At 40.9% G+C, this 72,089-nt stretch overlaps 1 protein-coding gene across 1 annotated transcript; it reads left to right on the top strand.

Moving 5' to 3' along the window:
• The first annotated feature begins 28,340 nt into the window (after positions 1–28,340).
• Positions 28,341–54,661, top strand: GDA (guanine deaminase). The gene is made up of 14 exons (XM_086479488.1): positions 28,341–28,463; positions 33,667–33,755; positions 35,445–35,616; positions 38,748–38,835; positions 40,076–40,181; positions 42,967–42,994; positions 44,704–44,811; positions 45,869–45,976; positions 48,148–48,245; positions 49,013–49,080; positions 49,551–49,697; positions 52,304–52,422; positions 53,543–53,570; positions 54,591–54,661. The coding sequence occupies exons 1-14, from the start codon at positions 28,341–28,343 to the stop codon at positions 54,659–54,661; spliced, it is 1,353 nt and encodes a 450-aa protein (XP_086335614.1).
• Positions 54,662–72,089: the final 17,428 nt, after the last annotated feature.

The raw sequence follows: 72,089 nt of genomic DNA, 5'->3' as shown, positions 1-72,089 counted from the left end.
CCACTCTGGCCCCTGTCAGGGACCTCACGAGGAACACCATCACCACCATCATAGTGCAGCTTCAGCAAAGACCCCAGGCCCTGCTGCACTCCTCTGAGATGTCTCCGTTCTCCCTGCTCTGGGAACTGGTGCAGCATTATTCTCAAAATCTTATTTATGGGAAAGAGGAATCTCATTTTATACACAAGTAAAGCCAGAAATTTCTTGTTAGGATGATAGAAATCTTAAAAGTCTAATTCAAGAATCTTCAGTCATTTAGATCTAATTATTATGGAAAATGAAAGAATAATATTGCAGTTGAATTACTTCTGTACAGAAAAGTCTTGGTAATAACAAAATCAGAATTGAAACACACATTCTATAACTTGTCACCTTTTTCCTGGTATTATGCTCACATTTCAACTGCTCCCCTGCATCTTAAATTCAACAGCTTTGGACTCCTAGAAAGCACAATACCAAAAGCTGTCAGCCCCCTGAGTCTTTTGGGAGGAAATTGATATTGATATTGCTGGTTTCCTCTTCTCTCCTCAGGATCCACTTGAGGCTACTTGTATACATTTGCTAATGTGCTTATTTTAACATATTCCTCTTTCTTCAGTGATCTGTAGTGCCATGCTACATCCAAATTTATTACCTATGTTGCCCTCTACATATGTTAGTTACCATTTTTTTGTTTTCTTTTTTTTGTCTCCAAAACCAATTCTGGGCAGCTCTGGTTTAACTGATCACAGGAGGGTTGTTTATAGCTGCAGGGTCTCTCTCCAGTGCCAAGCCTGTGCCCCATTCGTAGAGAGACAGCAAAGTTAATCACAAAGTCCAAGTCACCATGTAGATGCATGCCTGGAAGCATGAAACTCAGCACTGGGCGAGGTGGCAAGCACTGGGCGAAGGTGGCAACCATCACTAGATCGATATCTGGTGTTATTTGGATGCCTGGAGGAGTGTGAAATGGGGCAGAGGCCTCGTGGTCCCAGTCCCCCATTTTCTTTGCCCTAAACAAAAGAAGCCACTACCTCCACCCATGCAGGTGTGAATTAACGGACTTTGTGGCATTAACATAAGTGATAAGATTGTCTATAGTCATCCCCACCCTCACGTATAGCCTGGTGATGTAATGTAAAAATTCGAGTATAAATATCACACCAACTTTGGCCCAAAAATTGGGTCAGGATCAAGTTGGAACCCTACCAACGACCGGACGAATTAACGAGTTCGCTCCTTCTCCATCCCCCACACTCGGGACACCTTGTAGGTAAGATTATTTACTTCAGCTAATGCTGAGAGATATAGATTTCCTCCTCGAGTGTATTTCACATTTTCTCCCCGGGTGCATTTCTGTGCTTCCCTGAGTGTATCCTTGGTTCTTGTTTGTTGTGACTTTACTGTCTCTTGTTTCACTGTATCTCTATTCGATGGGCTTGTCTATTTGCCAGGTGGCCAGGCCTACGGCAGGCAAGTTGTTATTGTTGTAAGTGTGTATGTGTGTGGATAGTGTGTGGTGGTGGTGTTACATTAGTGATAAATCTTTAGTTATACCTGTAGCTTTTTAATTTATCACCAGTAATCCAAAAGAACCTGTAAATATTGCTGTAAATAAACAATTACTATTTGTCTCCCGATTTGCGTCTGTTGCATATGCAATGCTGGCCGCAGAACACTGGATTTATTTCCCCATTTTTGCAACACCATCTCTTATCACCCCATGCCTGTACTCTTCTGTGACACATCATGCATCTGTTTCTCAAGGCCTCTGCTGTTGCACCAGACTTGTGTTTCTCTGTGCTATGTCATTGTGTCAGTGGTGTAAATATCCCATTCTGCATAGAATAATGGCTTGTTTCTTCCATCTACATAAAAATATGGTTGCACAACACACAAGTAAAACAGATGAAGCATCAGCACCTGGTCAGTTAAGGAAATTGCTTTCACAGCTAAGCCAAGTAAAACAAAGCTGCAGATCAAAAAAAGTTCCAAAAAAAGTTCCTACAGCACAGGTCTGACAAGCCTCAGCCCCGAGGCCTTGCAAATTCAGTAATTGCCTGTAACTAGCAATTACAATACTGTGTTGAAGGTCTACGTGGTGTGACAACTCTGCAACCCTGTTAGCTGCTCTGAGCCACTGTGGAAAGACTCCATTTCTGCCATCTCTACCCTAACCAAGCCAAATGCCAATGGCTGTAAGTAAGTGGATTCTTATTCCTAAAACTCTAAACTGGGGAGATTGCCACTTCTTAAAGGTATTTGCTGGAACTGGAAAAAAAACTTAGATTTTGCTTAGTCTCCAAGAAGTAGGAGTAATATATGGCTGTCTGGACACACGAGGTCTGCATCAAGGAGCAGAAACATAATCTGAGATGATAGTGTTGCAGAAATCACCAGATTTAGAATTTTAGAATACTGCTTAGAAATCCCCTTAGTTTTTCCATCTTGATTTAAGTATCAAGAATTCTAATTAGTGGATGTTAGTAGGAGAAACAAATTATTATATTGGAAAAATAAGTCTCAAATGGGATAAACGATCAAATATAAAATAAAGTCTGTATTGCCAATGCTGCTAGCATACTTCTGTAAAATTCCAGTCCTAAGGTATTCATTAACCGATGATCTGTTAGTGGTTAGAAACAAGGACAGTATGTTGTAGTCCAAGATGTCTGCAAGACAGGATTTATTATGGTACCCATTGTGTATAACCTTTGAATCATGACCAAAGTAGGTATGAGCCAAGAGCCTACAAGCCAAGGACATGCTCCTTGACCATACACGGTCAATTCGAGGAGTGGTCGAGACCTCTGACTCATGGCCCACCTACCCAAATTACACCACCTACTCAAAAGAGAACAACAGACGATTACGACAGAGGCTGCGCGCTAATTTGCATCAGAAGCGAGAAAAGAAGAACCAATCTCATCGAGCAGATGAAAATTAATATGCATTGTATAGACTGAATATGTATGAATTTAATATACAAGCATTTGTTGATTGCAATGGGCAGGCGGACATCTTTGGGAAGGATCCCATGTCCTCAGTGCGCACGGTGCGCATCGCTAATAAAGGACATCTCTACTTATCTAACTTTGTGTAGATAAGTTTTTCTTACCACTGCAGATTTGGAACAAAAGAATGGATGGATGGATGGATCTTTGGCATGGATGGCTTCATGATTACAAGTATAAAATACATATTATGAATGGCCATACACCACTGCCCATTTAAAAAAAAAAAAAAAAAAAAACACCACAAAAAAAAACCCAACCCCCCCCAACCAAACCAACACAACAAAAAAAAAATCAAAAACCAAAACCCAAAAAACCCCCCAAACCAACACAACAAAACAAAACCAAAAATCAAAATCCAAAATATATATTATTTGAATTTTCAGCCTTGCCCTGTGCAAAATTTTCAGTGTGATTCCAAACTAAGTTTCTATAAAGCTCATGAGGTAAAAGAGTTTACTTGTTTTACCTTAACCCATGCTCAGTAAAGGAATGTTTTAGGAAAATTTTCACATGACTGCCTTTTTCAACCCCTATAAGTCAAATGAACTCCAGGTGACAGGGCAACTCCTGTCCTGTACAAAAAAAGTAAGAAATAAAAATACCAAGTGGCTCAATGATTATGTTTTATGTTTGAATGTTCAGCAATAAAGTAGAAAAGCAGCTCTCTTTTGTGTTAAAATAAAATGGGGGAGAATAATGTCAGAAATGTCAAGCTGACAAATTATGTGTATTCAATGTGTCTTACTCAGTTCTGGGAAATTAGTATTATCTAACCAACTGCTATATCACTTCAACCCCTGCAGAAAGCAGGAAGCACAGATTTATATCCTAGACAATCTCCGCCAAGGTAATAATAGGAAATTAGTTGGTTGTTTGTTTCACAGGAAGTTCTTGGCATACAGACATCTTTTTCTAGTTTGAGTTTAGGTAGTGATTATGCTTAATGTTCTACAAAGTTGTTACCATTTCTCATGCTTTTCATTGAAAATTGGAATGATTTTATAGGAAAAACAAAGAAACAAAAAATAATTTTCTAGAAACAGAGTGTGTTCTTCTTTTCCTTCCACGAACAGAAAAACTTCACAACCAAGATGGCATTTGAAGATGGCATTCTTTTGGAGTTACAACTGCAGGTCTGCCCTGTAAAAAGTGCTCAAACAGGTGTCTAACATGGATAGCACATTTTTTCCATATAAGGGAAGGTGTTCATCAGAGCACAAACCCTGGATTTCAAGGACAAAAATTTTGCCATATTCAGAAGACTTGTAGGTGGGATCCCGTAGGAGACAGATCTGAAGGGCAAAGGACAACAGCAAAGCTGGATGGCCTTTGAAGACAGAATTCCCAAAGTGCAAGAATCATCCATCCTCAGGAAAACAAGGGGGCATATCAGGCGGCTAGCTTGGCAAAACAAGAAATTCATGGCAGAGCTCCAACATGAAAAGGCAGTGTATGGGCCGGGGACAAGGACAGGATACAAAGGAGAAATCAGAAAACGCTGCCCAGGCATGTAGGGGCTGTGTCAGGGAAGTAAAAATTCAGACGGAGCTGGGATTTGCAAGAAATGTCAAGGGCAGCAAGAGCTTCTGCTGCTACATTAGTTACAAAAGGCTGATCAAGGCAAATGTGGGCACATTGCAGGGTGGGGTGGGTGATTTAGTGACCATAGACACATATAAGGCAGGTCCTCACCACCTTCTTTGTTGTCACCAGCAAGGTCTGCCAAGCCTCTGTGCTTAGTGACAGTGCTCAAGGAAGAGAAGAGCTACCAGCTTGGGATGATGGTTGAGTCAGGGATCACGCAGGAGCATTTGACCCACACATGTCCCTGGGGCCTGTCAGGCTACACCCCAAGGTGCTGAGGGAGGCGGCTGATGCCCTTGTGCAGCCACTTTCCATCAGCACTCAAAGGTTGTGGAGATCAAGGAGGTCTGCAACAACTGGAGAAAGGCAAATGCCACATCTGTCTTCAAAAAACGGCAAAAGCCAACCTCAGGAACTACAGGCCAGACAGTCCCCCATCAGTCTCAGATGAAATCACAGAGTGAGACATCCTGGAGCCCATGTCTGGGCACAATAGGGAGAAGACAGTGACGGGAGCAGTTGGCAAGGATTTACTGAGGGTTAATCATGCCTGACTCACCTGACTGCCTTCTGTGACAAAATCGTTGGGATGAGAGGAGAGCAGCAGATGCCACATACCACTGCTATAGCCAGGCTTTCGGCACTGCCTTCCCCAGTGTTCCTGTATCTGGGCTGGGATGTTATGGTCTGGCCAGTGGGGACCTGGTTGGGTGTTGGGCTCACAGTGTGGTGGCTGACAAGTTGGACACTGCCTGGAAGCTGGTGTGAGCAGGACATGGCCTTGAGAGCCAGAGTGGGGCAGGGACTGTCCCCTCTGCTCAGCACCTCCCGCCTAGCTACTGCCTCCGCTTTGGGTCTTTGATGCAGGAGTAACACTGACAAACTGGTGGGAAGTGAGAGAAGGTCACTGAGATGATGGGGCTGGAACTCTTGCCCTGAGAGGAGAAGCTGTGGGACCAGGATTGGCCCAGGGGTGGAGCCAGGGCACAGGGAATTTGTTCCATCTCCAGCCTAGAGGGGCTTTCGCACCCCGTCTGGGTGAAGCACTGATAAAATCTGATCTCACTACTGTCCCTGCTTTGAGCAGGCAGTTGGACACTCCTGTGGTCCCTTCCAACAGGAATTTCCTAAGACTGCATCATCTTAATAGGTTGTCTGCAGATTTCGTGTCCTGAGAAATGCCCTTTCCCATGGTGATGTATTTTAACATTCCATGTTAGCAAAAAAGCCCCAGTCACAAGACTGCAGTCTTTCCCACAGGAGCAAAAGTATCCAGTCCTGCAAGTAAGAGTAGCCTACTTTTTAACCATTCTTCCATATGTCCTCTGTTATCATCTTCAGTTTCAAATGACCAATACAGCAGCTAAAAAATATCTGAGAAGAAACTCAGGCGTACATGTTCAGCCTGGAACTGGCAAAGACTTTGTTGATGCTTGGATCAAAAGGAGCAAAGGCACAGGTCAGCCAAAGCAAACAGCAGTGCTAAAGGCATCATCCTACATCTGAAGTGGGCAGATATAATAATTACAAGGCTGGTGCAGCAGACTGAGCTGCTTATTCCAGGAAAAGCTAGACTGATACTGAGTATTTACAAAACCAGGCATTCATTGCAACCACAGCTGGGGCAGATTTTGACATTGGGCTTACACTGCAGATGTGCTGTGCACAACAGTTCCTCAGGAGATGAGAGCCTCAGACCGCTCTGGAGATCCTGGTAGTTGGAGTAGGATGGAAGTCTACCCAGAAGAAGTACCATGAGAGGAAACTGTCTCTACTGATTAACATGGGCACAGCCACTACATTTATAAAGGGGATTTCAACTCCATTCTGTCCATTACCTCCTTTCTCAGCCCCTTCCCCACTTTTCATTCAAGCATCTGGATAATGAGATATGTAAATAAGAAGAATAAACTGTAAAAGCATTTGTTACAGACTGACAACCATTGCTACCTATCAGGAATTACTGCCTTGAACCTGAAAGTTATAACTGCAGAGCCAGAGCCCCAAGCAGCTCTTCAGACCACAAGCTGTGTTTGAACTGCCTGAATCCAAAATGAATTTATGCATATCCAGAAAATGGAAGTCTTTGGGGAGCATTGGTAACTTTTCCTTAGGGGATTGTTTAGATATGTCCTCAGAAGAATTATTTATTTAAATCTGACTAGTTAATCTCAGATTTTATTCAGTCATCGTTGTCACGGAGACACACACTGCTGGTCTAACAAAATACCTTGATGTTCACTCTGCTTCTATGTTTGTTTATTATGTTAACAGTTGTAACTATCTGCCCTTCTGGCTGTTAAACAAACAAAAGGAGGACCTGGTTATGTGCGTTCGGCCGCTAAACAAACCAGAAGGATAAAACAGATGGAAAGACCATCGTACATCTACAGCCACAGCACTGTGCCTCTGACTGCAACACCTCAGTGCCACCTCTGAACACACAATCTCAAAGTATCCCCTTCTCATACTCACAAGCCTTATCTGCTTTCATCTAGCTTCTTAATGCTTTAGTAAACAACAAACTTAAAAAAAAATAGTGAAATATTCTTTCTTCCAGCGTGTTGAAGTAATTTACTTAATAAAGTTTTAAGAAAATAAGTATTGCCTACAAACAAAAGCTAAGATGAATAAATACAACATGCACATAGGCAGTGCTGAGCTGCCATTGTTATTTTACAATTCGCAAATCTATTTCTTGACCACAGGACTAGTAGCAATGAAAGCTCCCCTACTCTGCCCTTTACTGTAGCCTTTCAGGTACTGACAGTATATGGCACCCATAATCACGGAAACTGGGGCCAAAAATCCCCTTCCTACCCTACACTGTGCTTCCTTCAGGGAGTAACACATGCTATTAAAAGCCTAGAATTACAGAGGCTCTGAATGCAGATAGCATGTTTTGGAAGCATTCAGATCTCTGTTACTGTTCCCTTCGTAAGAATTAAAGTAAATAAAAAGTGTGTGAGTTTTGACAGAAATGTTTAAATTTTGAAACTTGTAGAAAGCATGCAGCAATAATAACTGGGACACCTAACTACAGTTTTACTGTTGCATGAATAGAAACAAACAAACAAACAAATTAATTTATAATTGATCATTACAGGAATCTATCTCACTTCAAACCTGCGGGTACGTGGGAAGAATATACCTATATCTGTGTAATGGGTTCGCATGGCAAGGTTTTGGTAGCAGGGGGGTTACAGGGGGGGCTTCTGTGAGAAGCTGCTAGAAGTTTCGCTTATGTCTGATACAGCCAATGCCAACTGGTTCTAAGATGGACTTGCTGCTGGCCAAGGCTGAGCCCCATCAGCGATGATGGCAGAGCCTCTGGCATAACATGTTTAAGAAAGGGGAAAAAATTACTGTGCAGTAGCAATTGCAGCCAGAGAGAGGAGTGAGAATATGTGAGAGAAACAGCTCTGCAGACATGAAGGTCACTGGAGAAGGAGGGGGAGGAGATGCTCCAGGCACTGGAGCAGCAATTCCCCTGCGGCCTGTGGTGAAGACCATGGTGAGGCAGGCTGTCCCCCTGCAGCCCGTAGGCGGTGGAGCAGATGACTGCCTACACCCCGTGGAGGGCCCCCATGCCGGAGTAGGTGGATGCCTGAAGGAACCTGTGACCCCGTGGGAAGCCTGCACCGGAGCAGGCTCCTGGCAGGACCTGTGGTCCCGCGGAGAGAGAGAAGCTCACGCTGGAGCAGGTTTGCTCAGACTGACCCCATGGGGGGGGCCCAAGCTGGAGCAGTTAGAGAAGAACTGCAGCCCATGGGAAGAACTCATGCTGGAGAAGTCATGGAGGACCGTCTCCTATGGGAGGGACCACACGCAGGAGCAGGGGAGGCATGTGAGGAGTCGCCCCCCTGAGGAGGAAGGAGTGGCAGAAACAACATGTGATGAACTGACTGCAACTCCCATTCTCTGTCCCTCTGTGCTGCTTGGGGGGAGGAGGGAGAGAACTTGGGAATAAAATTAAGCCCAGGAAAGAAGGGAGGGGTGGGGGGAAGGTGTTTAAGATTTGTTTTTATTTCTCATGACTCCTTTCTGAGTTATAAATTACATTTTTTCCCACATAGAGTCTGTTTTGCCCGTGACTGTACATGCTGAGTGATCTCCTTGTCCTTGTCTCAACCCACAAACAAACCTGTTGTTATATTTTTCTCTCCCCTGTCCAGTTGAGGAGGGGGATAGAGAGGCTTTGGTATGCACCTGGCATCCAACCAGGGTCAACCCACCACAATCTCCATTTTACTTCATCTGTAGACTAAGAGACCTTGCTCATATGATCTATGAATGTCCAAAACCACATTCCAGCTAGAAATCAGAAGAAAAATCCTCTCCATTACAGAAATGATGATCTGGAACAGCTGCCACCTCGCAAAAGTCAGGACAGCAATCCTAGCTAGCTTTAAGATGGAAATTAGTATTGCATAGATTTATGAGACTTCATGAGGTGGTATCATATGGCTGATCTCAGCGACTGAGGAGGTCCTTCCTGCTCCTATATTAACATAAACATAATAAATCTTCAAATGATCACAGAATTCAGACTGGGATGACCTTAGCTGTACATATATTAGGAAGAAACTTACTGTTTCCAGTTTAAAATAAATACAAAGCTACCCTAGGCTGTAACAGATAATAGGAAATACCTATCTTTAAGCACTTAACTGAGATTTTTCATTGACTGTGCACTATGACAAGGCTACTAACTTTATGAGTTAATCCCTCCATCCATCCCTTAATGACGACACGAATTGTGTTACTTCAAACACAGTGAAATTATTGAAATGTGCCCTGGTGAGTGCAGTGATTTAAAAGGTTGTAACTTTCACATATCAAGTCCTACTGGCTTAAACAGTTACCAACATATGCCTAAACCAGCCTTGCAAACACACAGCAGTCAGCTCTACTTTTCGAAGCAACTCAGTAGGTGAATAGCTCAAAAACAGTGGTGTAGAACAGGTTGGTTCATATGGCCTCTGATGCAAGAAGAGAACCCCTTCATTTGGTAAAATGTCAATGTTCACTTGCATTTTGTGCCTTCTTTGCAGCAAGGGTCCTGGAGTTGTTCTACCTACAAGCCTCAATACAGCTGACACTAATGAAAGGAGCAGGTTCTGGAGCTGTCTTTCTTGAAGTCGTGTTCTTTGATTGAAGCAAGCAATACTATTAAAAATGGGAAGGAGAGAAGAGTAAGCCATTCTTATTAACTAGTCATGGCTCCATTGAAATGACCACTGCCTGAGCACCAGTAAACAGTGCTCTGAGCTGATTTCATGCCATCACCAAGTGCTTTTACTGCCTTATAGCATCTCTCCTGGGTTGTTGCCACAAGAGAAAGATTCTCAGTAATACTCTTAATCCAAGGAATTTACTTTGTGCAGAAATAAATGAAGCATTCTACTGAAGTAAACACAAATCGGGCTATACAATGTTTACTTCTGTTGTGAAATGCTTAGTCTTTCATTGGAGGTTGAATGGTTGGAAAGTATGAGCCAATGCCAACTTCATCTGACTCCCAAGACTAGATGGAAGATCACCTGACTGTTTTTTTATTCAACAGAATGGTGCCTTTACTTTTGCTGCTTTTTATTCTTTTGTATTCAGGCTGTGCTGTGTTGGCTGCTGAAATACTTGCATAATGTATGAATGCTTAGGGTTCATATTATACAGAATGTCTCCTTTGCTACTTTCTGCTGAGTTTTCCTGGATACAATGAATGATCATTCTACAGAATAGTCAATGCGTGTTATCCTAGTAGCAGCACTAGCCACACCCATTTCCCTATAGTTACAGAAAGTAAAAGGCAAAGTCCTTTCCCATTATTTCTTTATATTGAATAAGAGCTGCAAAGTCATGATTCAATAGAAGACATTGGTTTGTTAAGGAAGACAAAGATCCAAAAGGAAAGAACTGTAATGACATTTTAGATTCTAGAATATACATGCATCCTTTTGTGTTCAGTGAGTTTTCAGGATGATTGGAAACACAAGGCCTCATTTTCAACTAGTGGGAGTCAGCTCAGTTCCATCAAGCACCGATCTATGAGGCAAGATAACCTGTGAGTGTCTGTCTAGTATATACACAATACTGAGGGTCTTTGGAAGGGAAATTCAGTTTAGCCATGAAAATTGCCTCTTTTTATTTGATGATATAAGACATAAGAGAAAGACTAACTTTTCCATTATTGAGAACTGAAATTAAAATTTAATCATACTTCCCAAATTGTTAGCTAAATAAAAACCACACCAAACACGGTATTACTGTGAAGTAGAAGAATGGCATGGAAACATGCATGACATACTCAGTAATTCTAGGGAGATTCCCTAATACAGAAAGAAGTCCCTAATCTTTCAAGCACTGTCTTTCATATATAAAATCAGCCAGTTGCTCAGATGTCTACCTATGCACCTGCAGAAGTGAAGAGAAAGAAAGAAGGGAATTACACAAAGGAAAATTTCCCTTCCCTTTCTTCAAGGACACTGTGCTGATTTTTCCAGAAAAACATAGCAAACTTGTTTATTTGGCCCTTCTTCATTGTGCTATTCATTGTACTAGTCACAAATCTTACAAAAGGCTCATACTATTGTGGCTGCAGAGATTTATAATTTGGGTGCTTAGCAGCTGAGAGTTGCATTACAGCCTTCACTTACGGAACTTCTATTGGGAAATAAGGCATTTAGCTTTCACCACGTGAAAGAGCTGAATAGTTTTTCCTCTTCTCCCTTCCCTTCTTGTTCTCAAGTTACTGAAACCCCAGATTCTTAATCTAAGATTCATCCAACCACAGATTGTTGTAATTAGGGCCTTGAAATGTCTTAGGGAATAGGCATATGATCCGAAGCCAGATCTTGACATGCCAGAAACTGCTGTAGCTTTTGAGTCCAAGGGAACAGTGATTACGAAAGAACAACTTATTAGCTGAAAGAACTAGCTGAAAGAACAACTAATTGTGGAGGTCATTCCATTATAAGGGGCAGGGTGATCTTATTTTTTTCTCCCTACTCATTCCATGAACTCTCTCGCTGAGGTAAAACTAAACTTTCAGATTCTTAAGTAGAAACCTCAGAAGCCCTTTAGCAAAATACTTTAGTGGCAGGCGTCACAGAGCTAGTGTAGTAAGCTGTTTCACATTATCCACATTGAAACCACCTCTCTGTAACTTTTTATACCTCAGTTGGCAGTCTGTTAAGCAGAAAGCTATTAAAACTCCCTCTTTATTTGGAGGTGAAAGTGAGCACCCAGTGAAGATTGGACAAGGACAACAAAAGGAATTGCTATTAAGTGCTACATAGAATTTCAGAAGCTTAAATCAGAAAATATGAAAAAAAGCGCTAATTAAACTTGCATGTGCAAGCTTAGCTACACTCCCTGCGAAATTAGATATTTTATTAGCAGACACATATTCACTGTGAAAGTATATAATGAATTATCACTCTTAAAAAACCTCAAGACTGTATTCAATCTGGTGCATCTGAGCATGATTTAAAGGAATGAGTTATGAACAGAGTGGGTGGCTTCATGTGGGAGGTGAATGAAAGCATTTGGCGGTGAGGAGTTAACAAATACTGGTGGGCAATGCTATTTTTGTTTAAGACACGTGAACTGAGGTTGCTGTTAGTGTTAATACAATCTTCAACTAATCTGTTGCTTAATCTTAAACCATTACAGGTTATTAGAAAAGGTATCTGCTCAATCTCAAAACTAGGTCATTAAGTTGCCTAGAAAATGAAGTACAAGTTAGCTTTTCTGGTTGACTCCTTCACTGTACAAAGTAGTTTCACAGTATAAATATTCCTTATGAATCCTCCCCTGGAGAAATAAATGGGCCCCTATCAGCAGTAGAAGAAAGGTTTAATACTTACAAAATCTAATATTTCCACTCTATTTTACTGTCAAAAGTATAGACAAATGTAACCTCTGGTTTCATTTTGTGATGAAAAAATCCTCAGTTGATCGCTTGTTTTGTAATTTGTCTGTGGCAATGTGACTTGGCCTTTTCAGTTCAAACTTGACTGTTCAGCTGTGCAGCAAACAATACAAATTAGGCTCACTGTGCAGGTCAGCCTTCATTTTAAGTTGCCACTTTTTAAAAAATCAATTTTGCTTTTTCATAGCTAAGGTAAAATCAGGAGGTCTAAGAGTAATCATTTCACTATCACTACCCAGTATTTCTGTTCAGCTGGCTCCACCATGCTTCAAGTTTCCCAAATGTACATAGGACCTAACTTTTCCAACAGAGCATACTTCGAGGTCAGAGTCTGCGGCGGATCATCACTCATATCAGGTGATCAGCAGGGGTAGCTGAGAGGTTCATGAAACTCTTCAGTCAGAAACTTGCTTTGATATTTTACATTTCTGCACAATTCCTCTCGTGTGACACACCACGTCTGGCAACACTGGAGCATGGTTAATTCCTGTTTAAAGCGCTCTAGGGTTTGCTAGCACATGGCTCTAGAATAACCCAGATACATCTAACTTCAGTCTCTCCATGTCACCTGTCACACTGTGCAAACAGCTCTGATACATACTACATGTTGCCTAAAAAACCAGAATTCGCCACACATCTCTTGATTCTAGATCACCAACTAGATGATCAGTAGCTACTTGGGGTTCTCCCTGGATGTGAAATGTGCTTATCCGATTCGTGTTCGTCTTTGTTCCCCTGAGTTTTCCTTCCCCCACGAGAATGTTTTAGCTATTTGATGATCAAAATTGGTAAATAGATAACATCTTGCCTAACACCGAGGAGACAAAGCTTCAGCTATCAAGGAAACAAATCTACACGCCCAGGACAAATCTACACGCCCAGGAAACATCTACAGGATTGCTCCTTACAAGAGGAATTTGCATCAGAAAAGGGGCCCTGGCTTGTGCTCAGGGAGGAAGATTCAACTAATGCAAGGAAGATTCAACTAATGCAAGGAAGATTAAGAGCGATCACCGGAGGTGTAAATGAATCCCGGGAATTTATCATCAATCACCAGAGGTGTGGGTGAATCCCGGGAACTTATCACCGTGGGACTGCCCTTCTCAGGAGGTCTGATTAATGTGTGTGATTTTTGTGTATATGAATCGATGTGTCTTGCTAGCCTGTTGGAAAGGAACACGCCTATTATGTATATGTAATTAATGCTACACTATAAAAGAAGTTGCTTTGTTTTTCATGGTGTGCATCCTGGTAGAGCAGAGACTCCCGGTGCACCCAGCACTGTTTGCTTATCTCTATTCACTTAATAAATTGGAAACTTTGTTTAAAAACCTGGTTTGGGACAAAATTATTTATCACACTGGATACTGGCAATCCACTTCTGCATGGTGAAGATGGCTCTTGTGAACCATGGCTGCAATACTGGAGTCCAGTTATATTACAGTTTCAAAATCTCTCTGACCTTATCCTGGAATCTATCCACCCATAGCCTCCAGTGAAGAATGACACATATACTTGATCCCTGATCTAGCAGCCTTGGGAGGCTCCTTGGGAGACATAGTTGCTGCAAGAATAGCTATGAGCTCTTCATCTCACTCTCCCTCTTTTTAACAGGTAACGTTTTACCTAAATCTCTTGAAAAAACAGCTAAAAAGCAAAAAGTAGAGTGAAGAATTTTCTCTAACATCCATTTTGAGAAAAAAACCCTAGAAATTAGTGCTGATACTGTGGGAGTTACAGAACTTCTCCTGGGAATGTATGGGAGTCTCTTTTCTTCTCCCTCAGCCCAGCAGGTCTTTCTGCCAGTATCTGCCTTCGGAGCTGTAGGGTAGGGACACATCAAAACTACTGTGTCAAAGAGTAGAAGTCCTCTTTCTCAAATGACACAGCCAGAGCAGAAAGAGTACTTTTGGCTAGTACTTGCCTGTTATTCCAGACATCCATTTCTCTCGCACTGACAAGGCAGTAGGATAAAACTTCTCTTATCCGAGATGATGAAGCACTGACTGAGAATCTGTTGTAGGTGCCTTGGCTGTTGTTCTACAACTCTGACTGGGTGGAGGACTGAGAAACAGGAGCCCATTTGATTTACAAAGGCTTAGATTTTTTCCCCTTTCTGTTGTATCTAATCCAAAAAGCTACAAAAATACAGCAGTTTAACACTTAGTGTGTGTGAATGAGTGTGACTTACCAGGGACCAAGATTCTCAAAGGAGACAAGCCACTTTGCCTGCTCTGCTTTCTGTCACAGTGTACTATTTAAAGCATCGTACTTGCATATCAAAAGGGCCTATGAGTCATGGCAGTACTTCTGAATCACAAAAACAATCTTGCTTGTGCCATGCATGAAAAAATAGCTTAGCTGTGAATGCTAGCAGGTGGCAGATCATCAGATGCATGTGTGCATGTGAGTAGATGTCCAAAACTGAACTTTTACACTCCCAAGCAGAAGCCTCCTACTCACTAGTTGCAACTGGCATGGGGGACAGCTGTAAATGTTGATAAGCACAGGTGGCACGTCCTGAATTGATGAAGGTATATGAGACACCACTTAAGAGACAGATCACACATCCTGCTTCTGCACAGACTATTCAGGCTGGGAAGGCTGGAGCCCAGAAAAGAGCAGGTGAAGGTCCTGGCTGAAGGAAATGTCCTGAAAGTGAGGAAAGATCCTGGAGATCAGAAAGCTGAGTGGACATGAGTGCCAGGGGATGCCCAGTGTCCTTAGCCAGTAACACCCAAGAGAGGTAACAGCCAGCAGCAGCACAGCAGCAACCTACGTGACTTTCTGCCTAACCATAACGGATCAGCAGTGACCTTCCAGCTGGGGATGGAGGTTGAGAGCTTGGGATCTTAACGCTGGGGGAAGTGAGGGAATGAGTATGTTAAGAAGCCTTAATCCTGTTGGTTCTTAAACAAACCCCAGTACCCAGATCCTTGATATGTTATCATCCAACTTGCCTCATCTGTGACAGCTTGACAAGTTGCTTCATAGCTTTTTTAACTGATTCTGAAAGCACTTCAGAGTTGACATTTACTAATGGGTGCCAGCTGAAGCATGCAGATGCTTTGGTGTGGAGATGCCACTGCTCTTTTCCATGATCATAAAGAAGTGATGAAAAAAAAATAAAAATAAAACCACAGAAAGCAATTACCTTGGTTGTTTTTGTTGCTTGGGGTTTTTTGGAAATAAGAATTTTCTGTCACAGTGAAGTGATAACACCATTTAAAAAAAAAAGTAATTCTGTTCTCAAAATATTGAAAATTTAGAAAAAGCCCTTCACACTGAATGTTTAGCAAATCTATTTTACCAGATAAAACACAAGACAGGGAACCATGGTGGAGCTGACAGATCTCTAGGCATATCATAAATGTGGAAGTGCATTATGGTGTGTCTCTACTAGAATTGTGCAGGTACCACTGCTTGGCTCTACACTATTTTTACCAGCCATTTGGAAGAAAATACAAAATTGTCATTGGTAAAATTTGCAAAAGACATGGAGGTAGGGAGAGTAGTAAATAATAGAGAGTCCAGTTCTGTGATCTGGATAGCTTAACTTGTATCAATTAATAGTACACATTTCAACAAAAATGAATATAAGGTGTATGTTTAGGAATAAAGAATGTAGGGTGTATTTATTCGGCAGCTAACTGTTCCATAGGATTGACTGTGATTGATAATCAAACGAATACGACTTCTCAGTGCAGCAGCACAAGCAAAATGGCAAATATGCTGGTTTCAGATGTATAAACAGGGATTTTACGTAACCTCTGCATTTGGCATGATTGATTCTGGCATATTGCATTCTGTTCTTAGTGACCATGAAAGACACTGAAATTAGACAGGATCCATAAGGAACATTTAAGGCTGGGAAAATAACCTATACATTGAATGACAAAAAGCACAATTTATTTAGCTTGTCAAAGTGAGAGTGAAGGGACCTCCTTGTTCTCAATGAAAGTGCAGCTTTCATAAAGGGTTTTTCTACTCAATAGAAAAATATTGTGTGTCTGCAAATCCAAGGTAAATAAATTCAAATTATAAATAAGGTGTCTTTCTTCTTTTTTTTCTTTTCTTTCCAGGAAAGATAATTATCGATAAAAATGATTTGGCATATCTTATTAAAGGTCATAATGAATTATCCATTACTGGCACATTATGTTTCAAGATCTTCCTAGGCATATACCCAAACGTGCATAAGCTCAGGTATTGTCAATGATGTTTATTACACAGATGATCAGACTACAGGACGACAGTTGTGCCTTCTTCTTTATATAGATCTAGCTGCCTGCATGGGCCTCTATAAACATCACAGTTTAACAACTTTGAGTATAGTGTTTCAGCTTAAAATCTGAAAGAAAAAAAGGAAATATTTTAATATCGCTAATGTGAAAAACTGAAATGCACATTTAAAAAAATAATTGGGAATTCAACTTAAAGTGTTAAGGAAGTCTGAAGAAAACATTGTACAAACCATAGCAACCCTTGAATGCCACAAGACGACAAACACATCTAAACCCAAACCTGAATCTGATAGTATTCATAAGCAGTAGAAACACTGCAGCATGAATAGGAGTCACATAAAAACAGAAATGAAGAAAAGCTGTTAGTTACAATAGATGCTAGTCACTAAATTGAGAAGAAGAAATAAATAATGACAAGCATGATGAAACAATGGTCTTGGACAACACCTGGCTAAAAAGAGAACTGATCCAACGCCTCCTACCACTAATACGTGGTTTCTATAACATGTCTCCATGTCACAGTGTTCTGCTTTGTGACAATATGGTGTCTGTGTGTTCATAATGCTTCAGTCAGTACAGTTTCTCCACAGTTTTCACAGGTGCATTTCCAGCAGAACAATTTTGCCTTGGCATATGTTTTGGGAGAAGCCCTGTGATGCTTTTGTGAATTCTGTCAGGATTCCCTTCTGGAGGTGTCAACAACAACATGGGGTGTGCCACTATGTTTTCCAGATGTCAACCTGAGTTTCGAGAGAAATAGCACACTATAAAATTGTGAACACTGTTATTACCTTTGGAAAAAAAAAAAAAAAAAGACTAATATATTCAGGCAAATAGAAACACAGAATGGTTTGGGTTTTTTAGACCTTTAAAGCTTATCTAGTCCAGCCCCCTTGCCATGGGCAGGGACATCTGTTGCAGCCCAGAAGAGGTAGACTCTTACTAGGGCTGCTGATTTGAATACCCATCGAGAGATTAAGGTGCAAACAAGGCCATATATTGTCAACACCACTACAAAGCTTTATTGAGAGAGAGAGAGAGAGAGGAAGGAAGAAAGGGAGAAAGAAAGGGAGAAAGGGAGGAAGAGAACAAGAAGAAGAGCATGCCATAATAGTCACCCCCAGGGATCTGTAGCGTCTAGTGGTTTTTCCCGTCCAGCTGTGGTCCGGTCCAGGCAGGCAGGTAGTAAGTGAGTCTCAGCTCTGCTCCGCTCCGCTCCTCTTCACTCTTCTTCACTCCGCTCCTTTTCTCCCCTTTTTGCTTCTTCTCGCTCCCCTGCCGAGAGGCTGCCAGGGGTCCTTTTTGTTGCATAGTCCCAGGCCAGTCTGACGGTGACGTGTTGCGATCGAGCAGTGAGATCCAATCCAACAGCGGCATGTTGCTTTCACGCACCGATCATGAGCTGTCAGTCTATGCAACCTCCATTACACAGCTTGCAAGCTGTAGCGCATAAACCAAACAAATTCGTGTATTTAGCTGTTACTGTGTAGTGACAAAAAAAGATATTTCCAGGAAGCCGTGTCATCTAGCCCAGGGTCCTACCACGTCTGCTGCTATGGCGACTTGAGTCTCTACTTCCTCTCCAAAACCACAAGGTACAAAGTTTGAGACAAACATAAAGTTCTGTGGTCCTAATTCTTACATCTTCCACTAGATAAGGATGCTCAAAGCCCCATCCAACCTGACCTTGAACATACCCAATCACTGGGCATCCACAGCTTCTCTGGGCAACTTGTTCCCGTCTCACCACCCTCACAGCAAAGAATTTCTTTCTTATGTCCAATCTCAATCCATCTCCTTCAGTTTAAAACTGTTACCCCTTGTCCTATCACTAGGGGTCCTGGTTAAAGTCTCTGTCTTTCTTGTAAGAAATAATTATATAAGATAGATATAACAATATTGCGGGGACAGTGGATCAGGCTTAGCCTGAGCCGCTGTCCCCACAGAATATGTATTGAAAGACTGCAATAAAGTCTCCCTTGGAGCCTTCTCTTCTCCAGGCTGAACAACCTCAACTCTCTCAGCCTTTCTTCATAGAAGAGCTGTTCCAGTTTTCTGATCATTTCGTGGCACTCCTCTGGACCTGCTCTAATAGGTCCATGTCTTTCTTGTGCTGGGGACCCCAGAACTACAGGCAGTACTCCAGGTGGGGTCTCACCAGAGCAGAGCGCAGGGGGAGAATCACCTCCCACAACCTGCTGGCCACACTTGTTTTTATGGACCCCAGCATACAATTGGCTTTCAGGGCTGCAAGCACACATTGCTGATTCATATCTAATTTTTCATCTACCAATATCCCCAACTCCTTCTCCACAGGACTGCTTTCAATCCATTCATCACACAGCCTCTAGTGATGTTGGTGACTGCCCTGACCTAGGTGCAGGACCTTGTACTTGGCCTTGTTGAACTTCATGAAGTACACGTGGGCTCAGTCCTCAAGCCTGTCAAGGTTCCCCTGAAGAGCATCCCTTCCCTCAAGCACTAACAACTGCACCATTCGTGTTGCTGAGGATGCATTCAATCCCATTATTTATGTTTATTGAATAAGTTTATCAAATAGTACTGGTCCCAATACAGACCCCCTGAGGGACGCCACTTTTTACTGATCTCTATTTGGACATTGAGGCATTGATTGCAACTCTTTGGATACAGTCATCCAGCCAGCTCGTAACCCATCTAACAGCCCATTCATCAAACACATCTCTAATTTAGCAACAAGGGTGCTGTGTGGGTTCGTGTTCTTAAAAGCTTAAGGATTCCAACTTGCTCACTGGTGTGATTCAAAGGGATAGAGGTTTGATTTGATGCTATCTGTTTTGATTCTAGGATTGTATAGCCAAGTTGTGTTTACTAGCAATGGAGTTCATGCAACCTGCCTGTCTGATTATGCACCATGTGTCCACATCTAATAAGTGATTCTCAGATGAGTATGTCTGTAGCTGATAAGTGAAGCCAAATTGCTGTAGAAACATCCCAGACAGCCTAGTCTTTGCTAACAGAAACCTGTGCACATTTAAAGAGCAAACTACTGAAGGATCTTGCAGACACATTGCAGGTGCGGACTTCTATGTGGCTTCCTGCATGCAATGAGACCATGCCAAGCACAGAAGCGGTGCATAGAAGTGGACACTGCATGATTCTAAATGTAGACACAAGACAAATCTGCACCCAAAAGAAAAGAAATTAAAAAATCCTGTCTAGGAAATCTGCATGTCCAGCACAGTAAATTGCTAATGAATATATTTATTGGGTGCCAATATGACACACACAAGTAGTACTTTGAAGTTATAGCACTGAGCGCTTGAGAGTCAGCAAGCAAGATAAAACAATAATTTTATGAGGGAGACTGAAAACCCTCTGGAAAACACAAGCAAAACATAGACAAAAAATTAGGACTAAGGAAATGGATACAGGAAAGATTAAGGCCCATCAACTTCTGTTCTTTTGCAGCCTTAGGATATCATATTTTGTGACATGTCCACATCATCACTACAGAGGATACTGACCAGTACTTTAGGTTATCAAAGAATCATAGAATACCAGGTTGGAAGGGACCACAGGGATCATCTGGAACAATCTTTCTTGGCAAAAGCATGGTCTAGACAAGATGGCCCAGCACCCTACCCCGCTGAATCTTGGAAGTGTTCAATGTGGGGGAAACCAGCACTTCCCTGGGGAGATTATTCCAATGGCTGATTGTTCTTATTGTAAAAAAATTTCCTCTTGTGTCCAATTGGGATCTCCCCAGGAGTAAGTTGTACCCATTACCCCATGCCTTTTCCTTGTGACTCCTTGTGAAAAGGGAGTCTCCACTTTCTCTGTAGCCACCCCTTAAGTACTTGAACATGGTGATAAGGTCTCCCCTAAACCTTTTCTCAAGGCTGAACAAACCCAGTTCTCTCAGTCTTTCTTCGTATGGCAGGCTTCCCAGTCCTTTGATCATCTTTTTGGCCCTTCTCTGGACCCTCTCCAGCCTGTCCACATCTTTTTTGTATAACAGGGCCCAAAACTGAACACAGTGTTCCAGATATGGCCTGACAAGCACAGAGTAGAGTGGGATAATGCCTTCTTTATCTCTGCTGCTGATGCCCCTGTTGATGCAACACAGCATCATGTTGACCTTCTTTGTCGCAGCAGCACACTCTTCACTTATATTAAGCTCGTTGTCCACCAGGACCCCCAGGTCCCTTTCCACAGAGCTGCTCCCCGGCCAGGCAGATCCCAGCCTGTGCTGCACTCCTGGATTATGTTTTCCCAGGTGCAAGACCTTACACTTGTCCTTTTTAAAGTTCATAACGTTCTTGTTAGCCCACTCTTCCAGCCTATCCAGGTCTTCGTGCAGGGTGGCTCTCCCTTCCGAAGTGCCCACTTCCCCACTCAGTTTGGTATTGTGGGCAAACTTCGTCAGGGTACACTCAATCTCATCATCCAGATCACTTATGAAGATACTGAACAGAGCTGGTCCCAATATCAATCCCTGGGGCACCCAACTTGTGACAAGTTGCCAGTTTGAAAAGGAGCTATTTACCATCACCCTCTGGGTGCGGCAAGTCAGCCAGTTCCCCACCCACTGCACAGACCACTTGTCTAGACTGTAACACAATTATAGGGCTTCTTAGCCAGTAGGTAGCATCCCATAAAGGCCTGTTAAGAAAGGTGTGAGACTGGGAAGCATTTGTGAAACAATGAATATTTTGATCAACCTTAAGTGATGAAAATTCCATTTTTTCCTGCTTGTTGTACGTATTTGCCTTTTGGGGAGGTAAGGATGCTTTTATCAATTTCTCAGATTGAATTTTGGTAAATAATACTCACATGCACATCTATGTAATGATTATCATTGGTAAGTTCCTCCCCCGCCCCCTCCACTTCCTCCTTCCCTCTTCCACCTCTTCTTTAAGGGGAACTATTGGGAAGTTGGAAATCTAGTATACCTTGAATAAGACCCTGTCACTTTTAGACAGCTTAGAAACCCTGTTTTGGATGGAAGGAGGAAACTTTCTGTCAATAGGTCACAGAAATAAATTAATTTTCAATTCCACAGCTAGTTATCCATAAAACTACATACCTGTGAATAAATAAGTTAGTTAATTCAGTTTACACACATCACTATTACCACTGGAATTCAGTAAGTGTTTGAATTATTTTTTAATTCTCATACTATCATAGACTCAGAGTCATTTAGGTTGGAAAAGACCTTTAAGATCACCAAGTCCAACCATTAACCTAACACTGCCAAGTCCGCCACTAAACCATGTCACTGAGCACCTACACGTCTTTTAAGTACCTCCAGGGATGGTGACTCCACCACTTCCCTGGGCAGCCTGTTCCAATGCTTGATAAACCTTTCAGTGAAGAAATTTTTCCTAACATCCAATCTAAACATCACCTGGCACAATTTGAGGCTGCTTCCTCTCATCCTATCACCTGATACTTGGGAGAAGAGTCGAAGACCAACTTCACTATATACGTTTATGTTTTAATGTCTTCCGGAATAAAGTGATGAAATAATAATACTGTGATATTATTTTTGTATTTCTAGTAGACTTCCTCCAACCTGATCACAAAACCTTTCATGATGATTTAACTACACAACTGAACACTGTGACACATGAATAGGTCTTTTGTATAGCTTAGAAACGCAACTGCTTGTTAATATATTGCAATGATTAAGCTATTTTACAGGAGTAGGCTTGGGTACATGCATTATTAATTACATTTGAAAGTTAGATTTCTCATTATGGTTCAGAGTTCACAAACCACTCAAGAAGAAAACTAATTCCAGCATAAGTAGAAGCACACTAGACAGCTGAGCTCATCAAGATTATCAGTCATCACCATCAGGCAAGGCTAGAGGATGAAGAAACAGTCATTTGCTCTCCTTTAAAGCAGAAGTGTTCATGTGTGGACAGCCTTAAAGAGGAAATCAATGGCAACTGCTCACTTCAATTCCTTATGACAATTTATTTTTGTCTACGTGTCCTAAGGGTTTTATCTTCATCTAGCAATGCAAAATTAGATACATCTCTAGTCACTGATAGTATGTTGAAGTATATTATTTGGTTTTATAGATATCGAGCATGAAAATGAGACTAGCAACACAGTTTTTTTGAAAGTTATGTACAGTGGTTTACGATGATGCCATGACTAGAAATCAGCTGATCCCGTTCTATTACATGTGTTTTATTCACCATGTAATGTAATTCCACAGAAAGTTTTCTCAGGGAAAGTGCTCAGGCAACTATACCAAGTCCTCGTTCCATTTGTTGCTCATAAACCTCCGCTAACAACAGCAGACACCCAGGTTCCGTTCTGTTCTGTCTTACCACGATCAGAGGTAAAGCCTAGCAAACGTATTGGTTTGTCCTGCATGTCTTGTGGAAACTGAAAAAAAGTTTACCAACAAAATCTTTTGTCACGTTTCATCCATTCATGCCTGTACTTCTAGTGACAGGTGAGTTTTACTAATATTTGTGTAGTATTTCCTCACTCTTCTTAAGAACTCGTCTGGCTTAGTTACTACAATTCCTGTAAGAACAAGCCTTGGCAGTAAAACAGAAAATCTTTATCAGTGTTGAAACTAACATCAGCCTATCTTTGCTTCAGGTAATTATGTAACAGTGAACAAGTAGGATGTACTATCTTTAAATTCTAATGGTGGGATATGTTATGACAGTATTATGCCAGTACTGGCCCCTTTTGGAAGTGGAAAGTATCTGAAGGCAACTCCATCTTCCCTTGGAGGTGTCTGAGCCTTGCCTTCCCAAGCTTTTGCAGAGCTGGGCATCAAAGGCTGAAAGGTCTGTCCGGGACCTGCAGAGTGAATGCCAATGGCGGTAAATGAAATGGAGCTTGTATGTAGGGTCGTTGCTTCTTACTCTTTCTGGGTGGGGTAATTGCCAGTTTTAGATGGAGCTGGAAAAAAACCCCAAACCATTGTAAACAGATGTTGATGATCTAAATGTTTCAAGGAAAATTAGGTGCTTGAAGTAGCCTGTGCTAGATTAACCCTAGTTCCCAACTTAATTTCATACTTGAGAGTAGATACTTATCATGCTTCATTTTCTTTCTCTGAATATTCCCGAGTATTTGCTGCATACTCAGCTCTTTCTTTCACATGCAAAAAAAAAATCACTCACTAGCAGATAAATTAATTGTATTTTTTCTCTCCGTTGACTTAGTTGCTAAGTTACAAATTATATACAAGGTACATTTTGACCATAAAATGCAATAAGAACATTCACTTTATATCAGAACAACAATTATTGTACTCTGATGCTCAGACTCCACAGGCACGTACCTCAGCAGAGTCCTGACAATAGGAATTTCTGTTTGGTGGCATGTACCCCATCAACTGTTTTTTGAAAGCCAGGGGGAGAAACAAGCTCCTTTTCTTATATTTCTCAGACGTTACAGGATCAGCTTAGGTCCTGTGAAACTTTGAAACAAGGCACTGAATTCTTGATTTGTATAGTGTATCAAGTGAAAAAAATAAAGATCAGAAAGTGAAAGTGTTAATGAGAAGACACTGTAGTCCTGCTAAAATCTGCCCCTGTGCTCCTAAAAGTGTATTGACTGACTATTCTTCTAGTCCTGAATTGTCTAGCTTCAGGACTGGGCCTAAAGACTCATTTCTATAATCGACTAAAGACAATCATTTAGAAGACAAAGAGAGTCTGAAAAGCTACTGAATGTTGAGACAAACATTTTTTTTTAACCACAGTAGATCAAAGTACAGTGATTATGTACTTCAACATAAATGTGTTAATCCAGGTATCATAATTTCAAGGAGTTTCTAAAGCTAAGATTTGTTTTTAAATGCTATTCAAACAAAATGTTGTGTAATTTGTAGGAAGCTAAATCTCTCTGTCCAGACCCTACACCGTTTTGCATAAAAGAGCAAGATATTTCATTCACTCTTTAAATTAATTAGTATATAAGAGTCACAACAAAGCATTACATTTCTATCCAAGGAGGATAAGTGCCTAGCTCAGCACATCCCAGCAAAACTAAACCTGCATCAGGGTAATCCTTTTAGAATACCTTGGAAGAGGTATTCTGTTTGAATGGAGAGGATTAGAATACCTTGGAGAGGACTCTGTTTTTCACAGCTGGCTGAATTCAGTATCTACTGCATGCACATGTAACTGTTGCAAACCAAAAAAGTCTGGGAGGAGGGAGGGGTGTTAACCGTTTTTCCACCACCCCTCTTCAAGGGCTCCCATGCCCTCCCACACGACGACGGCTGGAAAAAGCAGCAGAGACCTCTAGTTCTTTTAACAGTCAAATTATACAACTCCAGAGCATTTGGAGCCCACTTATGGCAATAAATTTATCATTAACAGTGTTTGTTATTGACATTTCTCCCTGAAAGTGCTAAAGGAAGAAACAGTCAGTGTTTTTTGGTTTTCTTCTCATGTATAAATACTGGCTGGATCAAATCTCACTGAAATCACTGGGGTAATTATCGCCCTTTATGTAAGGTAGCTGGAGGAAATCCCTAAAATTTTCAGTGGAAGATCACAGTTGCAGCAGTCTCAGATTCTCAGGAGCAGCCTACATTCCCACCACAAGCAACCAAAGGGTTTCTCAGGAAGTGAGCTCTACTGAATGTTACTACAAACAGCAGCATACGTATGTCTGGGTAGCAGCCGGAACAAGAGTTCAGGGTTTGAAGCCAAAAGCTGCGTGTCGCCTGATTTAAGTGAAGCACAGAGATACTTACGGCAACATACTGGAGAGGACAGCACTCAGTGGGACCCAGCTACCTTTGAAAATCAGGCTAGCTACTGCCACGACAGCAGAAGGAAATTGTATGGAGCAATAGCTATTGTTGGGGAAAGTTGTTTTCACTCTGTTCACAGGAGCAAGTGAGCTTACCTCTGCAGGGATTGGTCTCTCTTCACCCTGTTTCTCAGCTCTACTCCCTCTGCCTTCTGTCAGCCAGTGGCAAACCCAGCCTATCCCTCACTCCTTATCCTTTATACAGCAAAAGACAATTGTCCTCATCTGGGGTCACAGCTTGGAATACAGCTCACTTCAGCTACAGTCTTAATAAACACAGCAGTACCATCCTGAGAAACACCTTTGTAAGAGGGCTTTTGCAAGTAATAATTCAAAAGACTTTTGTTGTTATTTAAAAAAAAATCATTACTCTGCTGTTCAAGGAAGCAGGAAGTATTACAGTCTTGTAAGCAAACAGAACTGTATGAAAGGAAGGTCTTCATGCCAGTTTCTTCTCCAACCTACATTAACCTGCAAGACCAATTTGTGTTTTGTATTGTTTGCTAGCTTTTCATGTCAAAGATAATAGAAATACAATAAAAAAATGCCATTGATCTTAAAAAACACCATTTTATCTCATTGGGAGTCATCTTAAACTACAAGAACTCTCACAAGAAATTACCAATACTAGCATGTAAGAGTCACTTTCACATGTCCATTTTATTTCAGATGCTTTTTATGGTCTGACTAAGCTGATAGCAAAGTCCAAGGTAAGATCATTCATTTTGCATCAGTAAGTCCACTGTTTTTTTAAACCTTCTTCACAGCAACCAGAAGCATTCTTGGGCAAAGAAAGCAAGATAAAGGGTGGTGACTTGCCCACAGCAGACTAAAATTAAATTAATTCTGTGCTTTCCCGTTGTGTCTTTCTGTCCTCCCACCATTGGTCTGGAGAGCTTGTAGGAAGTATAACCTGCTACGTGTTTGTATAGTGTCAGCACAGTGGGAAGAGCAAAGGTCTTTTAATGATGAACTATGAAATAAGACTTTGCAATCCAGCTTTGAGAATGACCGTGTCAGTGCTGTTAGTGCCAAGTTCATTCATCACTTGACAACCTGATGAAGAAAGGTGTCCTCAAATGGAAATTCAGAAGTCACTTAAGGTGCTATCCTTGGTGTACATCATTCTGGCCCCATGAAGTCTTTTCCCAATATTCTCATCAGTGATCCTCTTAGCACATGTTCATTATGTACATTGACGTAGGTTGTTGGAGCAGAATATGGTCCTCAAAGTGCAGTTTTCTGGGTTAGGAAAATTCATTTTTCTCTGCCTTTCATTTTTGTGAGGTTGTTTTCACTTTTTCTGTAGATCATCTCCACTGAATGAGGCATTTGGCTGCTTCCTTCTGATAGTTCTGGTACCTCAGCCAGCACCAATTTTCTCTTCTGATACCCTGCTAACACACAGTACAGAGGCTGAGAACTGACAGTCTGAGAGATTCATCTTGGAGCACTGACTACAACAGGAGAGGTGAAATGAAGGAGTGACTAGCACATCAAAATTGATGTTTAAAGTTTACAGTATTTTGAAATTAAGTCTATTCTTCTGAAAATGTCCGGTAAGTTTCCTAGTGCTCCAGATACAGAGCAACAGGTCACAAGCTGCCGGCAGACAGCGGCAGAGCGAGTTTACAAACTCAACCTGTAAATTAAACTTCAGGAAGTGGCTACAACCTACAGGTTGGTTGCAAAAGTTAGTTGCTAGGCACTCGCCAAGTAGCGCCACGACACCTCCTCGGATCTCTCATCGCTTCCCAGAAAGTAACTGAGGCCCCAAAACCCAAATCCTGGCTTTTGCCCCTCTTACACGGCGGGGCACTCACCCCTGCCGGGGGGTGTGGGGGTCAGCCGGCGGGGGAGGCTGGCGGTTTGGGGCGGGGGGGGGCGGGTCCCCGCGGCCCTACCGGCCGCCCGCCGGCACTTCCCGCCTCCCGCCGGACGGTGTCGGGGGAAGGGCGCGGTCCGGCCTCCCGCTCTCCTTCTGCCGAAACCACTCCCCAAAGAGAAAGTCACCAGGGGGTGGGGAAATGGTGACAGCTCCAGTGTAACAAAGAATGGCTAACTAGCTTTTAGAAAAGAACTGCTGACCAGCCTTTTGAGATAGGGAGGAAGGCCGACTTGTACTAACCCTTATGCATATATCCATTGCCGACTAACTAACACTTTAAAGATAAGAATGAAGCAGAATCCGCCAAGCGAAGGATACCAGGTGGAATCCTCCAACCAGACTGTGGGGCTCAAGGAACACAGAAGACTAAGCAGGAGAGATAGGGAGGGCAGCTAGCAAGAGCTGGTCCTGCAGTTTGGAAAAGACCCAGGATGGTACAGGGCACGCGCCTCAGGACAAGTTCAAAAGTTCAACCATGGGGAAGACTCGGACCTTCATCCCCAACGACCACCAAGGACTTCCGACGGGGGCGTAACTTGGGCGGACTGAGGCGGGACTATGGGAGGAACCTATGTTAATGAATTCCTGGAAATGATTAGAATAACCCAACCTTTTCTCGGAAATGTAACATATAAACTTGAAAGCTATAAATATAAGGCAAGAATCCTAACGCTTGGGCGCGCACGTTTGGAAGGAGCTATCCCCCGTACTGCCCGGCGCCGCAATAAAGAATACCGGCTTAGTAACAGTTGCTATTGAGTTTTCACGGATTCACCAGGAAGCCGCCGCCGGCAGCGGGAGACACCGGGTCTCTCAGCCCTTCGAGTGGCAGCTCCCAGCCGCCTGCGCCACGGCGAAGCGAGCCCCGCCGGCGGCCGCCAGCCCGCCCGCCCGCCGCCGCCGCCGCCGCCATGGGCTCCCCACAGCGCCCGCCTCTCGCCCACGTCTTCAGGGGGACCTTCGTGCACTCCAGCCCCTCCGCGCCCATGGAGGTCCTCCACGGACACCTGCTGGGGGTGGACGACAGCGGGACGGTGAGTGCGGCGGCGGGGAAGAGGTGTTGCGGGTGCGGCCCGACCGGGGGAGGCGTGGGGAGATGCCCGAGCCGCCGTCCCGGGCCGCTCCGCGCCCGCCGGGGCGGTGGTCTCCAGGTGTCTCGCTAGCCCCCCTCCTAGCAGTGTCCCCCCGGCTCGGGGCGAAAACGACCCTTTTCGGTCCCAAGTCCCGGCGCGAGAGTGGTGAGGGGCTGGGCCGTCCCCGGCGGTCTCTGGGGAGAAAGTGGAAATTTTTCGCTCTCGAAGTACTCGGAGTTTGTCGGCAAGAGGAAGGAGCCGCGGAGAAGGGATTTCATGCTTGCAGGAGCTGGAGGTAACTGGGACGGTGCGTTACCTGCTTAGCCCGAGCCTGCAGGGAGCCTAAATCTGTTTTCGAAGGGTGCTGAATGTTTCCGAAAGAACAGCATGCCTGGACCAGGCGTTCTTTCCGGCTCTCTCAGTTGTCTTTCAGTTTCACAAGCGGGTTTTTAATTCTGAGTATCAAAATAGTGGTTGTGAGTATTTGCAGTGTACCCCCTGTACTTATGCACAGCCTTCCGAGTGAGGATTTCTTTTCCTCGTCACTAGAAAAAACCATGGCACATACCCTTAAAGAGTTAGGAAGCTGATAACGCTCAGTGTGTTAGTGCTACAAGCCAAATTTAAAACAAGTGCTGCACTTACTGATGATGCAGGATCGATTCTGGCAGGGAAGCTGTATCATTCCCTTAACAATATCGCAGATGAAAGTCAGTTTCACAGTGCACATTATGTAGGTGGACAGCTAATTTCTTACACACTCAATAACTTATATAGGTACCCTATATGTAATTTAAAAAGGCCCTTTTCTTTCTTGCAGCTGAATAAGAGGCTTCAGTGTGACAGGCTTCAGCAGCATTTGAAATCTGTGCAAAGCACACTTTGAGCCCTAACAGTGTTTATATTCTCTGTTCTTACAGGTCCCTGAGGGACTGTTTTAAGACAGCCCTCGTGTAGGTCTTGAGGAATCTGGTGCAAGGCATAGCAAAGTCTATGAGAAGCTGTTTTTTGATGTATGGGAGGGGAATAAAAACTTACGTAACTGTTTTGGCTGGTGTCAAGTAAAAACAATAGAGCTGAATGAAAAAATGGTTTCGTTTGTGTAACTTGGGTGCAGGAGGCAGAAAATCATACCTCAGCCTGCTCTCTCTAATGGCAGTTTCCAGAAAAGGGTCCCTAATCAGCATCCTTAGGAAATCAAGACCTTTAAGTGATTTTCTTGAAAAACAGGTACCTTAGTAAGCTATACCTAGGGATTTGTGCTCTCAGTTACTCTCTTTGCTTCTCCTAATGAACAAGGATTCACTGGATATTGTTTTCCTTGCATAGGTCGGCACATTCCCATGCAGTAGTTTTTTTTAAAAAAAAATTTCCAGTAAAACACTGTTGTCAAAAAATAAATTTCCCACCAGAGTACAGTAACAAGGACTTTCATTTGCTTCTCTTTTTAATACAAATTCTGGGCATTTTACTATTTCAAGGTCTGGTACAGTGAGTACCCTTTAGCCTATCACCCGTAATTTAACCTCATGAACTTCCACTAGAATCACAGAAGAGCTGGCTTTTCAAGAAAGACATGGTGCTAAGAAAATTGCTTACCTCTGTTGTCTGAATTTACACCAAAACTGTTTCACTCTTGCTCCCAAAGAAGTAAGCTTAACTAAATATGTATTGTTCTTTTGCCTGATGTCGCTGACTCCCTCATGGAAAAGTCTTGCATGATCTCTGACAGGGTGAACAGATCAGCATTTGTGAATAGCCCCGTCCTGCTCTCCACTATGAGTCCCTGTATGTTGTACAAGAGATGGGAGCATACAACCAGCGGCACAGAAACACTGCCCAGGCCCTTGCCTCTCTTGGCTGGTAAAGGCCATAGGTGAAATGTCAGCTGTCTGTGCTTTGCCTGTAGGTGGCAAGGGAGCTTTATCAAGGAAAGCGCTGCTGTCAGGTGTGAAGACCCAGCTTATTGTTAACAGAATAAGGACTGTGTTTAAGTGAGTGGTTTGCAGAGCAGTGTGGTGCCACTTTTGAGGAAGGGCAAATACGAAGAGTGGTATTCCTCAGGGTAAAGAAAATAGAGACAGGTGCAAAATGTGAGTTCTCATTGGAATGTTGATGTAATTAACTTAGCTGAGTAGAACATTAAGTAAATAGAACAAGTATTAAGCTGAAAGCTCCTGTTGAAAGCATGAAAACAGCAAGAGTTGTGGAATAAGGGTTAATATTGTTAAGTACTGCCAAACCTAAGTGTTTGATTTAAGCCAGCTGGCATAGCAAGTGACGTGTGTTAGCTGTACAAGGAGAAAGGTGCGGAGGCAACAACACCCATCTGGAGTTCGTTGCTTAGCCTTTCTCAGCAGGTTCGGCTGTTCGTTCAGGAGCTGGGTCTGATAAGCTCCTGTCTCTCATCTAGCCTCACATTCTAGTTTTGGGGATTAGGCAAGTGGTTGGCATCACGTCTCTAATTGCAAAAGTCAGCTAATCATTGTGAGAACAGGAAGGGAAGGGAAGCATGTGGGAGGGGAAAGAAGGATGGACCCCTTACTCCTGTTCATCTATGAATATCATAGCCAGAAACAAAGCAACACAGGCCTTGTTGGATCAAAACCCCCTGTGTTCTTCAGACAGTATTTTTCGCTTGCTGTTCTTTTGGTAGCAAAGTTATTTGCACTGTGGTGCTTGGAGGCAGTCAGGGTTTACCACATCAGGGTTGATGCTCAGTTTAGCAGACCACCTTTGGGCATCACTTGGAATAAAAAAGGCCTGAGCTAGGCACCAGGGTAGGGAGGTCTCAGCTCCTCATCTTTGGATCCTTTAGCATGATCACATAGGTGACACATCAGAACTGATCGAAGTGTTTGGGCACTAGCGTTAGCAGCTGTTGATCTTGCTTTTTGTGATACACCTTTCACAATGTGCTGGTTATTGTCCTTGACTTCCTTCTTTACAAGCTGAAGGTCTCAGGCTTGCCTGTGTACTTTTCTTGACTCTGTAGTGACTCTGCCGTAGTTTTTTCTTGCTTTGCAGTGTTAAGGTCCAGAACTAATTTAAAGGGCTAGTGCACCTGGTTGGTTGCCTTGAATGTGCAAGCAAATACTCAAGCAAATATCCAAGCTTGGGACCTTAAAGACTTTAAATCATTCAGTGTTAGAAAGGTGACCTGAACATATGCATCCTGAAGCAATGGGGAACATCTCTTGCGTGACCAAGGAGTTCTGTTGGGAAGTTTGTTTGAAAGGAATATAGTGTCTTGCCAGTTCATCCATAGCCACATTCAACAATAATGGACCAGGTGTCAGGTTTAGGGTTGAATTCATGTGTCCGGCTCCCTTGAAACATATTTTCTTAATTCTTCCATGGTTTAAGTGTTTATTTATCTTACACCCTAAGAGTATGTAATAGCCACTTCTTTTCCATGGCAACGCCTGTTTCCAGAATTTGCCATCTGGTGTTTCATGTTTCTCTCTCTCTTTCATTTTTTTTCTTCTTTTCTTTTTTTTTTTTTTTTCCTTTTTTTCTAGCAGCTCTAACATTACTCATTCTGCATTAATTTTGACTTCAGCATCTGAGTGACATTTTCTTTATTGCTCATCAGAAATTTTGTTAGGTCTGTATTCTGAGCCCTCTGCAGATATATAGCTAATTAAGCTGGCTGTATACCTCTTTAGAAGGAGAGAGATGCTGCTTTATGTGATGTATTGATGGACTACAATATTCCTGCAGTTTTTGCTAGTGTTTTTTTTATTTATATGGTATGATTTTAATATTTTTTTTCCTGACTAAAAATTTAAAACATCTGCTCTTTAGACAGTGGAAATCATACAAGCCATATGTGCATTTAAACAACTAGGCAGCCAAAACCTTCTTGTCTACAGTTTAGCATTATTTTTTTTGCTTATTTTTCTTTCTAGAAAAAAAATAGAAAATGCAAAAGGTAATGTCATACACATAAAAAAGTGGGCGTGCAAATAACTGCTAAACAGTGCTCTTTTGGTCCTCTTGATCTTCCTGCTAAGCTTCTGCCTATTGCCTTTTTACAACTATTTGATCTTGCCTTTACATGTTTTTCTTTAATTGCTGCCTTAGAAACTGCTGTCATGAGGGTGATACAGGCCCTCAGTGTGGGAATCTTCACAGGAGCAGAAAGATGCCAATAGCAGTAAGATTACTCCCTTGAATGTAGAGCTTTTATACCAAGGGAGCTAGAAGACCGTGAGCTGGTTTCTGGCTGAAACTGTGGTTAGCAAGGATACCTGCAAGCCCAGGATAGACAGTCTTTAGCCAGGGGAGGTGGCAAGGTTCTCTACTCTGTCAAGTGCTGCGGTAAGCTGGATCCTGCCTGGAGCCTATAGTGCGCATTGCAGTTCTGAGACTGCCTGCTCTTTGTTTCTTGGAGAGTTGTCGTGCCTATTATTGCCAGACCAGAGAATTAAAGAGTTGAGAATTCAGCTGCCAAGAGTTATGTTGTAGATTAAAATACCATGGAATTTAAAAATAAACAGAAAATGTGCTAAAATTCTGACTTGGCAACAGAAACTCAGCAGCAGTAGAGTCGATGTCCTCTAGGAGTCAAATGGGGCTGAGCAAGGCTCCAGATTGTAGTTTTTCTGAAATAAACAGAGATCTTAGGCATGCTTTTACTCTGTTCTGGAAAATGAAAAGATAATCTGCATTTTTTAATCTCAATTTCTTTTCTCTTCCCAGGCACTTAAAAAATAAAACAACACTAGCAGAAAATTAGAAAATACTTAGCTCAGTGCCAGCCAGTCCACAGCAAAGCAGTTAATTTGACCCCTCTGGTTTTGAATACTGTAATTGCATTGCCATAAGGCTGTCACATACCTCCACAACAAACGACTGTACTGCTAGCATGGTGGTTACAGGTATGCCAGTGGACACTGAAGTCTGTGCGGTTCTGCCTGTATTACTTGAGGATGAATTAATTGTCTTCTTACAAGTTACAAAGTGGATGTGGTTATTCACTGGATTGTGAGTACGTGTTTCAAAATCATGCTTTATAGTCAGGAAGAACAAGTATTTCAATGCAAACCTATCACCTTCGTAGCAGGTGTGTAAAATGTGTTTTAAGATATGACTTGTTTTGCCTTCATGTAAAGCTGATGTGGAATACAGGTTTAAAGTATCTATGTTTTCTTTCTTTCAGATTGTGTTTTTGGAACAAGCTGATCAGCAAGAGCAACTGGCTGAGAAGTGGGGGTTCAAAACGTCTAACATAAGAGAACTGAGTAACCAGTATGTGTTTTGTTTAGATTAATTTCAGCAAATGCAGTTTATTCTCTGAGTGAACTGATGTGAGTCTCTGTGAATATATTTTGGCAGGCAGTACACTAAATCCAGTCCCATGGGCAAAACTCCCTTTCAGCTCTTCGAGAGCCCTTAACCAAGAGCTGCCTGTGTCCTGGATGGGACTTGGAGGGTGGACAGTCAGTGCACTTATTGCATTCCTTGGTTTGGGACTGCAGCCATGGCTGAATTGTGCTGGCTGATTTACACTGCACAGAGTGAAATGTCATATTTAGCTTTCACATATGACCTCTTGTGCGCTTACAGAAGTAAATTATGTTCTTTCTTGAGATTACATTTTATATCCATTTTGTTAGCAGCGGGCTGTGCCTAACTAGCTTGAAACTCTAGACTTAGTAAATGTAGATAACACTAACACTACGGATGTACAAATTAATTGCTTGGGCTTTGACACACTCCTTAATAAAAAATTATAAAATTAGAATATTTAAACCTTGTAAACACCAAACCTTGATTTCTAACTGTTTTGCAGCTAGAGCGTTTCTTTTTTCTTCAGCCACTGAAATCCCCCAGCTTTATGGTGAGGTGAAATAGTTTTGGATTGCAGCTACTATGCTTTGCATGTAGTAGCACAACTGTAAACTACTTGTGGCTTACAGTCTAGAGCTGCAGTGTTGTTTTAGTGTTCAGCTGTTAAAAAATCTGTATGCTTTGCTGGAAGGCTAATCATACAGAGTATATGAGTCATCAAATGTTTTCTTTACTTGAAATAGCCTGAGGAAAATGGAAGGTGCTAGGAATATGGAACAGATTGAGAAAGATGTTTCAGCATATCTAGTATGCATGAAAAAGGAAGAAGGGGAACTACAAAGAGACAAAATCACTGTTCATCCAGTAGTCAGGAAGAAGGGAAGAGGAATGAGAGAAATTTTATACTGTATGGACTTGCAGCACAAACCAAAATAATTATAGCAACTTCCTGGTAATGTTGATATATTCATCGTTGTTATTGCATGAACACTACATGCCAACAAACAATATTATATTACATATGTAAATATGCCTTTCCTGTCAAGATATTGAGCAGGGATTTTTTTATCACCAGTGTCTGTGTCTGCATTTGTTTCAATTAAACATTGAAATTCATCGATTGAATATATATAAACACATATATAATGTAGAGGAAAACTGGGATATAGAAAGTTACAATTTTGTATATACAACGGTCTGGCAGCTGGAGGCATTCCAAATATATCCATACTAGGAAACAAGACTGTGCCCAAATGTTCTGTTTTTCAGGTGGGTTCTACAATGCAGTCATTTTTGTTATTGTGAAGCTAGTTTAGCTTTATTTGTTGCTATATAGTCTGGGTAAATATTAAAGATAATTGGATTCTTCATGCTCTTACATTGTTTTTCTCTCAGTTATATATTATACTTTTTTTATATATAGCTAATATAATGTAAAAGCTGTTACTCAACTGCTTCATACTGTAAAAGAAGTATGGCTCAAGGTACAGTAGGAGTTGGTAGGCTGATGCTGAAAGAGGAAGGTTAATCTGTACGTGCCATTTACTTGTGTGGATTTTGCTTAAACATACTGTTTAAACTAAAACTACTTACTGTGGAAAATGTTGTTGTGTTTTGGACTATTGTAATTTTCTTTTCTGTCCCTAGTGAATTCTTCATGCCAGGAATGGTTGATACACACATTCATGCCCCTCAGTATTCATTTACTGGTACAAGAGTAGATCTACCTCTTTTGCATTGGTTGACTGCCTACACATTCCCAACAGAAGCCAAATACAAAGACAGTGGTTTTGCAGAAGAAGTGTACACCAGAGTTGTTGTAAGTACTCAAATGTCATTTACCTACTTGGTGACATTCATATTTGTGAAATATATGTATGTTTTCAGAAGGTCAGCAGAAATAGTAGTGCATATTTTAATGTAATGAAAACCAGATAAAATCAACAGTATAGCCACTGTTCTGCAGCCAGGATTGTTCCCTACAGTCTTGTTCTGTTGTTGCTGATAAGATAGTTCATTTATCACATGGCTAACAAACAAACTTGTTTATCATCTTATCTGATATCTGAGTACCATGACCTGTGAACATTAGAGTATTCTCAGAGCTAGTATAGCCAGCAGGTGCTGACAACATCAATGCAGAAATAACCAAGCATGGTAAAAAAAAAAAATAAATCAGAGGATATTTCCTTTTCTGCACAAAAACCCCTCTATTATGAAATTGTCTTCTGCAAAGACTGCATGAAAGAGAACAATCTTCTCACGGACAACAAATCTGGAGTGTTTTGGAGTAATTTATGGAAGACATTTCTACAGCTGAGGTCCTTGTAGCAGGAAGATCTTTCACTGCAGAGGCTTTAAATGAAGTCTGTCAATGGTATTGTGGCACAAAGAGAGAGACTGAGATAGACTGGTTCTAAGCCATATAAAGGCTTTAAAGTCAAATTCCACTTGACGAATAATAAGCAGCTAGGTCACATTGCAGAGTACTGATTCTGTCCTATAACTGAAGTGTATCCTTTAATATGTGGACTGAGGTACCTTCAACAGATGCAAATATTTGGCTAGAATAAGTTGCCTTGCATTTCTCTAACGCTGTGACAACATGTTTTGTCAAAATAATAACATAGTGAATCTGAAATAAATGGTAATACTGTGCTTGCCGCACGATTTTTTTTAAGAATTACTTTCTGCCATAACAAAAACATATAGGAGCCACTCACTCAAACTCCAGTGACAGGCACACATGTCTTCAGCTACTTAAAAAATAGAGGTGATCTCGCCTTCCAGCTGTGTGCCTCAAGCTGCCACAGCTTCTCTGGCCATCCTCTTCCACTGCCTCACCACCCTCACAGGAAAGAATTTCTGCCTAATAGCTAAATCTCTCCTCTTGCAGTTTGAAACAGTTACCCCTCATCCTATCACTACACTCCCTGATAAAGAGTCCCTCCCCACCTTTCTTGTAGGCTCCCTTGAAGCACTGGAAGGCCGCTATAAGCTCTCCCCGGAGCCTTCTGTTCTCCAGGCTGAACAACGGCAACTCTCTCAGCCTGTCCTCATAGGGGAGGTGCTTCAGTCCCCTGGTCATCGTTGTGGCTCTCCCCTAGACTCGCTCGAGCAGGTCCATGTCCTTCCTGCACTGGGGGCCCCAGAGCTGGACACAGCACTGCAGGTGGGGTCTCACCAGAGCAGAGTAGAGGGGGAGACCTTGACCTGCTGGCCACACTTCTCTTGATTCAGCCCAGGATGTGATTGGCTTTCTGGGCTGCGAGTGCTCATTGCTGGCTCCTATTCAGTTTTTCATCCACCAGCACCCCAGGTCCTTCTCCCCAGGGCTGCTCTCAATCCACTCATTGCCCAGCCTGTATCTGTGCTTGGGATTGCCGGGACCCAGATGCAGGATATTCTACTTGGCCTTGTTGAACTTTGTGAGGTTGGCCTGGCCCCACCTCTCCAGCCTGTCCAGGTCCCTCTGGATGGCCTCCCCTCCCTCCAGCGTGTTGACCGCACCGCACAGGTTGGTGTTGTCGGCAAACTTGCAGAGGGTGCACTCAATCCCACTGTCTATGTTACCGACAGAGATGTCAGTCCGAATACCGAGCCCTGAGGAACGCCGCTTGTCGGTGGTCTCCACTTGGGCATTGAGCTGTTTACCGCAACTCTTTGAGTGCGACCATCCAGCCAATTCCTTATCTACCGAGTGGTCCACCTGTCAAATCCATGTCTCTCCGGTTTAGAGACAAGGATGTTGTGCAGGAAACGCTTTCCATACTTGGTAAAAGAAACAAATTGGGTGAAATTTTCCAGATTTTAGCTGGAACCTCATCTGGTCCCTCAAATTTTAGGAAAGCCAATTCTTCATGATGATGTTTCAGAAACAGAATATTTTTAGATTTCATTTAACAATGAAGTTAGGAATCCAGAAGTAGAGAATTCTGGGTTTTAAAAGCTAGGAAAGACAACGGTTTTTTGTCTCAGTAATAACATTGCTATTTTTGAGACTCATTTTAGGAACCTGTAAAGACACGATTTAATTATTGGCTTTTATTTGAATATTGTGTGGAAAAGACAGATCTTGGCTTCATGTTTGTCAAATAGTTAGCTCTAGCTGTTCTCAAAAGTTGTGTTGAATGTCTCACCTTCTATCTTATTAAAAAATAAAATAAAATTCTCAAATTACATTGTAGCCAGAATCCAAAAACGTAATTTATAGCTGCAGGTTGGATGGGTAATCAATATAGTATGCATTAGTCCCAGGGTCAAGTGAAGCTATAAATGTAGCTTCATGTAAAAGACTTAATGTAACTTTAAATGGCTCTTCATTTACTGTTATGTCCTCCAAAAGTAATATAAACAGGTATCAACCACCCTCTTCTTTCAAATGGTATAATTAAATAATAAAATTACACTCTGAGCGGTTGTTCTTGGTTTACTTTTACCTTGAAGTTTGTTTGTAATCAAGAATAAGAAAGGGGTTTTGTACATGAAAGCCTGGCTATTTTTCCCAGCCACGTCAGGTGGCCAAAGGAAAACCACTACTTTTTCCCCGAAAGCCTTGCTTTGCTAATGTTAGGTAAACAGTGCTTCACTGTGAAAATTTGAGAGCCTTTCAAAACTAGGAAATAACATAAATGACTGGTTGTTTATATTTCTAAATGTAAGTCAGAATTTATTTCCAGTTCTAGTGAAGGAAATATAGACTGATTTCTATGCATCTAGCTATTGTAAAAATCCTGTATGTATTTGGAAGAGCAATTTTTGTATTTATTAACACTCAGGCTTAAAAAAGCTATTATGAAATTAAAAATCTGTGGTTTACCTTCCCACTTCACTGCAGAATTTCACAATAACTAAATGTTCTCGCAGTTCGAAATCAGACTGCCTGTTCTGCATTTTGGCAGCTTGACTATTTTTTTTTCCCAGACAGTTGAAACTGATTTCTTTTTATAGAGACGAACTCTAAAGAATGGCACAACTACAGCTTGCTACTTTGCAACAATTTACACAGATACTTCTCTTCTTCTTGCTGAAATTATAGGTAAGACTAACAGTGGATTTTGAAGGATGTTGTGCAGACTGTGTTAGTTGAAGGAAACAGCTTAGGAGTTTTAGACTAGCCTAGGGATCTATCCTTCTACTAATTTGGTTTTTATTCATTGTATCTGTCATACCATGTCCCCAAAATCCACCCTAGTTACCCTTGTTCACTTAACCACCTTTCTCCTACTGTTGTTTTTCCCCAGTCAGCTGCTGGCTGAGCTTGAATTAGGTCTGGTGCCGTTGATCTTCAGCTGCAATTCCCTGCGCTTTCTAGCCTTTTGCTATTTGAGGATTAAAGGGCTGAATGACAAGAGGTGCAGTCAGTGCATTAATTTCCTGATACTCTGAAGTTTCAGTTGCGAATCAACATCAAAACTCTCCACACACCCTCCAAAACCAGAACAGTGGGTGTTGCATCAGGATCTCATCCCTCCCCTCTGTTCACCGTTGCAAATGCCTGCTGTTTGAAAGTGTTGTGATTCTTGCAGGGTTTTCAAGGCTCAGCCAGCTCCCAAAGCAGAGCAATTTAATGAGAATCATGTTTTCCATCAAAAATTCCCTAGTCTTTCTGATTTTGTAGGAAAACCTAAAACTTTGAAGCTGTTGTATTCAAGAACTCAGTGAAAGAGAGATCTAATATAGAAACAAGTTTAAAAGCTTAGCATTTAGAATTATACGCATTCTTTTTTTAAGTCTTACGCGTGAGTTCTGAGTCGTAGCATAGATAAATCTCAAGAAAGAGGCTAGAAGTAGCTCTGGTAATTTTCTCCATCCATCTGCACGTGGGAGGCATGTTAGGAATCTCATTCCTTTCTCTTAAGGAGAGATGATTTGCTGAGATTTTTGTGACTTCTCAGCTCAGGGTAATCATCTGCTACAGCTACTGTACTTTGATGCTTGTGTTTCTCACCCTCTACTTTGCAGTGGTCTTCTACATTGTGAATTCTGATTCTGGTTAAACTACAGTAATCTAGTCTTTACTTACAACTTTTGTAAAGCTGGGTACTAATGTGGAAGAGGAGAACTCCTATTTAATTTTTTTTTCTCTTTGCTCTTTAGCTTTAAAAGTCACACGGACGTTCCCAACCTAAAGATAAAAAAAAAAAAAAGAGTATAAATTCTGTTCGTCTTAAATGAAGCTGGCCGGGGTGGAATTTGCTATTTTGATTTCAGTTCAGGCTTTGATTGTTTTTAGGAACCAGTGATTCTGAGTTTTATATTCTTATGCATCTCAACAGATAAATTTGGTCAACGAGCATTTGTTGGAAAAGTCTGCATGGATATAAATGACAGTGTGCCACAATACAAAGAGATTACTGCCGACTCTGTCCAAGAGACAGAAAGGTAAGGTGATAAAATTGATGGCACAACCTTTAGAAATAAGACTTTTTCATACATCTGGAAAGTGAATGTGAAGCTGACTGAGAACTTACATGTGTAAACTTACTAGGAACAGTTTTGTTCTTCTGACAGTTTTGCTTCCTACAGTTCTGGCAATTCCTGCATACCCAGTTGCTGCACAGCCTAGGTGGTTTATCTCTAGTTTTTCCACTGCAAGGGCGAGGCTACAGCTCTAAGGTTTGGAGAGAATATGTGTATGTTGTTGTCTCTTTTCTGCTTCCTGTTTTCCCTTCACAGCTCTGTGTGTGGAGGTGATGTGACCTGACATGGGATGGTGGGGTGGCAACCAGTTCCTTTGGTCCTATTAACTTCTGAGCTATTTCATTCCCCCATTTAGGATAAAGTTTTAATGAAGTTGTAGGAGTCAGCTTTCATACACCCCATTTTAAACAGGCTGTGGCTCTCCTTCAGCTTAGCACCAGTGAAATTACTCTAACTTGCAGCTGAGAGAATGAAGGAGAATCAAATCAAGGCAATGTACATGGTGGAGTGGACCCAAGGCTGGAGTATGGCAGCCTGCTGTCTTAGGTTTCCCTTGTCTTTCATATCTATGCTCAGAAAATGCTTAAGTGCTCGTACAGCTTTTCTCGCGGGACTATTTATTTACTTGTGTAAATGTTTCAAATATTATGCTGAAAGAGAAAAGACCTAGCAGTAATATAAACACCTTACTGCACTTGTGTGAAGTTGCTACCTTATATTTGCAAATCATGCTAGAAGAGTGCCAGTAAAAGTTAGAAATGGTTGTGGATTTCTAGTTGTGTTTGTATTTAAAAGCATTTTTAAAACACATAGTATTAATCATTTGAACTATAGTAACTTTTGTTTTCCTTCACACAAATCCTTGGTTTTCATAATACAGCATGAGTCCTGCTGAATGGGCCTGAAAGTGGCAGAACTTCCAATTCTGGTATTTTTCAAAGCTTCAGAATGATCTAAATAGCTTTCTTTTAAATACCTGTCTTATGCCTCCAACTCCCTTCTTATGTGATTGTTTTAATAACAAATGTTTCTCGGCTTTGGATGAGAGCGTGCCAGAAGTACTCCAGAGTTGTCTAGAGGAGAGAGCTGCGTGCTTGTCAGCATGGATTGGGTGTACTTACTTTATCGGGCCAGAATCACAGCATTACAATTGCAGGATGAAAAACCTCTTTCTTTAAGAGGGCAACCTTTTTATTTTTTTAAAGAACCTAAGAAATGTGATCTGTCACATTGTCAGAAAATGTACTACAATTATTTCAGTTCTTTACAGTTAAGCTCTGGAAATATTTATATTGTATGTGTGGAAATAATATATAATTCCAAGTGCTTCATATATTAAATCTAAATTCAAGTCGAGAATTTGAATCTACCCTTCTCCTGCAAAGAGGGTTGAATAAAAAGTTAGGTAACTGAAATCTAGAATACGTTATATGCTACTAATAGTTGTAGTCATCTGGAAAGACGAGGACCCATGTTCAAATCTTTTCTTCTGCTACAGAAGACAGTGGTTTGAACCTGAGCTTCTTTCCTCGTAGAGAAGTACATAAGCCAACAAAGTATAGGGTATTTTGAGAAAGGTATTTCAGTTTCGAAACAATGCTGGCTCTGTTCAAAGAATGTGAAAAAGAATGGAAACAGCCATGTGGAGGTTTTGGATTATCACTTGAGAGTTATACTTGTGTTACAGTTTCTGCTCCAGTGAATATTTTATCATTATATGAGGTGAATCAGTAACGGGAGAGTTGGACACACGATACCTAATTCATACTGCATTTTGGCTCTCAAAGTTAGACAAAGGTGGGCTCAAACTCCTTTGGTCATTGCAGAAGTTGAGCTGAGGTCTCTCTCTTCCAGCCGGTGATCTAGCACCAGCTTCAATGTTGTGCATCTAGCCTCCAGCATTATTTTCTTTTCCACATGAAGGTATTTGACAAATTTGATTCAATGTTTGTTGTGACCAAAATTATCGTTTTTTCTGAATATAAACTATGACATAAAAATTCATAGAGACCCTGTCCAGAACCCATTTCAAACTGGCTTTTGGAAATTATTTACATATGCTGTGCATACGAGCTTTCAAAGAATTTCTTCCCTGCAAAGTCAGAGGAATTTTTATTTGCTCATCTGCATTATCTGTATCGAGTGCTTGGCATTTTTTGTAGAGATCCCTGAGGTAACTTCTTTTGTTTAACATAGTAAAAGTATGTTCCATAAGGTAGGTGATCTATATGCTAACATTAATACAAGCATTTCCAAAAACTCGAGGGTTGTTTAAGTAAATGAGGACATACAGAACTACTGTGAGGTATGAAATATTGCAGCATCTTTTAAAAATAGGATTTTGAATAATAGAATATATTTAATGCTGTAATTTAAATTGAAGGACAGACAAATTTAAGTGGGCTTTTTTTCTCTAATATTGCAGCTGTAACTTGTTTTCAATGAATTTAATATCATATGTATTTGGTTTTCAGTGAGAACTCATAGTAGTTATAACATGTCGAATGTTAATTATTGCAAATCAAAACAATTCTACAAATTCACAACTAGCATAATTTAGTGTAACTATCCTGACTTCATTGTGTTGCTTCTTTTTATGTTATCTGAGAATCTGGCCCAACTTCCTGTAAAAATATGTGCTATGTCTGAGATGCTTAATAAGGTATCTCAATAAATATTTTCTATAGTTTTCATAATTATAGCACAGGGGACAGTTTTGTAACAGTATTTTTCTACTCTTTTTCAGGTTTATTAAAGAACTGCTGGAAAGGAAAGTAAGTAAGGTTCTCCTTTGTAGTCACTTCTGTAGGCAGAAGATGCTGTAAGAATATACAAAATAGTTAATCCCACTGACAAACTCTGCCGGTTTAGTGACAAATCAATAAATAAACATCTTTCTGTGTAACAGACAGATATCATCAGTCTGAAAAATATTCTGCCATTTTGTTGACAAACTGACTTGTAGCAGTGTTAATTCAGTTTCATGTCGTCAGAGTACAGAGAGTAATGTTCTGTGCATGTGCTGTATTGACTTTAAAATATTCAGCTTCCCATAATGGACAATTTTCTGTTAAAGAAAGGTGGAAGTCAGTCGATCAGCCTGTGGTATATAAATAGACTAGTAAAAGAAGTTCTCATGAGCAGAAGTCGGTGTTTTTACAGTACAGTTACTAATCCATTACAAATTAGTGTTTTGGGTCAGCACATGTCTTCCATTGTATTTCTAAAGAAATTCAGGTTTATGCTCCTGAGGTAAAGATAGAGGTTTACACTCCACTATTACAAGCAGGGATGCTTTGCTTCTCAGCCTTTTGTTTTCAGTGGCTTAATTTCTTCATGTTTGTATCTCAAAATACTCAAGAACAGATGCCTAGAGTTTAATGTCTAAGTCATATGTATATGTCGAGTGAATTGGCTAATCTGCAGAAGACCTGAGCTCCTTGTGTCTGGGAGACGGTAGAAGAAACTGCAACCCAAGTTACCATATACTGTCTTCTAGTGATGCCACATGCACAACTATTACCTGTGACTGGAGGCAGAGTTGTAATGCCATTCTCTATTTTTAATCCAGAAGTGCAAGGTATAAAGTAAACATCTGTAGCTCTAGTCTTGGTGTCTTCACTGTTTCCTACTGGATAGCTTATCTGTTGCTACCACTGATCTTCCTATCTGGGGAGTATAGGGACAGTTTGTTGCTATCATGGGTGGAGAAGATTGAACAAGAAAAAGGCTTTGATTTCCATAGAATCGCAGAATGTTAAGGGTTGGAAGAGACCTCGAAAGGTCATCTAGTCCAAACCCCCTGCCAGAGCAGGACCACCTAGAGTAGATCACACAGGAATGTGTCCAGGCGGGTTTTGAATGTCTCCAGAGAAGGAGACTCCACAACCTCTCTGGGCAGCCTGTTCCAGTGCTCTGTCACCCTCACGGGGAAAAAGTTTTTCCTTATGTTAGTGTGGAACCTCCTTTGCTCCAGCTTGCACCCGTTGCCCCTTGTCCTGTCATTGGCCATCACCAAGAAGAGCCCAGCTCCATCCTCCTGACACTTGCCCTTTACGTATTTATAGTTCTGCATTGTTATGTCTTTGATATTCACAGAGGCAGGACTCAGAAAAACATCTCGTCATTCATGTGACTTCTTTCTTTTAATGCATTCTGGACTGTCAGCAGATATAAAAAAGCATCCAGTGCTTCTCCTGAAGTGTGGTAAAATCTCAGTGACCTGATGAAAGAGTTCTAATGATAACTTCTTTACTAAGGTTCATTAAAACTGTTTGCAGAAAAAAAATTTGATTCTTTATTTCTGTTGTGAAACTTCTAATAAAAATAAGGAAATGACTGTATGGCTTAATTTGAGTTGGGAAGGATGCAGTAAGCGATAAATGATGGAGACAAATTGTAATTGCTGTGTTAATGTTTGTCTTAATTATGGTTACTGACATTTAGCTGTAGAATCCCAAGCATGTCTCTTTAATATTTTCAGTATCCAAGGGTACGGCCTATAATAACTCCCCGCTTTGGCCCTTCCTGCACAGAAGATTTGCTGTGTGCACTTGGTGATTTAGCACAGGCTCGTGATCTCCATGTACAGGTAAGCTCTGGGAGCTCTGTATACAATTCAGATATTTTGGATAGATAACATACAGACCAGGGAGTTTTCATAATTTCAGCAAAACACTTAAACCACATCCTTACCTCGGAGCCTGTCTTTTAAATTGCTCTGAAATTAATAATGATACTCTGCAAAAACGCTGTGACCTGCACAGGAAATGAAAAGGCTCATAGTTCAAGGATGCACAGTTCAGCAAGCCCCAGCACATGGTCACCATGAGACCGGCACCCAATATCTCAGGTTGGTGCACACCCTGGGTTGCTAAAGGTTGCTCTTCCTAGTCCAAAGTTGTTACGTCTGTGTCTCTAACTTCTGCTGTTTCTGTACAGAGCAGATTTAAGTAGATATAAGAATTACTCATCTTTGTATCTTATTTAACATTGTTAACATAGCTGTAGGATTTCCAGTGTGATAAAGTTTCTGTGTTTAAAAAAGCTGTATTTTTAAAGCTTACAGGTATGTTGAAACTTCGAGAATTTTCTTTTTTCATTACACAGTTCTAAGCATATGCTGTTTTAAAGCTATCTTACATTAGGATTTTTTGTGATTACAAAGTGGGCATTTTGAAAATACATGCTCCAGTGGGAGTTCAGGAGGATCAGACTTTTATCTGAGACCAGGAATTAATCAGCCCATCTGAAGATACATGGAGCAGCTACCTATATGTTCCCCTTATCCCAGGATCCACTCAGTGGTAGGCTGGTTCTTTTACCTCACAGTCATATATATTATTTTATTTATTATTTTACATTTGCCAAATACCAAGTGGGCTGTTACGTCACCAAACAACTGGAATGGACTATCCAGGCATACCATCTCATATCACTTTTAAAGGAACGGATGGAGCTACTCTTTTGGGTCCCAGGGACCTCTCTGATGAAAAGAGAAACCCAAGGACTAGGTCTAACTTATATGATGGAAACAAGTACTAGTTTCCATCATTATACGTTTAGCACCAGTAGGTTGCTCAGACAGTTGTTAATGTCAGGTTTAATGCTATTTCAAGCACACACTGCTATGTACTTTCTTCTTGCAGAGTCACATAAGTGAGAATGAAGAAGAGCTCAAACTTGTGGAGAACATGTTTCCTGCCTACCAGAACTACACTGAATTGTATGATAAAAACAACCTGCTTACCAGCAAGGTAGCTGCATAAAAACTTACAGAGCATACCTTAGATTTATCCATGTAGAGAATACGATGGCTAACTGTAGTTACCTGAAAAGTTTGTATTGTTTTGTCAAGATCGGTGACGTCTAGAGGAATGTAAATTTGGTTTATGTTCTGTGTTGCACAGATGTTAGTCAAGGTATTGAAACTTTAGAAAAGCCCACACTTTTCTGAAGCATTTTAGGGGAGATAGACAACAAAGGTTTTTTTATGCTCGCTTATCCATTTTCCAAGGGCTCCAAAAAGAACTTGGGCAGTGGAATCAGAAGGAGAATAGCTGATGTTGGTATTGTAGGAGCTGGTAATTCTTGGGCAATACCCAGTTATCCTTGTATTACAATGTTCTCGCACACTGGTTTAGCCTGAAGATTTGTTCTATAGTATTACAGTAGGACCAGCTTCATTTTTTGGCAGTTTCCTCCAGAAAAGTATCTATCTTGTGGTGTTCTTTGTATGAACCTCACATACAGACAGGTAGACTTTACTGTTCTGACTATTCAAAAGCACTTTCACCTCATTAGCTGATTTTACCAAGTATTGAGAGGCACAGTGGCCTGAGGAGTTGAAATTCATTAAAGCTTTATGCTGGCGAGATAAATACAAGCAGGTCTGATATCAGCCCACTCTAAGTCCAGGATGGAGTGCCAGGGCGTATCTTATTAGGTAATGGATAGCCCATGCAAGAGTGAATATGAACAACCTAACTACAGTCAGAGTGCTTAAACATCGGTCAAATTGATTTAGATTTTAAGAAGAGAATTTTCAGAGGCACAAAGGGCAGCTGGGAACTCCTTGGGAATTAGCTATTGAAATCCCATTTCTGTCTTTGAAAATGTACCCCAGTAAACTACTTACAGTCCTTTTAACCGAGGAAATCAATATGGACTACTTAAGTATATACACAGTATTAACTTTTGTTCTCTTGCACGGTCCCGTGCACACTGATTTGTTGCATCAGTGTATTAAAGAGAATATTAGTGCTGCAAAAACATCGATCTTAATTCTGTCAGACTTTTATGTTCACAGCACTGAAAATGGTCACTGAAAATCAAGGCTACCAGTGCTTTCTGGTGCCAGGCTCCTAGTTGGTTGGTGAAGCGTTATATTAAACAGAAGCATAACAAAACTGCAGACTTTCCGTCTTCCCCAACCATCAAAACTAAGACAGCGAATTAATTTATTTTGGTATTTTAAAAGTATGTTTTTCAGAGCTCTGCCTGAAGTATGTCCTTCTTTTTTAAAAGAAGTACAGATCAGCAGAGATACGGTTCCGCAGCTACCATATGTATGTCCTTAACTTCAGATGTGCCTGTTCTCATTTCATTTTCAGTTAGATTTGAGATTGATGAGTAGAGGTGGCAAGGGTACAGTGCTATTAGGAGATGTACACTGGAAACAGTCCCTGTGCCATTCTCATTTGTATCAGCAGATTGCAAGGCCTCACAGAGCTCTTGCTTTTCTCTTTGAGTGGGCATTTGACATATGAGGTAGTTTCAGTTAAATTTGTCTGGGAATAATTGGTTTATGTCTTGTTAAATGATACTATTCTATACTTCCATGTTTTGTGTACACTGCTTGTGAAGTTATTTTTAAAGTCAGCTATGCAGGCCAAGAAAGAAAAGTCATGAATCAGTTGCATAACAAGTTAGATTGTTTTAATTTTTATTTTATAATTTAATATTCCAGGGATATATATCTACCTGGTACAAACCGTTAGAGAGACAATGGGAAACGTGCTAAGAGTACATACATCTTCCATTGTACCTGATGTACTCCTAGCCCCAGTACTTAATCTCTCTGTTAGCTATGAAATATAAATCATAAGGTTACTACAGTGCTAGGGCAACTGGGGAATTCTTGCTTTTGCTCCTTGAAGCTCTTAGGTCACAGCAGTCATTGCAAGAGTCAGCACCCTATCTTCTTACATAAATAAATGAAAAGAAGCTGAGGGAGTGGTATGTCAGGCATACTGAAGTTAATGAGAGTTTCTCTCATGTTGATTTCAAGAGCTTCATTCAAGAAGTGCATTTAATTTCCCTTGATGGTAACACGTGTCCCTTTGGATATTGAAAGCAGTGCTGAAAAAATCACTGGCACTACAGTAAATGCAATATTGAGTAAACTGGTGATTCTGTTTTTCTTCAGACAGTGATGGCTCATGCCTGTTACCTTTCTGAAGAAGAGCTGAAACTTTTTAGTCTTCGTGGAGCTGCAATTTCACATTGCCCCAATTCTAATTTTTCGTAAGTTAAAAAAAAAAAAAAAAAAAGGTGTACAATTACATAAAGCTGTTGTTCACATAGTACCCTGAGTCCAGCCTAGCATTACAAGGCTGTGTATGTGATACCCCATTCCACAACAAGTGACATATTGGATTGAGCAGAACCATTCATGCACCACTTCTGCATGGTATGCTCTGGACTGACTTGTAATCTTTCAGTAGAGTCATATATATCTGTATTTCTTTTTTAAAACTTTGTTTCTTTTGACTGTTCTACCAATGGCAGGTTCAGGCCATCTCCCTTCCTCTCAAAGTATGCATATATTTTGGGGAATTGTAATGGACTATCTAGTCTTCTTTCTATTAAGCAAAAATGAGATACTGTATGGTATCCAGCCAGGATACTGTACTAAATGTTAAGAGTTATTTTGCCTTTAACATAATCAGTATCTTGTTTGTAATGACTTACTGGAGCTCATGAAATGACCTCCCATCACCTCGAGTACGCCTTACATCATATTTGGATTTTTTCACAGTTATACTGAGAGCTTGTTTTCAGCAGATAAATATAAAACGGTGTAACTTTTTAATTGAGAAAAACTGCCTTTATTCTTGGCGATTAAACCCTGTCTTTCTTATATATGAATTCAAATGCTCCATCTCAGTTTAATAAGCCAAATCTGTTGCACATGTTCTGAGCACCTTTGATGTGAAACACCTCTGCAGCCCTACTCTTCCTGAACTTTCTCTGCATGTATTGCACAGAATACATTTCTTCTTCCAATCCAGGTTGCGCAGCGGTATCTTAAATGTGCAGAAGGTCCTGAAACACAATGTGAAGCTTGGCCTTGGCACAGGTTAGTAGTTCGCTGTATGAACAGTTTATTTTGGAAACCATTGGTAGATACAAGAACATGCCTACTTGTTCATATTTAAAAGTCAGCATGTCTCCAACTTATGGACCTGGTGGGGTTTTTTGCCCACTACTTCTAGAGTAATGGAGTCTAGAGTACTGAAATCTAGAGCTAGTCCAAAGCTGTTTAAAAAGAAAGCCAAAAATGAATTAAGAAAGTTTTGTTCCTGTTATGAGAGTAAACAGGGCTTGAACAACAGCTCTTCAGCTTTCTGTTGGTATGTGTTGTGTTCTATTTAGCTGACTTTGTATGTGAGAGCACCTTTATTAAGAATGATACATTCAGAGACAGTGCTTAGCAGTAAAACTTTTTGTGTTTACCACATCTGCCACTTCGTAACATTTAAAGCTCACAGAAACTTAGCCCAGAGAATTGTTCCCAAAGCTTGTTACTAAGAGTCTGATCCCTTCTAGATGTTGCTGGTGGATATTCAGCTTCTATGCTTGATGCAATCAGGAAAACAGTGATGGCATCTAATAGCCTTCAGATCAATAAAGTGAATGAAACAGGACTAACTCTTCAAGAAGCTTTTCGACTAGCCACTCTAGGAGGAAGCCAAGGTAAGAAGAAATTTCTTTAGGATGTACACAGAGAATTACAGCTGTGTTTGATATTTTGTGTCCCTGTCTTTAAAAGGTGGCAGAGTGAAATCTAAAATGGTATCTGGTGAGCAGAGATATCCTTCAGTCTCTCATACCCATGCTAGGCTCATTACAGAAAAGTATTTATATTGGTGTAGAGAGTTTAATAATAGAATCTTAAATGATTTTCAGAGTTGTACATTTTTGTTGCAAAGATTCTCAGACTTCTTAATCATTAGTGCTTGTATGTTTATCACACCAATTGGAAAGACTTTGTTTTCTCAGCAACCAACACTTAGAGGAAAAGCTGTGCAATTACTGTAAAATCATGCATCCTGTTTGTCATCAGTTTCTAATTTTGTTTCTGCTTTTTAAGCTCTCAGTGAGGCAGTTTGTCACTGTCTTTACAGCAAATCAAAACATCATGCAAATCACTCCTCAGTCAGAGAAAAGCACAAAGTTTAAACAGGATGTGCACCATGGTTGTTTAAGACACAGTTGCATCTGCAGAATATAATCATATAGTATATTGGCTATTCTGGGTCACTGGCATGTTTGTCATGATCAGTATGCACATACTGATTTATACAATTTGCAAAGTTCTAGTGGAACTCATGTGATTTAGCAGAGAGCAAATTGACTCGTAAGTAAAAAATTTATTACTATTTCAGTTAGCAGAAACGAGCTCACTACCTGCTAAAGAACTGGTCCCAAGTCTTTTCAGTGTAATATTTTTGTACTTGTCAGAAAACACCATTGGGAACATTTAATGCAAGTTTGAAAGATGTAATGAAAATGTCATCAAACAGGTCTTCTTAGGACTGTATTTGAATTCCTGGAGGATGTAATAGGGAAATTGAGAAGACAGAAAATGGGCAGGGGACAAAAAGGGAGAGATCTTTTTCCCACAATATATACTGTTCTCATAAAAGGTGAGAGTAAATTAGCTGAGATACGGAAACAAAAACTTCTAAAAATCCCAAACTCATACATGATTTCCCTTCCCAGCTACTCTTGCTCTTGTTTTGTCTGGGTTCTTAGGTTTACTTAGTGATGGATTTATTTCATCATGTATTGATTTTGAGCTGTTTTATCCTCAGTGAATCACTTTCAAGGGTAGAATATAAATTACTTGTACAACCTTCCGTTAGCCTGGACAAGTACAGTTTGCAGGAATTTAAATGAGCGAGTCTTTGTTGCAATAATTTGCTTTGCTGAGACTCCTAAACACTTGTCACCCTCTTGTGTTTGATCTGAAAATTGCATTCTGCTTATAAACCCGAAGGAATAGGAGATCACTTTAGTTGAAACTGGTAGGTGGTCGAAGTATTTTGCTGTTTGGAGGAGATTAAACATCTTTAAGGTATTGTGAAGTTCCTGCCACGCAGAAACTTCACTGAAGGCTAAAGTAACTTTGTCAGACAGGAGCAGTCTGAAAACAAGTGAACAAATTATTTGCAGATATTATCAGCCTTGGTAACTTGGTTTAACTCCACAGTATTAGGAAAGTTGATTTAATACACAGGTACTTTATACAACTTAAAACTATCCTAAATCATTCCCAAGGAGACACAAAGGCCTCTATTTAGGTATTCTAAGCACTTGCAAGTACCCAGTTGCTGAAGATGAAACTGTGGGTTTTCAGTGCTTGTGGATCTGAGAACCAGAGCTTGTAATGAAGCCTTGAAATAACAAAGCTAAATGACAGACCACAAGACAAGCCTTACAGCTGGGTATGAAACCTTCAGATCTGGCTATGATTTTTTTTCCACACCATATTGTTCTTTGTTCCTTAACTCTTAGTTGTAGGAGGTTCCATGTCAACATAAGGAAAAACTTTTTCACTGTGAGGGTGACAGAACACTGGAACAGGCTGCCCAGGGAGGTTGTCGAGTCTCCTTCTCTGGAGACATTCAAAACCCGCCTGGACGCATTCCCGTGTGACCTACTCTAGGTGGTCCTGCTCTGGCAGGGGGAGTTGGACTAGATGATCTTTCCAGGTCCCTCCAACCGCTAACATTCTGTGGTTCTCTGCACACTTCTTTTATTATCATATTATTATATGTTACTATTATAATAGCTGTATACAACCTGTCAAAGTTGCTTAAACTGTTTAAACAATTAAATCTAATACTGCCTTAGCAAGGTGAGTATTATGTACCTTACTGTTTCTCTGACTTCATTTCATTGCCCCTTTCGGAGCTTTAACGTATTTGCAACATAAATGATTGTTGTTCCACTTGAAATGGTTAATGGCCTATACATCAGATCCGCAATGACACAAATCAATGGAGAACATTCAAACAAAAATCGAAAGAGGCATTCGAGTTGTTTTTCAGATTTCTTTTACCCTTAACAGATGCCCTTCAGAAATTCACCAATATATACATGTTTTTACTGAGAAGTGGCTTAAGAACTCAGATGTTGACATACTCACTGTTGAATTTGCTTTCATGTTCTCCTTGTAATCATATAAATTCTTGTAGTTTTTCTTATGAACATCTCAAGTAAGTTGCCAGGTGCTTCCACGTGGTGGAAAGAGGCTTGTGTTGAGGATTTGTTTGTGGACTTACTTTCTTCGTCAGCTCTAGGACTAGATGATGTGATTGGAAACTTTGAGGTCGGCAAAGAATTTGATGCACTGCTAATCAACACAAAGGCTTCAGACAGCCCTTTTGACTTGTTCCCAGCTGATAATTTTGAGGTAACCAGAACAAAATAATCAAAAAAATTACTGGAAATGGTGTGGGGAAGGTCCGTGATACAGACAGAATAAGTCTCTTGAGGGTTATTCCAGAAACAGCAATCGGGTGTACTACACCACTGCTGTCTGTGTTTCAGCCCGAGAGGTTCAGTGGTTGGTTTGTTGGTTGTTTTTTTTTTTTCCTTAGAATCTTGCTGTCCTCAGTGACGGTTCTATATCCCCATGAGCAAAAGCGCGTGTGGCATTTTTTAACGCATGTTTCATTAGCCCAAGATGTCAATTGGAGTTACCTATTTGCAGTGAGAGTTGGCAGCTAAGAAAAAGCAATTTAGTTTTAGTTAATGCTTGGAGTTCAAACTCAAAAATGGCAACCTGTTCCCAAAGGCTAGGTTGCCTTGACTGCACTGCTATTGTAAGTTTAAGCAAGAACTCAAGATGGCCAGTTTGAGTTAAAAGCACAGTTTTTAAGCAAACATATAAGCAGTATTGGCATTATACAATGGGCACACCTTCTCATACAAAAAGCTTTTATTATAAAAAAAGATAATGAACAGCAGTTACTTGAATTTACTGATGTAGCCAGACTGTCTGTCACCATCTCTGTTCTGAACGTTACCATTTATTTAGAAATGCGGGCATAAATGGTGAAGAATTCGTTCCTTAATCTGTCTCAGGCACAATAATATGGATTAGATTAAATTCTTTGTTTTAAATCTTATTCCTAATTAAAAAAAACTGGAAAAAATTGTTTTCCAATTTAAGTCTAAACCTTTTTAGTTAAGTTAGCAGTTCTTAGGACTTTAAAAATGCTTACAGTTTTGTCATATTTTTCAATAAGAAAATGAATTTGAAAACTCCAAAAAGAGGAAAGGGAAATACTGAGTTTTAGACGTATATGTGTTTATACTGTCAAACTTGTGCAGTTTTTTCTTCCTGAGACATACAGCATCCTTACTGAAAGTTAATTATGAGAAAATGTGCACATTAAGTTTTGATTTTACTGTTAGTAGGAATATTTGGGAAAACTATTTTTATCAATTCTTTCAAGCTTCAAATAAATATTATGTTGGATAGTGAATACTGCTTTCTGAATTTGGTTTTCTCCCCTTTTTTTTTATAGGACACTCTCCAGAAGTTTCTTTATCTAGGTATGTTCTGATTCTCAGCCCACAAAAAATTCTCATTGCCTAAATTAATGTGGAGGTTAATAATAAATTTATTTACACATAATTAAATATACATTTGTTTATAGTAATTAAATATATTTATTTACCTTGTCTATAGAAATTAGCATGACTATTTATTAATATCGATATTTATATTTACAGTAATGAAGTATAAATTTACTTACTTTTATTAATATTTATTTATAAATACTCAGTAAAAATTTTGTTCTTTGGGACTTAGTTAAATAGTCAGTGTAACACGATCAGATGCACCAAACTTATCAGATTTATTTCCACACCTATCTTTGTCTAGAGTATGAACTAAGTCATATTTCACAGTAAAGTAACACTGACAGGCTGATCACTGGTTCAGAACCGGTTCAGCTCAGAAGGACTTCTGCAGACCAGTTGCCGTTGTGGTTTTTTTACTCTCAGATGAAAAAAATGGCCTTTAAAACAAAACAAATTACAACCCAAATAATCCCACCCCCCTAAGAGAATAGGTGTGCTTCATAGGGCATTGTCTGGACCGAGAACTGAGTGGCCCATTGTGTTGTTTGTAGAGGTAACTGGTGTTAGCTTTGGCTGCATTTGTTTAACACTTTAATTAGCCTTTTGCCTTTTTGAGAAGCTGGCTGAGGCAGACCAGCTGTACTGCTGCGTGGTACCTGAGTTAGTTCAGAAATAGTGCGGCAATGCATTTTCTGTACAGATCTGTAATATTTTCAGGGTTTGAATCCACTAAATACACAGAAAACCTGTGACACCACTGGAGTAGCTGAATGCTGTGTTTATTTCTTCAAAAAAGCATGGATAGTTTAAACATCCATTGATCTTTGTGATCAATGACTATTTCTCTCCAAATAAACTTTCTCAGTCCTAGGAAATGGTCTGTGCAAATGATGTGTTCCAAAACTGATTTTGTAGGTTACATAATTTTCATTAATTAAATCAATGGATAGATTTATGTGCAAATCTCTTGTTTTGACCATGTTATTTCAGGTGATGATCGCAATATTTCTGAAGTGTATGTGGCTGGAAAGCAAGTGGTTCCTTTTTCAAGTTCAGTATAAATCCATTCCCCTTTTGCAAAATACTCTGCTGATCATTCTGCATCTGATTTGGAAGAGATTGATTAAACACAGTGCCTGATCATCAGGAATGACACCTCATTTTTGCTTAATATTTTGAAACTGGCAAACATTAGAAATTTTGTTAGACCTTTCAAGAATTACTTAACCAAAATTGTCACGGTTCTAGAGGAAATGGTTATTTAAATTTATCTGTAAAAATAGCATGTGTACATTGATAAGGGATTTGGTAAATACCAATAATTAAAGAGAATACCTGTTGTTCCTTTTAATAATAGTATAGGAAGCATTACAAAGAGCAATGAGACTCTCATTGTCTATAATGCATCTGAAATTAAAAAAAAAAAGCGCCAGTGCTAGTAAATTGATTTTGCAGATAACGAATATCACGGAAGAATGCAATTTCTGTAATATTATCACAAGTATGGAAAAATCAGTGACATTTTGGGGCATTCAGAACATTTTTCAGTTTTCTTTAGGAGCTTGGGTTTTTTTTTTAACTAATTATTTCATTTTAAACATTATTTTTTTTTAAGATAAATTAGATAAGTGTGTATTTATAAATAAATCAGGGTCCATATTATCAAAGAGTTCAGATTTGTCATTCATAGACAGAAGAGAAGTGATGGTAGAACCAAAAAAGAAATGGGGCATTAGTTGCAGGGAGAAGGGCTGGGAGAGTGGAAGGGCTGCGTTGTTCTGTGATACTGTCAGCTGAAACTGCATTTCTGCAGATTTTGTTCCTCAATCTAGAAGTGGTCAGCCTGATCTTCTACCCACTCCATTGAATTACCTTCAGCTTAGCGACAGCTGAATGAAACTTGTGTTAAATTAGAAGCAGGCACTAAGACACCTGAGCAGGCTACTCAATAGCAAACAAATGAAGAGGTTTTTCTGGACTTGAGGGAGTGCTTCATGTAGTTCAGCCTCCTGCAGAACCTTCCCAAGCTTGTTTGATCCTGACTGTTCAGGATCATATGATGCCCTTTCTCCTTTCTGTAAGGGAAGTTAGTGGGTTTAAAAAAAAGTCCAAGGGAAGTGGATTTCTGGCCGTTACCACCTTTGACTTGAGGTGGAAATCGTCACTGGAAAAAATACACTCTTTTATGTCTTTCAGTGTGGCAACCATAATTCCAGCCTTGTACAATTCCAGGTAAAAAGTGTGCCCTTTTTGTTTTGGAAATCTGTGCAACTTTCTTTCTTAAAAGAGTGTATTTTCCTTCTTTTCTTCAGAAACTTTTTTTTTTGCGAGATTAGTTTGAGGAAGGAGTTGCTTCTTGTTTATTATGTTTTTGCAGAAGATGTAAGCTTTAATTTCAGTGTCAATAGAGACAATATTGTATAGAGTTACTATAAACATGTGTTGAATATGGTTTTAAGGCCTGCTTCAAACACCTCTGATCTCAATAAGCTTTGTTTTGCACTTTTATCTCACTGCCTGGCCACATAAAGGCACAGGACTTCCCTCTGCTCACAAAATGAGGGAGGTCGCTGCACCAAAGTCTCACTTCACGTCTACTTCTGAGAGAGTCATTGGCCCAATGTCACTGATAACCTTCTGATTTTAAAGGCATTTTCAGTGCTTATGTACCATTATGGTTATGCCAATATGACACAGTTTAGCGTCAAGTGGAACTGTAGAAGTTAGCCTGGGCATTTAAAGCAGTACGGCCTTTTCAGTGTGGTTTTTTTTTTTTTGCTGAAGCTGAGTAGCCATACTGAACAGCAGGGGATATCTTGCTCAATGAGAGCTAGCTCAGGTATCTTCACAGAGCACTGCACTGTGCAGCCTTTGTATCCATTATGTTCAATGATTCCTAAGGCTTTAGGAGTCAAGATTTAAAGATTACGATTTCCACATTCTGTCAGGGTGTTTTCTTAACCATTTTGTTTTTCACATGTCCCAGTCACCTACACAGTAGCACACTTGCTTGGCAAATACAATCTTCAGCTCTTTAGCTTGGTTTCCTGATTCAGGGAGCATTTTTCCTCATGAATTTTGACATGAATTTAATTGACCAAATTTCACATTCCAAACCCAAAGATCTGTGAGACACGTTTTAATCCTCCCAGTTACTGTTTGGAACTATTTTCAGGGAGTTGCATGATTTTCAGCTTTGGCTTTCCTGAGAATGTTTTCTGGGGCGGAGAAAGATTACACAGCCTTGTGTACAAAGTTTGTTCATGCCCTACTTCTTTGCTTCCAGAGCTATAAATTAAAGCAACACTCTTATTTTAGCGGTAGTCTTCACTGTCTCTGACTTCATTGTTTTCCCACTATTTTGTAGTGTTGCTAAGAATGGGATTCAGCATTTCTTCTTAAAAGATTTGCAGGGGAGGAGGGGTTGCTTATTTGCACACAGGGAATACAGAAAAACTTTAACAAATTCAACACTATACTGCTGGCCCAGTTACAAAGGGACTCCCTAGGATAAGTGCTGCCAATGAGCTTTTTATCTGAATGTTGATTGTGCCATGAGCAGCTTGGTCCATGTTGAATTCAGGCACAAGGTAGGAATTCAGCCTTTTGATTATAGCTTTAATAGTGTCTAGTACCCAGACACTACCCAGGCTTGGGAACAGAGAATCAAATTTTTAATAGTCTAGCTGGTGGAGGAGCGCTGCCCATACCACCTTGTAGTGCCCAAGACTGGGAGGAGTGAGGACCTGGATGGATAGCATTACACTAAATGCTGAGGTGCTTAGGGGTAAAGGAAAGAAGCATGAATTTGATGTGAGAGGAAGACAATGGAGGAATTAATATAACAAATAAACTGAGAGGTTACTTTCAACACCAGCATCTTAATTAGAATTGAATGGAGAAAGACTGTAATGTCAGAAAAAAACCAAAACAGTTGAAGTCGGGTCCTCTGAGGCAGACCCAAAATCTTGTTCAGTGGATGATGGCTTATACACAGAAGTTTTAAGGTTTTGGGAGATACAGAGGATGTTGTAGCCAAAATTCTCTGAAGCAATTTTGGGAAAGTCACTGGGGATCCCACTGTGAAGCTTTGGTCCTTGGGACTCTCTGGCTATGTGTAGATTGCCAAGATAGTTGGTGCAGTAGGGTAGCATCAGTAGGTGAAAGCAGTTACTGCTGAGACTCGTACATCTACACTATACGTAGCTTAAGAGTACATATAGTCTGTTTTCTTGGATAAATGTCACCACTGCATGTGCAGTTTCAAGCAGGCCGAGTAATTAGTTCAGACTCTTAATGTCTTTTTTAAAGGCTGGAGGGTATTTGGCATGCAGCTGAGCCCCCAGTGTAGTTTCCTCCAAAATAAACTTAACCCTTGTGTACTGAAACCACTCTACAAACTGAATCAAGGTTCAATAAGGGAGGAAGTTTGGGAATTCACTTCAGAATAGCACTACTGGCTCAAACCAAAATGCTGATGGAGGCTAGGACTTGGGACTATTCCCCCTCCATCCTCATTGTCACAGAACTTAGTAGCTGAAGAAAAATTAAAGCAACATCCCTCCCTCTTCCTCCCTCTTCCAAAACAACAACAAACCACAGCGTAAAAGTTAGGCAACCAAACACTAAGGGGAGGTGAGTAAGTGGAAGGAAAAAAAGGGATAAATTTCAGTTAGTATAAATCGACACAGCGCTACTGACTTAAGATAAAACCTCTGGAAAAATGTACACACAACTGTTTCCAGATGTCACTCCCCATTAGTTATATTGCTAGATTGTGGGTGGGATCTTTGTTTCTTAATGTGCCTTTGTGTTCAATGTTAGCACACCATTCAGACAAAGGGAAGAAAAAAAAAAGGGTAGCGTGTGGAAAGCTTGCTTGTTGGGACAATATGCTTAATGTGTTCTATGTTCAGATGAGCACTTATTTATTATAAATTGAATGTATTTGAATTAGTGTTGTATGTTGATCTCATTATGTCACTTTAGGTTTTGATTATTAATGAAATGCTAGTAAATAACGCCTATGCATTATGCAGGGTTATTAGAGTTATTCATATGTGGCAAGTGGAGTTCTGCGCTTTAAAATGTTGCCTTGGCCTCATGTTTATATTTATTCTTGTGTTTTTTGTGCAATCAGAAAGCTTTCTAGGGGAAAAATAAGGTGTATTTGTTCATTGTACTGAAATTTTTCAGTATTGTAAGTGCACTTTGTGTTAAAAAAAATGTTAAAATGACCCTGTTTAAAGGTCTGTGCCTGATGACACACTCATGAATGAAAGAATTATAATGGTTTTATGAAAGCCGACATGGATAGTAATGTTTTAATTTAAAAATATTTGCAGAGAAACAGATTTTTTTAAAGTTTTAATTGTGGTTATGCAATGCAGATTAGCAAAAGGTAATAATTCTTGCTAAATATTGACGTTTATACTGAGCAAAGGAGAATGTGACTATTCTTGATTATACATTTAAAAAAGGTATATTTTTTATTCTTTTAAAAAAAATAAGTTCTGACAAAGAGTATCCTAGTTTAAAAAGGAAAAAATATTAACAATGTTGCTCAGACAAGCTGTTTAAAAATGTTGTTTAAAACTTTTCCAGGAACAATCCATAACAGATGATAAGGTGGCCAGCTTTGAAAATACTGGATTTGTATGAATAAACAGTGCTGCCTTATCTGTGTGTGGCAGTGGTCAACTTACCTCTAAAATACTACTGTACCAGTAGAAGGTATTTAAAAAAAAAAAAAAAAAAAAAAAGCCATAGGATTTTGAAAATTTGAGAAAGAACTGGGAAAAAAAATGAATTTGTGATTTAAAAAGGGTAGTAGAAGGATACAAAATAGTGTAAAGTAGAAAGAAGCTCGATCAGAGGACTTGTAAAACCAAGATGACATGTCAGTGAAGTTTTAGGTGAGAAATGCTCAGAAAGGAAGATACATTTTCAGGCAATGCTTTGTTAAATCACAGATGTCGTTGAGGTCGTTTACCTTCTGAAAGTCATTGAGGCCCAACAGCTGAGCAGATTTCCAAATAAGTTACTTACATGCTTAATAATACAGGCCCAAATAACTGTAGCTAATCGTAGCATAATTATATAACACTTTTCAACCTCCACTTCAAGATTCAAATCAAAATTGCCTGTAACGACTCCAGAAGAAATGTAATGCGAGGGCACATTGTGCTTTATCTCCATGTGTCCTGTGAAACATTTGGTGTTGCCCAGGTCAGAGACTGAACTAGTCTGGTTCTCGGGAAGAATCTCTGCTCCTGCATGCCCCAAACGCTGTCCCCTGTCATGTGCCTGGTGGGACAGTGATGACTGAGTCCGACACAGGAAGACAAGCATCTGGTGTGACTAGAGTAACTGAAAATAAGCTGTTTTAAAGGTCAGATTGTTTTGAAACACTGCAGAGAGCACAGCATTTGAAATTACATAGGCATATACCTAGTAGTGAACTTCTAGGTACTAGGACCTTTGGCTTAAAGTTGGGGTTTTTTTAAGCCCTTGTACTCTATATGTAACAACTCGTGCTCCTCTCAGCAGAGAAGCTAGCAAATGACATCTGCAAGGCTCTCTATACAAAACCCAAACCCAACAGCAACAAAAAAACAATTGGGAGGCCAAAAGGACATCAGCAACAATCTGTTGTGTAAAGTTAATAGAACTGTTAGTTTTTCTTGATAGGCTGAGCCATGGTTTTTGAGGGCAGTTTCCTGGAAATTGCAGTGGAAATTCTTTCTTGGAAAATGCCCTGAATCAGAGTGTGCTCCAACCAATGAGGTCCCCTGTGGCTTGTGCAGAGGCAGTCACTTGTTGTAGAAGTGAATGCAATAGTCATGCCTAGACTTATACTTCCTCCCCCGGTCAGGACTCAGAAGTATGTTTTCACTTTCATTCTGGCTTTAGTTTGTCATTTCTCATACAGAGGGTTTTAGTTTGAAAATAGCTATGTTGAATGAGTGGATTGGGAGAAGGATAAGGCTAAAAGGCAATCTTGCAACCGCCTGCCTAACGCTTCAACTCAAAATATTTGTCCCATCACGTAGGTGTTATGTTTGCTCAGCTCTTAGACTTAGTGATTTGGCTTATTGGCTTGAATCAGCTGGTAACAATTAAACTCAGCCAAGACCAGGACGTAAACTGCTTCTAGGTGCATTTACATACAAGAACTCCCTGAAGGTAAGCCTTCAGTAGAAGGGACCACTGTTAGTGACACCTGAAGGCTTTGATCTCTGTGGCCTAGCTGACCTTGTGGCTTCTGAGCTCGCTGTGTGTTCCTTGAACAGCTTTTGCTGATAGAGCTTTTAAAAACTGGTTGTATGTACTCCTTAGCTGAGGAAGTTTGCAGCCCTTGCTTCAAGAACAACCTTCTTTCCCCAAAGGAGAGTTCACATCTCACTGGAGTAAGCTTTTCTGATTCTGGTCCTTGGTTTTGTCTGCTCATTGCCTGTTGTGCATAGGCTCTGGTTCTTTCGTTTGTGAAAAATGCCTAACTGGAGTTAATGTTGTTGAATTTATCCTTCCTGTTGTACTCGTGGTTTCAAGGAAGAGCAATGTGTTAGGAAAAATGGTATATGCTATTTCCACTGTTCTGCTTGGTTTTGATCATGCTAACAATGTCATGTACTGTTGAAACAAAATAAAGAGGCCTTGTGTTTACACCAACCCTCATCTCTTTCTGTGTTTGACTTTGGAGGACAGAGAGAAAAGTGGCAAGCTGACTAATGAAGATTTATAGTGAAGACCATAGTGCATAGCAAGGTGTTGGAGATGCACAGAACTTATCTGTTCCTGGGGAACTTGGGCACACCCATCATGGGGGTTTGCAAACTCAGCTTGGTATGCATGACATTATTTTAGGGGATGTTTTTCAAGATTCGAAGCCCTTACAGCTTTTGATGTATCTTTAATACTAGATTTGTTGGCTTCATAAATCAAAGCCACTGTTTCAGTAACTTTTTTATTATTTTGTGTTTCGGTAGACCATCCTGAAATGCTTCTTCTTGTGCTTGACTGCAAACATACAGAGTCACTCTCCTTTAATGTGTTTTTCCTCACTTTCTTACTTTTTAAAGCTTCAGCATAAAAATGTCTAAGCAGCTCTGAAACTCACCAGAAGTGATTTTCCTTAAAAAAAAACCTACTGTAGGAGAACCACTAATTACACACTGAGAAATCGTATGCTGAAACTTTGAGAATTATGTACAAGTTGTTACCAACTTATGCAAAATTATGTGCACAATAAATAAAGCTGTTCTGTATTTTCATCAACCAACTTATCAGCAGAAGCCATGCAGACTACAGAGAAAAGACAAGTGAAAAAAAAACTTCTTTGTAGACTACTGTTCTTAGTAGAAGGACCCATTTAGGCTTTCAGCATAGGAATTCTGCTACTTAACATTCTGTTTTGGAAAATAGCAGTAAGAAATGTTTTTTTGACATTTTGCCAGAGTACTATGTTGAGACTTAGGTATCTGAAGCAGTATAAACCCCAGATGTGAGCACAGTTGTTACAGTGTAGAGGATTTGTGAACCAGTTTGAGTATATTGTCAGTAAATCTCAGGCTACAATTACCTGTTTCACTACAATGAGTTGATGCAGGTACTGTGTGCAAAAGTGAACACAGAATTTGCAAGCTTAAAAAAAAAGTCATTGAATAGTCATGGACACATTACCAGTGCAGTTTGCAGCAGACTTCTCGCATGCCTTTTAAGAAGAATACAAAGGCTTATCTTGGTTTGGGATCAGAACTGAATCGTTTGTAACTGATCTTAATAGGTTTATAGTTCATGAGTTAAGAGTGTAGTTAAAATGCAAAATGAAGGTTGCTTGCCCTATGCTTGTACTCTGTAATTAGCCGTCTTTCTTCCAAAGTAATGAGTTTGTGACTGCATTCTTGCGTTAATTCTGATTAAAACTGCCCTTTAGGAATTAACTAAAAATATGGCCAGAAATGCCATGAAATCCAGACTAAATATGAGTGGTGCCTCTTCCTTTCATATTTTATCCTAGAGGTACCATCTCAAAATATAAAAGGCATTTCGCTTCTTAGAACCTGGCAGTACTAAAATGGTAGCTAACGTTTAATGTCAGCCCCGACTCAAATAAATTTCAACCTCCCAGCACAGTGATGAAGGTTCATAGCTGTAAGAAACCCACCTCCTCTGATAATTCATATAGAATATCAATTCCAGCTAGCTGTGGGCAGCACTGATGCTCGATGTATTAACTGTGTGCTATAAAAATTGTTTCTTGAGCTTTTGTTTTTGAGGAGTCACCATTGCATTTTTATGGGTTGTGAAACAGCAAACAGATGTGCCAAACAAGAACTGCGCGGTCTTGCAGCACAGCGCCAAGCAATCCTCCCTACCTCAGCTGACGGGCTGCATATGTTGGGGGCATTTCCACCATTGTTATATGAAGATTCACACACTCTGAGGTATAACTGAGGATAAAGAGAAGAGTCTGAGCTGTGTGCAGCAGATGCTGTTACAGAGATTCACATATTTTTAAGCCTAAACCTATAAAGAAATGAACTGTTGCAATCCTTTGCTCTGATGTCTCCAGGCCCTGAGAGAGGTGTGTCTTCATCTCATACTCACCTGTGGGGCTGAAAGTCTCATTGAAAGCCAGGACATGCACAGAGCTAGAGTTGTTCCAGGCATAGTAGGTAGGAGCAGAATGATGTTTAGCACGTGCTAAAGGCTCACTGTCTCGGCTTATTACAGGGGCTTGCTCCCTCAGGCATGGTGCTATGCTGAACTTTGTGCTAACAGTTTGGGAAGTTGCTTGGACACCACCTCAGCCAGCCTACATGAGCAACCCAAACTCCCACTGGAGCCCTGTTGGAGAGTGGGGAGCTGAGCAGTTTCCTGCACTCCTGGGCTGGAGTGCCTATCACTAGGGCATCCTCACCTCAACACCATCTCAGTCTGCCCAGAATAAAATTAAATTCAAATTGCTATACCTGCACTTCTTCTGATACAAAAGCCATCTCAAAGTGGTTCATGTGCACAGGCAGCTCTTGGCGGCACCTCTGCCTGGTTTGGGAGCTGCTGCTGCTGTGCAGCAGCTGCCCCATCCAGCTGTAGGTGTTGATGTGGGACTGAGACAAGGGGAGGCAGTGTGAGGTGGGACATGGCATGAGCACCCTTCATAAACCCCTGCGCTTCAGTTTTTTTCTCTCTTTAAGAAGAACGGTGGCTGATTATATTTACTAGCTTTGTAAAATATTACCCCTACTTTGTAAAACTTGTAAAAAAAAAAAAGGAGTGGAAAGGGAAAGGGAAGAAAATGAGAGCAAAAAAGGAAAGCAAGAACAAAAGAAATAATGAAGAGCAGGAGGGGAAAAAAATGGAGGAAACGAGTGTTTTCCTCCTGCTTTTCCCTACTGTATTTCCAAGTCTGTATCTTGCAGAGGTGTTTTGGACCAGTGGGAGCAACACAGGGGTAGGAGTGGGGGGCGGGGGCAGGCTGTGAGTGAAGGGTGGTACCACCTGCACTTCTTTCCCCCCATCCCTGCACAGGCCCTCTGCCTATTTTCCTGAAGCATGTCTCCTCAAGGCTGGGCTCCCAGGGGCATCTACAGTCTTCCTAGCCCCCTGGTGAGCCACAGCCCTCTGATAATGCCCCCTCACTGTATCACTTGCCATCACCTTTTGTGAGCATCTCCACACCTTCAAAGTACAATGGCTAGCCTAGAAAAGCAACTGCTTGCAAGCAACATGTACCCATTGCCTGACACACTTACTACCTTTTCACACTTTTGACTCCAGTGACATATAAACCTTCCGTTAAAAACGTCTGATCCATACAGATCATTGGAGTAATAGCTGAAATCCAGGGCAGGTAAAGGTATGAGTGTCTGAGATGCTACGCTGTCTGACAGTTGTAGTGCTTCTTCGAACAGTCCTCCAGCCTTCTTGCAGTGTTGAGATCTGCACTGGATAAGAGGAGACAACGTGCCCAAAGGAACGCTTAGTTCGTTGGTGTTTAGGCCATGAAAATTGCATTTAAATTAACACTGCTACAACAACAACAAAACCAGAATTTTGGACCCTCTAGGATCTGTGGAGTTATCAGATGCTACCTGGGCTGCAATGCTGCAGGGTACAGCCTGTGAAAGAATGCATGGAACATGTGCTGAAGCTGTGAGTGTGTGAGTCCATGGCACCATCATATATGTGGTATGGAGGTGCTGCAGGTTCTGTACCAGGCTCTGTGGTTGCACTTCCCAGCAGCAGGCTCCGCTGTGCTTATGCTTGGAGCTTACCCTCTTCATGATTTTCTAGGTCTTTCGTGCAAAAATGTGATTTAATTTAATGTGTCTGGAATTGGTTTGGTAACCTTTTGCCACAAAGAAATGCTGCTGAGTGAGAAAAAAGTAGACGCAATTTTAAGGTGATAAAAAAAAGAAGCACACAGTAAGAGCTGTGGGATGGGAGAAGGAATGGTAAAGCCCATTTCTACCTTTCTGCCTCCTCCTATTCCCCATCTGTATGCATTGTAAGTGCAGTTCACCTTTAATGCAGCCTCAGGGAATCTTATTCTAGATTATTTTTCCTTTGAAAGACTGCTTAATAATGGCCTGTAAGCTCAAGGAAGTCCTTTACAAGGTCACAGCAACACCAGGCCAATAGCAGTAACTCCCTCGCAAATTAATCCCTTTCAGAAAAGTTGGTGCAGTGGGTTGGCTAGTCTTCCTCATGAGAGGAAATGTCAGACAGCTTTTCTAGTCCTTTTATGCAGTGTGACTGTGGTCTTTAAGTAGGGCTGTTTATATCGTAATGTTCCAGCATTTTTGCTTCCTTTTAACCCCAAACAAGAAAGGTAAAATCATACAGGAAGAATGGATTACAACAGAATTTATTTTATATATGCTTCTGGGAGCATTTTTAATCCCCACTTGAGTAAACAGCACCCATTAATGCTGGCAGGGGTGGCTTTTGTTTCTAGCCAGGATAGTAAACTGTAATGGCAGATGCAAGTATTCAGGCACAACTGACTGTGCAGAAAGGGCGAGATGCACTGTCTGTACAGTAAAACACAAAACAATGTGAAACACAGGAAAATAAATGGCATTACCTCATTATCATATCATCTCATTAAACTGGTGGGTGATTTCAGGTATGGAGGCCATGAAGGGAGCACATGGGACAGTGGGGTCCGGGGCGCCCTTCCTGCTCCTTCCCTGGGCACAGGCTGGGCTTGGGGTCACCTGAAATGATGGTGGGGATTTGCAGAGGGAGCACCCTCTGGGGAGATGGCACCGCAGAAATGGATCAGTTCTGTACCAAACACGTGGCCACCTACCCCTGGTTGCCCTAAATATAAACAGCAAAAATGCAAAACGGTTCTTCCTCACAGTCAGCAACATCAGCTCAGCTTTTCCCTGCAAAAAGAGCCAGGCAATTGCCCTGCTTTCAACATTGAGTACACAGCTGCTTATAAAATTTGATGTGAAACATTTTCTGGTGGAAAAATATCTTTTGACAAAAGTGTTGTTTCCAGTATTTCATCAGTTCTAGTGGAATTTAACCGTCATTTAGGTAAAATGTTCTTCGGTAGGAATTTTCTCAGCTGGCAAGATGTACCCAGCATGGGCTTCAAGTGAAATAGTTCATACCTCTGAGCAAACAAGTTAGGTAAGTGCTCAGCTGAGACATCACGGGAGCAGTGGTTTTCTGTATCCCTGTGTCAGTTTGGAAAACAGCTGCTCCTATAATTAGTTCATGAAGTGTCACTTCTAGGGTATCCACTTAATACAGCTTGGGCTGTCAGCAGCAGAAATTTGCTGCAAGCTAATGGTTGTTTAGTGGCCTCTGCTAACCAAAATGCAGCTGAATGGAAAGAAAAAAAATACAGAAAAAAAAAAAAAGAGAAAAGAAAGAAAAATTTCTCCTGTTGCAAATAGAATTGATTTTCTCCTGGCAAGTGCTTTTGGTAAATCCTGCTGGGCTGTTGTGGGACTATATCAAGGTGGCTTGAACAACTCTCACTCCTACACACTACCTTTTATGTGAATCCACAGAGGACTTCAGCTGTCACACTGATGACCCTGGCCCTTCCATCTTCAGACCAAAAAAAACCCCACCCCTTTCTCATTTATTTAAAATAATCAGTTTGGAAGAAAATACAGCAAAGGGGAGGGGGCGCAGGAACTCCAGAGCTGTTGTCAGTACTAGGTTTTTCACATGGGGAGCAGGTGTGTTCTCAATGGCACACCAGCCACTGCTTGCCAAATCTGTCCTCCTTCAAGGATAACTGCACTCTTCCTTATCCAAGGATGTAAAAGGGACTGGGCTGGATCAGACCAAAGGTTTATCTAGCACAACTGTCCTATTTCTTGTAAGGCTGATAAACATGGACATGCAGGAGGACAGTAGGACACAGCATGAGTCTTCCCTTGTAGCCTCACCTACTTTCAGCCAACAAGTCAAAGAAGTTTAAAGCCAACATTGCAGCAGTTCATTATACGCTGGGTGGCACAATCATTTCTTCTCTTTTAAACTGACTGCCTAAACAAATCCCTGCTTCCCAGATTGCAAGCTATAGTGAATAATGTGGTGTCACCTTTTCCATTAGCATCACTGTCCTCAAAACTGATTTCAAGGAAAAGTAGGAATGTTTTGTGCTTCTTATCATTTTGGCTTGGATTTATCAAAAGAGTGTTTTCATGTATTTATTTTGCAATTTTGTTTGACAGAGAAAGCTTAGAGCTGGACAGCAAATTACACGTGAAGTAGACTGGGCTGGTTTCATGGAAAGCATGGAGTGACAGCCAGTTCTACATATTCCCCAAACAAAACAGACCGTTTCATAGACCTGGAAGTAGCAGAACATTTTGTACATGTTGTGCAAGGGCCAAAGAGCTTGATTTTTGCCTGCTGCCATGGAAATACCTGGTCTCTCCGTGCCAAGGCTGATCAACACACTGAGTTGGACATTGCTGAAGGACGGCATCAGATTCAGGGTTGGCCAGACTTTATAAAAAATATTGTACAGCTAATGTCCTTATCTAGACCCAAGACTGATTAACAGTATCAAGTGTCTATGGTTTCTTCCTTCCTGTACAAATGTGGTATGTGGGATGAGAGCCACTATGAAGAAGAGAGCAGTAACTGTATGCCCGGGCATAGACAGAGGGAAGAAAGGCAAGAGGAGGATATTTTCTTCCTCTCCACTGGCCCTTACTTATGTAAAACCTAATTCTTAAAAGAGATCCTTTCCAAGAGAAAATGAGTACAATAAGAACATGGTTATTTTACCCTCCTAATAAGGACACGAGAGGAACAGGCACCATAGCTGGCAGTGGCATCACCCTTCACGAGTCCTTCCAGAGATGTTTTGCGAGTTCCTGCTGATGTGCAGTCTGTGAGCACTACCAAAACTTTATGTTCTGGGACAAATTTAAAAATCTGCATCAAACTACAGATACATCTGAGCTCCAACCCCAGCAAATTCCAAGTTAAAATAGTTTGACTGTAAATAGATGCACAAAGTGCAAAATATCCCTTTAGATCATTAATCATACTCATTTCTGTTATTCACATGAGCACTTGGAACAATTACATTTTGTTTTCTAAATTTGGCTCCAAGTACAATTAGGTAAACATTCAGATACTGTGGTGACAAATGTGGGACAGATGGATGAACTGCATGATACTAGTATGTAGCAAGGATAAGAGTTTATATCTTACTTTCTAAACCCAGGATTACGATGCAACACCAATATTCTCATAGCTGCAAGGACCATGAAAATTTCAGCTGGCCTTCTCTTGTGGAAGAAGGTTACAAACCCAAGACCCTAGACATTGCCAAGAATGACTTCGTAACAACCACGACAGCCCTTCTACAAAACTTACTTGTCCTTTTATGCTAGAGGGCAAGAAAATCAGCACTGCCGCATTGCTTTTTCTGTCTTTGGCAGAGCCCAGGAAAGACCAGCTGGACGCTTCTGCTTCCCTGCCAAGAGAGGGGATATAATGATGTGCATGTCCCTTGGCCTCAAGGATTCATGTGCCAGCTCTGCCCCTCTCTGGAGAAAAGAAAGCCACTGCTGAGTGCTTGCAAAGGTCTAGGCAACATGCTCTGATAGGCAATGAAACATTGCATCATACTGCTCCGCCTTGTAACATTCATGCTGCTTTTGGAGAGTTAAACCTGTCTGCAGTCATAACCTTACCGACTACTTCCAGCCTCAACAGAATGGGAAGATGCTTACACAGAGGACTCTTGCCTGTTCAGCACAGAACACTGCACCCTAGTTACTAGTATCACCTAAATAATTGCTTTGGGTGGTTCTGTTATTTAGGCAGGATTCTGGAGTGTTAATTGTATATGTGGTATTAGTGCTAAAGGCACTGAACTGTCTTTTGCATTTACTGAGATGGTGACTCACTGAGTTCACTAAATCTCTACATGTTTATCTCCAAACTATGGGGGCTGAGCTAATGGATTTCAAAAAGGTATTTATTAAGCAGATTCCTCCACGGCCCACACAAATGCATACTAATAATCAGACAAAATTAGGTACAAGCATGATTTCTGTGCGGTCTCTTACTGACATAAATAGCTCCTACACTCCCCTCTGCACTTCCCTTGGTCCATTTACTGTGCAGAGGGCGATCACCTTCAGGGAACAGTGGCCTTTTTGATACTAAAATAACAGCTGAACATGACACCAGAAGTTAAAATATTTGTACACTGGATTTTGAGACTCATATTTTAACATTGTATTGTATCATCATAAAAAATAGCACAAATACTCTTTGTTGTGGCTTGACATAAATGTAACACAAAGTTCCTGGTTTCATACCTCTATGAAATCATAAAACAGGCAGGAGAAAAATGTACTCCCCCCTTTGCCTGCCAAGAAATAATTTTCTTTGAATTTTCCCTTATTTTTTTTTTTGTGTTGTTCCCCTTGCAGTTTGCATGGACAGCCAAGAGAACCTTCGCTGTAAAATGTCACAAGTCAGGTCCGATATGGGCAAAGTTCATGCAGAAGCCCTATAAGGAACAATGATACATTGCAGAAATTCTATCTTTATCGCTTTTAAAGGAAAAACATCACTTTAAAAACAAAAAAAGAGACACAATGCTCCCTCACTGGAGCGATCCACATGGCAGCTTGCAAGGCTTTATGAGGGCTTTGGTGGCACACTTGTGCCTTGGCTCTGAGCACAGGTAGAAGCAAGGTCAGCATCCCTTGGGGAAAGTCGATCATCCCTGGCATTTGCAGCCAAGTGTGGGGGTATCAGACTGCTTGTGCTGGAGCAGTGCTAGCTGAGGGGAAGCTGTCCTGCGCCCATGCAGGCTCAGCTCTGCCTGGTCGACTCCAAGAATTTTCTCTGTCTTTTAGTCACTTGCCCCAGCACCCTGGGGACAAGCAGAAATGTCAATGCTCACCCCCTTTGCGATGCACCTGGCAGGGGCTGGTTGGTCGTGGCAGGGCCTGGCAGCTGACTGCATCCACACACTGCTGGAACTCTGCATCCATCGTCACAGTGGTGGTGTGGCATAGACAGCCCCTGGGGCGCCATGAACAACCCTGCCCCTTGGATAGCCTTTTGGGCTACTCACAGTTCCTCCGAGCTCTGGTGCTCAGGAGGGTAAGGTTGAAGCAGTCCAATTTCATGGTGCTGGAGCTTGGCACTATCAGTGCAAGTGAAACAAACACACCTGCCAAAATACTTACCTGGCCCTGAAACCTTGTTCTGGGACTAGCTGATGTGCCTGGTGGTTTCTTTAACTAAACTAATGGGGTAGCTTAGTTCGTAGCCATGGGAAAGGGGAACCTTAAGATGCCAGTTAGCATCTTTTATTTTTATTTCCTTCTAAATGCAGTATTCATATAGTGAAATTCCTTGTAAATATATAGCAGGGAGGAAAAAAACTTGCTATTATTCAGCCATTTCTCCACTGAAGTGAGAGTCTTGCTGTGGCTGGCAGAGGCATTGCTGGGATGGGATGAGGGGCAGCCTGGCCATGGGGGTGGTGAGAACTCCCCCAGCCCTGCCAGCCAACCTGGGGCTGCTGAGGGGCATGGGCAGCCTGAGCTGGGCTGTTGAGAGGGATGGCAGTCATGACTCTCGCTCGCATGGGCCTGGGCTCAGTGTCAGGGGAGACCCTGCCAGGCTGTCTGCCCACCCTTTCTCTCCAGCAGCTTTTGTGAAGTGCCGGGACCTACCCAGCAATCACTTTCGGACGTGTCAGTGGGGAGCCGAGGCACAGGGAAGGCTGTGGTTAGCCACAGATTATTTTGAGTTAAATCAGACTCCTGAGCTGGTTGTGTTACTACCTTCGTGGGCTGAGAACGGCTCTTTCATTGAAGCAAGAAACAAAAATCTACACACTATGCTTGTGGTTGCAACCCTGCGTACATGAAAGGTTTTAAAAAAGCAAAAGTGTGCATCCAAGCTCTGAAAAAACACAAGGCTTTGATTCTGAACTCACAGCACTCAGACAACTCAGGTGGGAAAGCAAGGGGCAGGGATTTTCAGATCCGGCTCTCATCTAGAACAGAGCTGCGCACCAACGAGGTGTGTTTGAACAACAGACGTTTAAAAAACCCACAGTGACCAGGATTGAGAAAACATAGGGATTTCATACAATCCTTTTGCCTGCACTAAGTTGTATTTGGTTAAAAAAATAAACAGAAGTCAGCAACTTAACTGAGGCTGATAAAACATGCTGTAAAAGAAGGCACAGTTAACAGAAAAAGAAGTGCAAGTTACCCTAACGGCTTAATACTTGCAGTCAATAGTGACATATTTGTGTCAGCTTTTTAAAAAATAATCCTCTATTTGTAGCCTAAACTAGCCTTTTAAGAAGCAGGCTGTGCATATATTAACTTTCTTTCTCCAGTACTAACAAGCTCTGCAAAGGTATGTTCCTGGCATAACCTTTTACCATGGTTAGTTAAAAAATAACACACATGCCCCTCGCAGCAGTGATGTACAGCAAGCAATGAAAAAAATTTTTCCCTCTTTTCCTCTCCTTTTAGCAATGGATTTTTTTCTCCCTTTTCTTTCCCAGGTTTGGCCCTGTTTTCAGCTGTTTTTCACAAGATTCTAACCTTGTTTTTCACAAGACTCAGGGCCTGGTTTTTTGTCCACTGAACCAGGTGGTCTATCAGCAGTGCATGCCTTACTAACGACTATTCCCCTGAATAAGAACACCATCTGAAAGAGAAACATCCTACCCTGGAAAGTACCACCAGATAGTCTTGCTTGTTTGTACCGATATATGTGATTTAGGCAAGGACAATTAATCAGCAAAAAAAGATCTTTGAGAAAAAAATTCGTTGAAAGCCTGTAAGATAATTAATTTACATTTTTTTTGTTTTAGAGTAGAGAGCGTAACAATAAATACCTTCTGAGCATGTGCAGTAATTAAGTTATGTAACTGTAAAATGTCTATAATCTGTAAAGTGAAACAAGGAGGTGTGCTGGCTTTGTGGAATTTCCACCTAGCATCCT

Source organism: Leptosomus discolor, chromosome Z (assembly GCF_034619465.1).
Source record: "Leptosomus discolor isolate bLepDis1 chromosome Z, bLepDis1.hap2, whole genome shotgun sequence".
Lineage (NCBI taxonomy): Eukaryota > Metazoa > Chordata > Aves > Leptosomiformes > Leptosomidae > Leptosomus > Leptosomus discolor.
The sequence above is the reverse complement of the archived record's forward strand: the minus strand, read 5'-3'. Positions and strand labels throughout refer to the sequence as shown.

Excerpts from the sequence above, each read along its gene's own strand:
- GDA (XM_086479488.1), top strand. The coding sequence starts at position 28,341 with ATGGGCTCCCCACAGCGCCCGCCTCTCGCCCACGTCTTCAGGGGGACC. Across the intron at positions 28,464-33,666 it reads GGGTGGACGACAGCGGGACG|ATTGTGTTTTTGGAACAAGC; the intron begins GTGAGTGCGGCG and ends TCTTTCTTTCAG. Across the intron at positions 44,812-45,868 it reads CTCGTGATCTCCATGTACAG|AGTCACATAAGTGAGAATGA; the intron begins GTAAGCTCTGGG and ends TTCTTCTTGCAG.